Here is a 72,089-nt window from a genome sequence, read left to right as displayed (position 1 = left end):
ATTATTATTTTTTAAATACTACAACTACCCTTTCACACACAAACACAATCTCACATAAATATATATATATAGAGAGAGAGAGAGAGAAGAGATACAAGTTTTGTGAGGAAACAGACACCTGAAGAAATGCCATGTAGGAAAGGAAGATATTGAACCTATACAGAAACTATATATAGGATCTTTCAATGGCCAAATTGATGTTGATTTGTGGCAGATCGAAGTCAAGTGTTTTGTAATTCATTTACCACAAAGGTATGCCAATGCCAAGAGTTGCCAAAACGACTCTTTGGTTTCCCGAGTTTGCACATGAATGATGTATAACAAAAAAATGTGCATAATAAACAAAGCATACGACAGTCTTCAAGAAGGAAACAAGGCAAGTGCCGTGCTAGTCTAGTGGTAGGGTGTGTCAAGTATGTTGTTTGGGGGCTTTGGCTCGTGTTTGAAACCCATCAACATCATTTTCACTCCCTCTTTAACATCTTAACTCCCTAACTCCACTAACCATTGCAGTATAAAAAAAAAAATTTGTATTTTAAGCAATAAAACTTGGAAATTGCTTTCTAATAATTTATAGTGAAAAGATAATTATAGGTGTGTTAATGAGATTAGGGATCTTATTGTCATTTTCTTTTAAAGAAAAAGAAAAATGGTGTGCAATTATATAAAAATTAAGTGCTAATATCCCTCTTTTTTCTTTCTTTTTTTATTGTCTGTTTGTTTTTTTTTTTTTTGGTTAATTAAACAACACACAAATGCTGCACTATGAGGCTCACATTCACATATACAACCTTAACTTTTGTCCACCGTTTGGTTGTGATTGTTGAAAACTTACAATGATATGTTTGGCAATGAAAACCTTGGAATTTCTGTCTTGGTAGTCCACTGGGAACTCAATTTAAAAATGAAAGTTCCATTACGAAATACATGAATGTTGTATTTTGGAGCACCGAATTAATAGTTTAGATTTGAGATTAGAGGAATTAGGATCACATATCTCCAGCGACGTGGTTGCTGGCCTCTGGTATTTCTTGATGATAGCTGCCAATGTTAAAATGATAAGATACTAAACAAAATATTATAAAAAAGAATATCGAGTTACAATGTCATTTTTGCGTTCACAGTTCACATGACAAAGTAAAATGAGCATGTATATATATATAATAGCAAATTTGCCTTAAAATACCCACAAATAAAGCATAATAGTACCTTATACGGTTCACTGTGATGACAAAAACTATGCCATTACATTACCATATCAAATTTGGCAATCACTCCTTTTACTTATTTTTTGTTTCGAAAATTTTGGCACTCAGTCCTTGTTAAGGAATTCCAAAGATGTAAAATAAATTGCACCATAGAGTATAGAAAATCGTGAATTGATGCATTAGGCTCTGTTTCGTTAGTTTCAACCTAAAATATCTTTCTCAAAAAAAAAAATTCTTTTTTTTTTTTCAGATAAAATATATATATATATATATTTTTTAATGTTTGTCAAAGGTGTAAGTAGATATTGAGATTAAGTTCATGAGTTGAAACACGTAAAATAACTTACCAAAAGTTTATGGTTAAGTATTTTTTGTTGGATTTTATATTTTTTCTTAGTAAATATTTTACGATAACTAAATATAATAAATAAAATAAAAAAATTTACATCCAAACAAAGGGAGTCTAAATTGAGTAATATCAAACTACACCGTGAACACAGAGTATGTAAAATCTGCAATGAAATTGTACCTGCAGGAATGAAAAATCAGAAGCATGATAAGCATCCAACTGGCTTAGGATGTATGTCCAGCCCTGATCGCTGGAATGCTGATTCTATGGTTCCTACGTCCTCACCCTTCAGATATTCGCGGCCTTCATCTCTGGAATTCATTTCCGAAGGAGAATATTCAACACTGTAAGCACTTCTTATTCCAGAAAATCCAGTTGTTATATATTGTTTCAGTACCTGCAACCATATATATGCACAAAACATTAATTAAAAGATACAAAACTGTTGTACTCTGTGTATATATATATGCACAATTACAAATAAATACATATTAATACACCCAAAGAAATACACCTGAAAGCAATCACTTATCTTCATCTAGTATATATATATATATCTATATCTATATCTATATCTATACTATTATTAAATGTGCAAAGAGTTTCAGTGTTATAGTAATTCAGTATTTATTTATTAATATAAAAAAGAGTTTTTATAAACAAAAAATTACCCAAAAATTATTTAAAGAGCAAATTACAAATTACCTAATAAAATTGATTTTTATTGTCCCACATTAGTTTTAAATAAAAATGATTATATGAAAATCTCTTATAAAACTATAGACCTAAAGAAATAATAATCACACCATTCTCGGCCTTTTGGCTAAGAGATAAGTATAGTACTAAATTTTTTTGGGTCGGCCTTTTGGTTAACCTTTCTAGGTCTTTTAGTTAAGATCAAGTGTAGTACTACTTTCTTGGCCTTTTGGCTTTCAGTATTTATTTATTAATATAAAAAAAGAGTTTTTATAAACAAAAAATTACCTAAAAATTATTTAAAGAGTTTAATTTAAATTAGCCTTTTGACTAACCTTTCTAGGTCTTTTGGCTGAGATCAAGTATAGTACTACTTTCTCGGCCTTTTAGCTTTCAGTATTTATTTATTAATATAAAAAGAATTACATAAAAGCCTCTTACATAGGTCGGCCTTTTGGCTAATCTTTTTTGGTCTTTTAGCTAAGATCAAGTGTAGTGCTACTTTAAAGAGTTTAATTCAAATTACAAATTACTTAATAAAATTCATTTTTCTTGTTCCACGTTGGTTTTAAGTAAAAATGATTACATAGAAACCTCTTATAAAACGATAGACCTAAAGAAATAATAATCACACATAGCTCAACTTTTTGGCTAAGATCAAGTTTAGTACTACTTTCTTGGCTTTTTGGCTTGCAATATTTATTTATTAATAATATAAAAAAAGTCTTTATAAACAAAAAATTACCTAAAAAATATTTTAAAATGTTTAATTCAAATTACAAATTACCTAATAAAATTCATTTTTCTTGTCCTACATTGGTTTTAAGTAAAAAGGATTACATGGAAGCCTCTTATAAAAGAAATAATAATCACACTGATGAGCGCTGAAAAGTGCGCATTTAAACCCCTTAAGCTTAGCTATTTTAGGACCTTTATCTATCTTACTTTTCTGTTTTAGACTAATTTCATAATATTACTCTTTTTAGGTGCTTATCCCCGAAATAAGTTAATTCAGCCAAATTAGAGCATAAAAGAAGTAATCTCAAGCTAAATGGAAGAATGGAGCAAAGTGGAAACAAAGTAGTGGAAATCTGCAAACTTCGATCGATCATGAATATTTTCGATCGATCTCACATTGATTGATCTCACCTCACCTAGATGGATCAAACCCCTTATCCTTATCCAAAAGGATTCACCATCTTCGATCGATCCAACTTTTCTCAAATTGATCGAAATTCATTGATCTTATCCCCACCTACCACTTTTGTCTTTATCCAAAAATATCCCAAAAATATCTCAGATTTGTCTTTATTCTAAAAGGCGCCGCCAAGGATGGATCGATCTCGCCAACATTGGATTGATCTCACCAAAGTTCGATCGATCTCATCTGAACTCGATCGATCAAACCTCCTCAAGTCTGAATTAAAACAGAGTCCAACTCATTAAAAGATGGCTCACGGTGTAATCATTGAAGGGACCTTAGTGCACGAGTCCAGACCATTGGGTGTGACACTTGAGCCTCCTATATAAGGATTTGGAGCCATTTTAAGAGAAAAAAATCATTAATCTTCATATCATATATCATCTATCTTAGAGAGGAGGTTAGAGCTTAGAGAGACATACACTATTTTTGGGAGTTCTTCCATTCTTCTAGGGTTTCCATTAAGATGAAAAGCAATTCTACCATGGAAATGCCCTTGAGGGTTGGTTGACTACATCAATAAGTGGCTAAACATCTTTTTAGGGTTAGAGTTAACCCTAAGCATGCATTCTAGACCTTGATGTTTTGTATTTGGAGGGGATTTGTGTTGTAATATTGTCTTGACACTTATTTATATATGAATCTTGTTCTTACAATGATTTGTGTTGATTAATACTTCCAATTGATCATTTCATTCTATCCATATGTCTGTGTATGCTAGAATAGATGTTCATGTGTTTATCTCTAGTTTTTGTGTTGTTGATGCATGTCTATGTGTGTTGATGCTGTGAATCTAGAGATTATCAAGGCATAGTACTTAATAGAATACTCTTGTGATTTATTTGATGGTTCATGCTCATTTTTTAATGGATTGTATCTCTCCTTTAGTTTAATTAGTTTAACTTTCCTGTCCCTAACTTAGTTGTAGTGTAGTTGCCTTAGTTTCTTAGATGGGAGGACAATCTATGCTTGTTGTTTGATGTTCCATGCTTATGAATGCAAGTAGTATATTTTTCTAACCCTGTGATGTGTTTAGATTGTGAGCTTAAAGGAAGGATTAATGGCTTAGTTTGATATATTGTGATATTCACTAGGTTGTTTAGACAATGTATACTTAATTAATCAATCTATGCTTGTTGATTCAATCAATCACTCCTCATTGTATTGCAACACATGTTTCCCCTCATTTATTACACATTGAATGTCTAGAATGGTGATATTTAGTGGTGATCTCTAAATCCCAAGACCTCTCTCTCTTGTTTTCTCTATCATTCATTTGTTATTATTTGTTTTGTATTGAACTTGCTTAGTTTTAGCTAGTAGTTTAATTAACCAAACAATCTTTTGATCATTTAACCTACTATCCCTATACATTTTTTCCATTGCAAATACGCCCACAATCCCTTAGGACGATCCCTACTCACCCTAGCTATATTTAGTAGTTAGCGTTAGTAATAGCTTTTTATAAATTTAAAATTGGCCACACTATTTTATTGCAAATTTGGAGTGTTGCGACAACGCGCTACCGCACACCTTTCTTGGCCTTTTGGCTAAGATCAAGTGTAATACTGAATCTTTTTGGGTCGGCATTTTGGCTAACTTTTTTTTTTTTTTTTGGCTAAGATCAAGTGTAGTACTACTTTCTCGACCTTTGTACAAAGAGTTTCAGTATTTCAGTATTTATTTATTAATATAAAAAAAAACGTTTTTATAAACAAAAAATTACCTAAAAATTATTTAAAGAGTTTAATTCAAATTACAAAATATCTAATAAAATTTATAAAAATTTATTTAAAGAGTTTAATTCAAATTACAAATTACCTAATAAAATTTATTTTTCTTGTCCCACATTGGTTTTAAGTAAAAAGAATTACATGAAAGCCTCTTATAAAACTATAGGCCTAAAGAATCGGCCTTTTGGCTATGATCAAGTGTGACAATTATTACTCTCTAAGACATTCTAGGCCTGAAACTGTTTTGCCTATATTTTTTTATAAAACTATAAATAATTAAGAAATATATGAAAATATAAATTATATAAGTTAGAAAACATTCATAACGTACATCGCACGTGCCTTTTACTAGTATATATATATGTATGTATGTACGTATATCCAATTTTCTAGATAATTCGTGTTAAGAATAATTATTTAACTGAAAATAAAGCATATAATAACGCATTGTCACCTTGATAGCATGAAAAGAAATAAAAATTAAGTAAATGATCTGCTCTTAACGACCATTACAATATCGAAATATGACTTTCTAAGAGATGGAAGTGCAATGCTTCTATAGCTCATCTCTAGCACGCATGCTCTTCTTATATAACCACATTTAGGTCAATGATTAATATAATATTATATATTAATTATATTATGAGGGAGATATAAGAATTAATGCAAGTTGCAACTTTTCATCTATATATGAACCAAGAAAATATAATTTTTGCATGGGATTTTTATTTTTATTTTTATTTTTTGAGGGTAAATTTCAAGTTCAACAACTTTTCCAGCAAATATTACAAAACTAGCAAATGTTACAAAATATTTATACAAAACACTATAATTAATTACAAAACTAACACATGCATTTCAGTATTCACTTGTCCATTTTTTAAGGGTGGTAAAATTTGATACGACCCGCCAATACGACTCGAACACAACATGAGATAAACGGGTTTAGGTTTACCTTAAATGAGTTTGGGTTATAAATAAATCGACACAATTAACCCGTTTAATTAATAGTATTATGTTAGGATTGAGGGATTCAACACGTGTAACACGTTTAAACTCATTTAACTAAGAGTTTCATAATCATATTTATATCACCCGTGTAATTCATTACTTGTTTATACCCAATTACTATGAATAATTAGGTTATTTCAACATAAGCACTAACAAAAATATACATTAGCTCTTTAATTAATGTATATTTTTTATACTATTTATTATTTGATTGAGTATTATAAATAATCTAAATAATATAATGTTCGGTTTTGGTATGTAAATATGTCATTAACAGGTTAACGCGTTTAATAAATAGGTCGGGACATGTAACAACCCGAACCCAAGGGTCCGAATTGTTTACCGAATTCTTAACCAAACCTGACGTCGTCTAAGGGCACTATAGTCAATTCTAAGGTCAATACATAATATACGTGCCATCCCAAGGCGATTCAAAAAAAAAAAAAAAGAATTGGCTACACAATTACATACACAAGTCATTCGACTATCAAGTGTGCAATATGTACCAATGAGATGCCATGTCGTGCAATGTCACTCCCAATTTTTGAAACAATTCTATTTCACCTTTCAAACTGTTAGTACAGTCCAACCCATGGCAACTCCATGGCGTCACGAGACGAGGATTAGTTAGCTATCCTCGACCACATGGTAACTCCAAGGCGTCATGAGCCTAGGTAGCTCAACCTCGCTAGGGTCTCTGTGATACCCCCTAATTTCAGAACACGGGTTGATCAAATCTGCATACAAAATTAAGGATTATCAAAACAATTAAAGTATTTCAAATAAGAACAAAGTACAAAAAGAAATAAAAAGAATAAATAACTCGCTGAAGAAAACTAGTAAATAAATAATTTCCATTAATAACTTTCCAATGGCTATAACTAAGGAATCCCGTAACTCAAGGACCCCTTAACAAAAATCCATTATCCAGAAAATCCATAAACAAATACTATATTCAAAGAAAACAAGATAAGTAGATGAATGACAGTTTTCCAGCTCCGGATCCTCAACTTCGAGACTAGAACTTCTAATAACTTGAAAAATAAATCATGAGTCAAACTCACGAGCAAGTTCTCTCTACCAACCCTCTGAAAACCAATAAACAGATCATCTCTGATCAAAACCAAACCTTAATAAAGTCTTTTATCTTTAATATACAATGATACACATATATATAAATAAATGTAATATCCTGATCTTTTAAAGGATTTATTAATTGGGATTAATTAATTTTATTTTATTTTAAAATGATTTGTTTTATTTAATTGAGTGGTTAGATTAATTGTCTTATTTTAATTAGATTATATTTCATGATTATATTTGTTGAATTAATATAGTGTTTTGCTTTGTGGAATGCTTTGATTGAATTGTTTATTTGATTTATGTGTATTTATGCTTGTGTGAATTGATTGTTAATTTATTTGACATTAGTTTTTCTTTATGGATTTCTGAATAGTGGATGTTGGTTAAGGGGTCCTTAAATTATGGGATTCTCGAGTTGTAACATTTGGAGAAATATTATTTAATGGAATTATTATTTATTAGTTTTATTTCAGTGTATTATTTATTCTTTTATTTCATTTTGTAATCTGTGGTTGTTTAAATACTTTAATTATTTTTATATCCCCTGGCTTTGTGCGCGGACTTGATTAACTCGTGTTTCGAAATTAGGGGGTATCACAGTTGGTATCAAAGCACTCTAGGTTCAAGTGTCCCTAGGGTGTCTTTCGTTGTGTGACTTCCGCGTTATGTACTCTTTTACTTAGAACTTAATGTTAGTATTCATTGTATTCTATATTCGGTCCGTTAGTGCATCCTAATGGTAAATCGTTGAGTCTTATCAGAAAATGGTAGGACACCGATTTGGAATGTATTTGAGGAGGCAAGAACGTAGGTGCCAGGATCGTATGCTAAATCAATATATTGGAGACAATATTTAGTGTCCAAATTGATTGAATTGCATAGACTACGAAAATCGATAGTATACGTTCACACCGAGAACATAGGTGCGAGATAGAGTAGATAACTGAATTGTGGGAAGTTATTACTTCTACACTCAGTATTGTTCAAGGACGATGAATGTAGTTTAAGATATTCTCGAACGTCAACACGATACAAAATGGTTAGTATGTTGAGAAGTAATCTGGTTTAGGGGTTTGACCAAGATTAATTGAGAGCATTAAATAAAGCTTTCGAGGTTGTCTGTTGGTATGGCATTCCTTAAGGATTGGTATGAACGATCTTTTAAGATTTTCCATTTATATATCGTTGTTTAAAAAGAGTTGAATTATGAGACCTACATTAATTAAGGACATATTTATGGAAATTGCTCTATATAGAGATCTTATGTGTGCTGCTAGAATGGGCGAAATAGTTAGGTAATCTTTAACTTTTATATTAAAGTTCGAAAATGAGAAGTGGGTTAATGTCTAAAGTATTTTCCATAAATGGTCTAATGTGGTTTAGCAATAAAGATGAGGTTATTACCTCATTATGTGGGTTATTCAAATTTTGTTTGATTAGGCAATTGCCTGTTGTTAGCGATGTTATATATTTCGCGTCATGTGTGTAAAAAGGTTTTTATGTGTTTTGCTGCAAGAAATTACAGCAATGGGGTATTTCCCCAATGCATATAAGTTGGCGAGGTTAGGTTGTAAATAAATGCAACAAGTATGAATTACCTTAGCATAGTCTTAATAAATTACAAAATATTTCTGCTAATTATGAGTAGGTGTGGATGGGTTAATTCCACACGGAAAATGAAAAAAAAAAATGAAAAAGTTGGGATAAATAATCAAAGTTTTTCATTTCATGGATTCGTGAACTCCAAGGACGAAATTCTTTTTGTTAGGGGGGAAGAATGTAATACCCCGATATTTTAAAGGATTTATTAATTGGGATTAATTACTTTTATTTTATTTTAAAATGATTTGTTTTATTTAATTGAGTGCTTAGATTAATTGTCCTATTTTAATTAGATTATATTTCATGATTATATTTGTTGAATTGATATGGTGTTTTACTTTGTGGAATGATTTGATTAAATTATTTATTTTATTTTTGTGTATTTATGCTTGCGTGTGATACCCCCGGATTTCCGAATGCGAGTTGGCCAGGCCTACGCCCGAATACCCGAGTATATAAAAAACAAATAGCAATAAATGAACACAGAGTATAAAATAGATAACAAGAATAAATAAATGACTGAAAGAAACTAAAATGATAATCCATTAATAAAACTTCATAACCAATTTTCATTAATAAATTCTGCTGATACAAATAATCCTTCAACTTTTACAACTCAGGAATCTATACTATGTGGACCCCTAAAAAATCAAACTAACCAAACGATCAACAATCTACAATTAGATACAGAAATCACAAAGGAAACTCCTATGTAGACAATCCGGAAGAATGATGTAGACGATCCCTGCTCAGTACGACCAATCCCTATTCCTGACGAATACCTGAAAAATGATGGTGGGTCAGGCCCACATGCAAGTTCTATTCTAACTACAGTCCAAGCAGAGACCCGATACGCAGATACATCATAGATAACTCAATAATATCTATCTAGTCCATACATATATATATCCACACTAAGGAACTCTTACTAGATTACAAAAGGGGTCTCAACCTGAATAGAAAGCAACATGCAAAATGCATCAAAGATGGGCATGAGTACCTAGACTTAACATTGTATAACTCTACCATCATAGCCAGTTATGCATCCCAATGCATATATACTCCCTAACCATCGATCTTGAAACTTAAGCTCATATCGTTGTACCATAATCATATATATATAAATCCTATCATATCCATCCATAAGAAATCCAGTTAGTCATTCAACTTATTCAGTTGATCTTACTTAATATAAGTAACAAGTAATCCAGTTAATCATTCAACTTGTTCAGCTGATCTGACTCAATATAAGTAGCAAGTAATCCAGTTAGTCATTCAACTTATTCAGCTGATCTGACTTAAATATAAGTAGGATTTAATTTTTATAATCTATTCCTTTATTCCATAATAGGTAGAACTTAGTGTTTTGAACTAATTCGTCCCTAGTATGCCACCGTCCCATACCGATGCATAGAATCCACAAAAAAAAAATGCAATAATTAATAAAACAGGTAAAACAGTTCATCAATTAAAATCCAAAGAACGATATAATGATAATCAGAAATATAAACTGAGCACATTATACTAAAATATTCCAAGGAAACTCCATAATAATCCATTTAATTGGCTAGAATATCAACAAGCAATTAAACTTTCCTTAATCCTTAATAGAATGCAATTTAGTATAAAAATTTCATAATGTCAAATCTCCTATCAGAAGCATAAATCATCCATTCTGGGACTTTAACATAATTATTTAAATCATTTAAAAACCCCATGATCCTCCAAAACAACCTTGGAACCCCAAAATCCAATAACAGAATAAAAAATAATCATTTCGTAGAAGTCCCAGTGTGAAAGCATGCTCTCAAACATATGAGAGCAAGCTCTGCCCTCTTGGGAGCCAGCTCCCTCCATGTGGGAGCCGGCTCTATACATGAGGGAGCTGGCTCCCTCCATTAGGGAGCTGGCTCTCTCTCCCTTGAGAGCCGTATGCTAAATCCGATCTTCTTTTTCGCCTCCGTCGATGTCTAGAACCATCTGTAAGGTTTTATTTAAGATTTCTAGGGTTCAATCTACATCCCAAAACAACTATAAGAATTTATTATGCATCACAACATGAATTAAAACAAGTTTATAATCAAAGAAAACAAGATTAAATCAAAAACAACTATCAACCATCGAAGAGTTTTAATTCAGCACAATTCAAGCATGCTTAATAGATCAATTTTAACGTCCATTTAAACCCTGGAGACTATCTAGGCATGTACAGAACACAAGTCAAAGGGAAGGAGCAAGAAATAGAACTTGCCTCTAGGTTTCGAATTGAAACCTTAACCTCTACTTCCTAGCTTTTCTGGCGATCCTTGGCCACCGTCAAAGCCTCCTACTGCTTTGGTTCCAACCCTCGAACAGCCCTCAATCTACCTCCTTGGTTTGACCATAAATCCTAGGCCGAAACCCTAGTTTCTTCTCTCTCAGTTTCTCTCTAAAAACTCTCTGTATCCTCCCGTCCCTTACTGCTACTATAAGGGTTTTTCAAACCCTATTGTAGATCATCGTATATATTTATAGTTTAAACAGCATCCAACCCTAGTCCTAATTGAAAACTAAGTCTGAAAAGAAAAAGAAAAATATAATACATATGATAAAATGTCGTGATAAATAAATATATACACAATTTATAATTATATATGTATATATCACCTACTAACCTAAACTAACGTTATTAGTATTAATGATAAATAATTATTAATAAAAATAATACTCTATCGTTATATATGTATATACCCAATTATATATATGCAACCATCTATATATGGATAAATATCCGTACCCATAATCAACTCTCAGTCAAATAGTTCATGCTACCCTTTGGGTTGGTCCATTACTCCTATTCCAATCCATCCTTTTAAACTAAAATAAAATAAAATAAAATACATATTTAATCTAGCAAATAAACTTACAATTAAACAATACATCATCAAAATCAAATACCAAATAATTTCACGCAACACTTAATTTAAACAAAACACTTAAGCACACTCATACAATTAAACAATTAATTCAACTAAACATATAACATGAAACCTAATAAACACATAGCCATGTAAACACCTAAATCACAATAAAAAAAAAATTAAATTTCAATTATATCCTTTTGAAAACTAGGGGTATTACATTCTTCTCCCCTAACAAAAGGAATTTCGTTCTTGGAATTTACGAAATTCTGAATTATTTTTGTTAAAATTCATTTCCGTTCCATTGTGGATTCTACCTATGTATGGGCTCCACTGAATTCCAAATCCTCAAAGAAAATTTATGGGTCCCATATTTAGGAAACACAAAAATTATACTACATGTAGGTTGCATTTAATAACTCATCCTTACCCCAATTTTTATACAAAGTATATATCTATATTCCTTCAAGTTCCAGAGTATAGATCTGCAAAACTTCTAGACATCCAACCCTAACGTTTTAGTAACGCTAATCCATAGGCTACCGCTCAATTGATAAACACAATCCGGGAAAAGTCAATGTAATACATAAAGATTGACCTCCCTCCAAACGCACATTACTTCCTATATCGAAGACATCCCAAACAACCGTTTCAGTTAGAATAACTCTAGTGGATGAGTTCAATTATTTACAACATCCTATTGCCGCCTCCAAACCACGCGCAATCCATTACAAAGATGAGTATTTTTCTCCGATGTATCCTTAAATGAAGTCAAGGTCAGATTGTACAACCCTTGCATTCATTTCAAACCAACAGGTGAGAGGTATGCACTATATAATATATAAAACCTCAAACTTTGACATAATAACCTCCTTGTGCCAACAATATGACAGATAAAAATCTGAAAAGCGAATTAAACACTTCCAAATATCCATGAAAACTTAGGATATATATCCCAAGTAAACCCTCCATGATCAAATTTACGTTTTTGATCACATCCTCCGTCTAGAGATATGAAGCAAAACTGCTGCTCCAAAATCCTTATAAAGCTCGTTCCAAATAACAATTTTCATCCATTATAATGGACATCCACATGCTATAACACTACTATTAGTGCGATGTAGAACTGATATGAAGCCCTAAAGTGAACACTACTTGAACAATGTCTATAAGAGAACCTGTTCAATTCACCATTCTTTAACCTATATGGAATTAAAATTCCAACTCAATGTTGATAAGTACCACCGACCATCCAGTCCTGATTAGTCCGACCATCCAGTCCTGATTAGTCCGGGTTAGACACTAATCCTCCTCTAGTACCTTAAGCTCTATCTGAGTAAGATAACATCTCCTTTAGGTCAACTCCGGTATTCTAAGTTGACCTCTTCAATTACCCTAGTAATAGCAAGTGTCATTATTACACAACTAAAACTTCAACTGCTAACTCAACAACTAACAAAAAGATTTGAATATGCTATCGGTTGTTGAGAACGTCCACTTCCATATTCTCATCCACCAGATAGAACTTAATGCAAAGTGTGAATCACCACTTCTATCCATCTAAGCCGTCTCGTGATCCGTTCTATTTGTAAGAACTGATATCCTACTAGTTCAAAATAAACAAAATGAAACTGATTTAATTTGTCAGTCAGCCAATGTCCCAACCAGAATCCTGACCCTTGTGTAAAATCAGCAATTCCCCCAACTATATCTGTGTAAAATGCTCTGTCATTTCCATGTCAGTATAGGTAATAGCTGCAAGGATCTAGTGATCTCTGATGGTCCATCTCGAATATCTAATAGATATTAGACTTGGATACAAAATCACTATGTCCCTCCTCTTGCTTATCCTCCAAACATATACTTTATACCGTGAAACATCATGTTTCCACCTGGATGATTAAAGTACTAAGACTTATGAACCTCAGTCCTTACATCCTCCTTCCAATTTGTCTGCAGAAAGTACCATTAGCCTGGTACCACCAATTTTCGTCTGCACCTATTGTTTAAATTGGAGCATCTTTGAAAGCTAACTCTGCCACTAAATCCATGCACCAGTATTACTTAACAATATGGAAAAAGGTGATCAGTCTCCCCATCCTGTCTTTGACACACTCTGCTTCTTTAACACAAGTAAGTGTCAATCAGACTTCTTATCTAATTTTAAAAGAATATGAAACGTTTCCATCCTCCAAAGAAGTCATCAATTCCCTAGCAACAACTATTTGTTGCGAACTGTGACTAAAAAAAAAAAAAAAAAATTCTCTATATTATTTGTGCAAGTGAAAAGACTTAGTTTCTTCCTTCATATGCAACACCGGTAACTCCTCCAACTGACACCCTCGTGAATAGTGTCTTGGTTAAGAATAGATTGATAAAGATTTAGTCAGTCGACTATCCTCTCTCGATGTCATTCCAATAAGTACCTAAACCAGCACGAAATCCTCTTTCCATCTCGGTGACAATTTCTAGAATTTCCAAGATGATATTCTGCACCTCCGACACCTCTGATAAACCATCGTAGCGTTACAGTGGTTTTTATTTACCGCAACCTCACGAATACCAAAGTATCAACAACTACCATTATCAGGTGTTGTAAAAAGATACGAATCTAAACCTAGCGTAAAGTACATCAAACTAATCGTACTAGATTATTTGACTCGTAGCGATCATTTAACTATCCCATCCCAAATAACATACCACAATGACGCATGTCCAGGTCCAATAGATTAGCTAGAATTATGTATATCTACCAAATCCTAGACCACATGCTCACAACCCTAGCGTAAATAGCGTTATTATTCCATGTTATTATAAACAGTAGTTGGCTGATCATATACTTGTGTCCCCAACTAAACTATATTCCAAATCCTGAAAAATTAACGAAAATAAAACACGTATGACAAAACATAATAACACAAAATATAATTCTACTTAAGATATCATCCTTTCTAGAAAGAAATCCTCCTTTGAAAATAACTTGTAAAGTTTGTTTCACAAAATGTCCTTTTATAGTTTCGTAGGTAATCATCTAACCTCAAAACATATCCTAAAATATAACTTGAACGCAACATTGTTTGCCTAAGCAAATACCAAAGGGGTTAACCCTTATCCTCTTTATACGTGGGATGAAAAACCATCTAACATGGCTTTATAAAGCAATTTAGAACATCACAACCTAATCCCCATACTCTCCGGAATGTGATATAAAATCATTGCTTCGTTTTGATAAGAATTCCATTCAATTCCTAAACTCCTGAAGGGTACTTTTTATCTACCTCTTTTAAAGATAATACGAAAGTTTAACTATATGTAGATTGATCCACACCAACTCTACTAGTATCATTCACTATATTACTAGCGAATAAGATTACCCTCGTGTGATCCTTCATCTTCAAGATTTAGTATCATTTTTCTTGGATACGTTGAAATCTCCTTTATTAGGATCCTCTTCGGACCCTACTCCTCAATTGTCTCCTTCTTGAGAACAACTAAAGTCATATTGGCCCCGATATGCAGTGACCTAACACATATTCTTTAATCCTTCCTTGGCTTATACTTTCTAAGTAATGCCAACCCCGGAACTAAATCTTCGATCCCAAGTTCTGCTTCTGGCAAAGAACTCGATAACGTACTCCTTTACTCCTTTGGGTCTCTATCGCTTGCCTTGGACCCAATCTTCCTCCCAGTGTCTACCATTCTGTGACACAGAATATAATTGACATCCGCTCCTCCTAACGAACCGAAAATAGAGTACAACGAATCCTAATATGGCTCTAAATTTTAAGAGACGTAACGCGGAAGTCATATAACAAAAGACACTCCTAAGGACATTTGAACCTACAGTGGTCTGATACCAACTTTGATACCCCCAGATTTCCGAATACGGGTTGGCCAGGCCCACACTCGAATACCCTAGGTTATCAAAACAAACTAGCAATAAATGAGCACAGAGTACAAAATAGATAACAAGAATAAATAAACGACTGAAAGAGACTAAAATGATAATCCATTAATAAAATCTCATAACAATTTTCATTAATAAATTCTACTGATACAAATAATCCTCTAACTTATACAACTCGGGAATCCATACTATATGGACCCCTGAAAACTCAAACTAACCAAATGATTAACAATCTACAATTAGATACATAAATCACAAAAGAAACTCCTATGTAGACAATCCGGAAGAATGATGTAGACGATCCCTGCTCAACACGACCAATCCCTACTCCTGACGAATACATGAAAAATGATGGTGGGTCAGGCCCACATATAAGTTCTACTCTAACTACAGTCTAAACAGAAACCCGATACGAAAATACATCCTAGATAACCCAGCAATATCTATCTAGTCCATACATATATATATCCACACTAAGGGACTTTCACTGGACTACAAAGGGGGTCTTAACCTGAATAGAAGGCAACATGCAAAACGCACCAAAGGTGGGCATGAGTACCTAAACCTAACATGGTATACCTCTACTAGCATAGCCTGTTATGCATCCCAATGCATAAATGCTCCCTAACCATTAATCCTGAGACTCAAACTCATATCGTGGTACCATAATCATATATATAAAAATCCTATTCTATCAATCCATAAGAAATCCAGTTAGTCATTCAACTTGTTCAGTTGATCTGACTTAATGTCAGTTGCAAGCAATCCAGTTAATCATTTAACTTGCTCAGCTGATCTGACTTAATATAAGTAGCAAGTATTCCAGTTAGTCATTCAACTTGTTCAGCTGATCTGACTCAATATAAGTAGCAAGTACCAGTTAGTCATTCAACTTGTTCAACTGATCTGACTTAAATATCAGTAGGATTTAATTTTTATAATCCATTCCCTTATTCCAGAATAGGTAGGACTTAGTATTTTGAACTAGTCCATCCCTAGTGTGCCACCGTCCCATACCGGTGCATACAATCCACAAAACAAATCCAATAATTGATAAAACAGGTAAAGCAGTTCATCAATTAAAATCCAAATAACGATATAATGATAATCAGAAATATAAACTGAGCACATTATACTAAAATACTCCAAGGAAACTCCATAGTAATCCATTTAATTGGCTAGAATATTAACAATCAATTAAACTTTCCTTAATCCTTGACTGCATGCAATTTAGTATTAAAATTTTATAATGTCAAATCTCCTATCAGAAGCATAAATCATCCATTCGGGGACTTTAACATAATTATTTAAATCATTTAAAACCCCTTATAATCCTCCAAAACAACCTTGGAACCCCAAAATCTAACAACAGAATAAAAAATAATCATTCTGTAGAAGTCCCAGCGTGAGAGCATGCTCTTAAAACATGAGAGCAGGCTCTGCCCTCATGGGAGCCGGCTCCCTCCATGTGGGAGCCGGCTCTGTCCATGAGGGAGCTGGCTCTCTCTCCCTTGAGAGCCGTATTCTAAATCCGATCCTCTTCTTCGCCTCCGGCGATGTCCAGAACCCTCTGTAAGGTTTTATTTAAGATTTCTAGGGTTCAATTTACATCCCAAAACAATTATAAGAATTTATTATGCATCACCAACATGAATTAAAACAAGTTTATAATCAAGGAAAACAAGATTAAATCAAGAACAACTATCAACCATCGAACAGTTTTAATTCAGCACAATTAAATTCAATTCAAGCATGCTTAATATATCAATTTTAACGTCCATTTAAACCCTGGAGACTATCTAGGTATGCACCGAACACAAGTCAATGGGAAGGAGCAAGAAATAGAACTTGCCTCTAGGTTTCGGATTAAAACCTTAACCTCTACTTCCTAACTTTTCCGGCGATCCTTGGCCACCATTAAAGCCTCCTACTGCTCTGGTTCCAACCCCCGAATAGCCCTCAATCTACCTCCTTGGTCTGACCTTGAATCCTAGGCCGAAACCCTGGTTTCTTCTCTCTCAGTTTCTCTCTAAAAACTCTCTGTATCCTCCCGTCCCTTACTACTGCTATAAGGGTTTTTCAAACCCTATTGCAGACCATCGTATATATTTATAGTTTAAACAGAATCCAACCCTAGTCCTAATTGAAAACTAAGTCCGAAAAGAAAAATAAAAATATAATACATATAATAAAATGTCGTGATAAATAAATATATACATAATTTATAATTATATATGTATATATCACCTACTAACCTAAACTAACATTATTAGTATTAATAATAAATAATTATTAATAAAAATAATACTCTATCCGTATATACGTATATACCCAATTATATATATGGAACCATCTATATATGGGTAAATATCCTTACCCATAATCAACTCCCATTCAAATAGTCCATGCGACCTTTTGGGTTGGTCCATTACTCATATTCTAATCCATCCTTTTAAACTAAAATAAAATAAAATAAAATACATATTTAATCTAGCAAATAAACTTACAATTAAACAAATACATCATCAAAATCAAATACCAAATAATTTCACACAACCCTTAATTTAAACAAAACACTTAAGTATATCCATACAATTAAACAATTAATTCAATTAAACATATAACATGAAACTATATAAACACATAGCCACGTAAGCACCTAAAGCACAATAAAATAAAAATTAAATTTCAATTATATCATTTTGAAAACTAGGGGTACTACATTGTGTGAATTGATTGTTAATTCATTTGACATTAGTTTTTATTTATGAATTTCTGAATAATGGATGTTGGTTAAGGGGTCCTTGAATTATGGGATTCCTGAGTTGTAACCTTTGGAGAAATATTATTTAATGGAATTATTATTTATTAGTTTTTCTTTAGCGTATTATTTATTCTTTTTTTTCATTTTGTAATCTGTGGTTGTTTAAATACTTTAATTGTTTTGATATTCTCTAGTTTTGTGCGTGGACTTGATCAATCCGTGTTCCGAAATTACGAAGTATCATAGTCTCTCTATAACCTCTCTAGACTACACTAATGCCACAGACCACTGGACAACTCCTAGGCGCCTGGGTATTCGCAAACCATTTCAAAACATTTTCCCCAAAATAATTTTTCATTTGTTTTTCAAAACATTTTTCCCTTTTTCCTTCCCAATGGAATGCATGAATGCTTCATGCTTCTCAAATTGCCATAATCTCATACAATTTAACCTTAACAATATTCCACACCAATTTTAGAAAAATTCTTACAATTTATAGCATGCTTATTATTCATGAATTTTAAGCAACTAAGTATTTAAAACAAGAACTCAATCACTTAAGCATACTTTTCTCATCAAGTCAACAACTGATATACACAAATATCACTTAAACACGAAACCCACATGAAGGTAAAATTCATATATACAATATCATGGCAATTTTTCAAGAAATAATCATAACTAAACAAATCATACTTTAATTAAAGGAAATGAATCACAAAAATCAAAGATATTGTAGATTAGAATAACCCTACCTCAAAATGAAGAAAAAGTCCCAAAAATGTCCAAAATTCAAAATTCCAAATGGTGGCCAAACGGAGATTTGCTCCGATCAAAACGAAGGTCTCGATGAGCTCTCTAACTTTACCTTAAGAGGCAAAATCAAATTCTAAGTAATGGAGGAGAAATCAAGCTTTGCAATTTTGTAGAAAAGAAAAAAGAAAAAAAAAATAAAAAGGGGGAGAGAGAGATCAACATGAGAGAGAGGAACTAAGGCTGAAAATGGTCAGCCAAATGGTCTTAAGGCCATTAAAGTGTGTCATAACATGTGGGTCCCACAAAAATATAAATATCTTCATTTTTAATATAATAGTTAAAAATATATATACACCATCACTTTACTACCACACATTAATCATTTAATCAAATAAATATATACATTAAAACAATGCATGAAACGCAATAGATTCGTGACACAACTTTTGTGCACAACAATCCCGGTAACAGGTCCCACCTGAGGCCTCTTAGCTAGAAAAATAAAAAATTGTAAAAATGGCAACAGTTATATTTTTAAGAGTTCTGAACCCAAGAAAATGTCTCAATCAATATTTTGAAACACTTGGCACACCTCACGGTGTCCGACACGTAAAACAAGGCAAGACGAAAAATCCAAAAAAATAAAAAAAATTCCAAAGAATGGAAAAAGAAAAAAATTAAGATCATTACAATCTACCCTCCTTAATAAGATTTCATCTTCGAAATCTACTCTCTTTAAAGGAGACCCACAACCACACACCTTTCCGAGAAACACCTCACCAACCCGTAAGACTAATAGCTCACCAACCTTGTTGCCTTTGACACAAGATGCCAATAGGCAATCACACACCATTATCACTAAAACCGAATAATGACCACCCTATGAGCGTACTTATCACTCACAACATTTTAACACAAAACCAGCAAGACTCTATACCTGACTCAAACTGGACATCGGTTCACATTACTTTGCTACACACGGCTTCGGAGCCCGAAAGAAGAACAGTCAAAAAAACCCTAAACATAACAATATCTGATCACGAATCATCCTTTAAAGGACACACAAAACCCCAGATAAGGAACTCCATCCATCTCACAATCAAGCTAAACTCAAATCTACACATCCCTGTCAGACCAAACACTCGCTATCTACCGCATAGCTACACTATCGCATAACTACACTAGCGACTACTAACCGCATTACACGACAATCATCATACTAAACAATGTCAAGATAACTAAACCATAGATCTCCCAATGACTACATAATCATAAGTCACCAAAACATTAAAGCGTACGATCCTGTACCCAGGACTCAAATCCTTAAAACAAGATCTTTAATAGTCACACCATAACCTTTTATCGGACACCTGGTCCCAGCTAACATACCTCGTCACTCGAGACAAACCACTTGAATCTATAAAACATCATTATCTCAACGTAGGTCTTTCCCAAACTAAATCCACACCATCACATAGACGCAATACACAACACCATGCTCTCATTGTCCCTGACAATTCGAAACAATCATTGACTTTTAACCCGACATCCTGCTAAAGAGGGACTGATTAAGGAGAAATGGTTGGCCAAGCCATTTTCGTCATCAATCCGGTCTCAATACTGACATCATTCCCGTCCTCAGGTCCAAACCTCAAACACAATCTCACACTATCCACAAAACAACCATGAGATCCACTCACTATCAATCCATCGCTTTATGTAACCTCAACAATTATATAGTCATATATCTACTCTAAAAGTCCCAATCATGCTTCAATCATACAACTCGTAACGAGCCAGAAGCAACACGACATCAAATACATCATCGACCAGCCTAAAAGCTTTCCAATCCACTCTTAACAACCTGTACTAGAGATTAACTCCATGATATCATTCAATCCAATTCTTGTCTTATTAAAATACTTCATAAGGCTATCTTCTACCTGAAATCTCAAACCAAAGTCAATTACCACAATTACTCCTCAAAGTAATCATAATTCATATTTTAAATCATATAATCCGGAGACGATACCGATATTAGTCCTCAAAACACTGCCAGAATCAAACGTCGATAAAAACACCCAAGTACATGACTCACATCACATCACCTAATCATTCTCAAACTCCCAGTTCACGACCCGTCCTTTAGCCCTCACTGCTAGTACCAGACACCAGAAACACACAATCCCTATTCGGCAACTCGTGCCTCGCACACCATCGATCAAGACCATTCTCTGAAACAAGCACCATAAAAACCAAAGACCCCACCTCCCTCCGTGGGAGTGAGTTAACCCATTCAACCAGACCCTTACTGGTGAACTCTAACAGCATAACAAACCACACACATGTCAACCCATTGGCGAACGTGCACAACTCCTAGATGGAGAGCAAGACTTATGATAAACGACGTCCTTGTCAGGACTAGAACTAATGAAAAGGGTAACCAACCCCGCTCTCACAAGAGAATGACGACTCGTAAATGAATACACCTGACACCCTGTCACACGCTACTCACCAATCGTCCAACTAAGGACACCCAATCTCACCTGAGATGAAATGAACTCCTTATGCATACGGAGGTGAACTAACCAAATACACGTACGGAACTATAAACGCAAATCTAGGGGACCTCACCACTAACAGACCGTCATACACTATCAACACCGGAACCTCGCATACGCTACTTCGCAACACCCATACTAATCAAAACCAATCAAATAAGAGGTGTGTCGTCGGACCAACGTCTAAAAATGTGCATTAAGAGAGTGAGTGTGCAAAGTGGCCAAGTTTTAAATTTATAAAAAGCCACTACTATCTCTAACTAAAAATATAGTTAGGGTGAGTAGGGATCGTCCCAAGGGATTATAGGCGTGCTTGCAATGGAAACAATGTATAGGGTTAGTAGGTCGACTAATCAAAAGATACTGTGTTTGGTTTATTAGACTACAAACTAAACTAAACAAGTTCAATGTAAAGTAAGCAATTTAAATGAAATTTAGAGAAAACAAGAGAGTGAGGTCTTGGGGTCTAGAGGTCACCACTAAACATCACCATTCTGGACATTCAATGCATAATTAATGAGGGGAAACATGTATTGCAATTTGAGAGTGTGTGATTGATTGTTTCAACAAGCATAGATGACTAATTAAGCATATATTGTCTAAGCAACCTAGTGAATAGCACAATACATCAAACTAAGCCATTAATCATTCTTTTAAGCTCACAATCCAAACACATCACATGGTTAGAGAATAATACTACTTGCATTCATAAGTATGGAACATCAAACAACAAGCATGGATTGTCCTCCCATCTAACAACTAAGGCAACTACACTACAACTAAGCTAAGGGCATGAAAATTAAACTAAATAAACTAAGGGAGAGGCACAATCCATCAAGACATAAGTATAAACCATCAAGTAAACCACAATAGTATTCTATTAAGCACTATGCCTTGACAATATCTAGACCGATAACATCAACACATATAGACATGCATCAATGATGAGCACTGAAAAGTGCGCATTTAAACCCGTTAAGCTTAAGCATTCTAGTACCTTTATCTATCTTACTTTGCCATTTTAGACTTATTACGTGTTATTTATATTTTCAGGCACTAATCCCAAAATTTAGCTAACTCAGCCAAATAAGAGTTTAATTGAAGCAATCCTGAGATAAACCAAAGGAGGGAGCAAAGTGGAGAAAGAAAGGAGCAAAAAGGAATCAAAGTTGTGCAGCTGAAAAGTTCGATCGATCCAACTTAGAGTTCGATCGATCGAACATCTATGATCGATCACAGTACTTCTCGATAGATCCAACCTTGGCCTTTGCTGAAATTCCAAGTTCGATCGATCCAACATCACCTTCGATCGATCGAACCCTATTTTGTCCTATTCAAATGATTGATCTTATCCACAGCTGTACGCTTCTTTTTCCCCATAAATATCTTGAAAATATCCCAGCCTTGTCATTATCCGGAGGAGTCAGACCACTTCGATCGATCCAAGATGCAGTTCGATCGATCAAACCCATTTTCGATCGATCCAAGTTAAGGTTCGATCGATCGAACTTCCTCTAGCGAGAAAAAGTTAAAGTCCAGCTCATTTATTCCGTCCTTCATCCAATCATTGGAGAATATGCCTTGCACGACCATAGCTCATCATGGGGTGTATTTGACCTATCTATATAAGGAATATGATACACTTTTTGAGGAAGTCTCTTGTCACACATTGAAAATCATCTTGGAGGCTATTCTTGGAGAGGAGGAAGGAGGGAAGCTAGAGCAACCATCGGAGGAGATCTTCACCAACAAGGAGCAGCCATGGAGTTAGCCCTTGAGGGTTAGATCATCACTACCATAAGTGGCTAGACATCCTCTTGGGGCTAGAGTTAGCCCCAAGTATGCTTTCTATACTCTAATCTTGTGTATTATTGAGGGATTAGTGTTGTATGATACATTTTGATATTCATGTATATATAAATCTTGATTATTTCATGGTTTGTATGGTTTAATGCTTCCAATTGACTATTCTATTCTATCCATATGTCTATGTATGCTAGAGTAGGATATTCATGTGCTTATCCCTAGATTTAGTGTTTTTGATGCATGTCTATGTGTATTGATGCTATAGATCTAGAGATTATCAAGATGATATGCTTAATGAATGCTATTTTGGTTCATTTGATGGTTTATGCCTATTCTTGATGGTTTGTGCCTCTCCTCTAGTCTAGATAGCTTTATTTTCGTGCTAGTAGTGTAGATTTGGTGTAGTGGTAGTGTAATGTTAGATGGGAGGACAATCTACTCTTGATGTTTGATGTTCCATGCTTGTGAGTCCAAATGGCATATTCCTCTAATATTGTGTTGTATGTGGATTGTGAGCTTAATGAAGGATTAATGACTAGTTATGATATGTTGTATCTTTCACATGTGTTTAGACAATTTATTCCTCCTCCAATAGATATTTTGTACCTCTCACATGATGTTTAGATAATGCATGTTTAACTAAATCATCCTTATGGATTGCTTGGACTATGAGCTTAATGAAAGGTTCAATGACTTGAATTGTTATTTTGTTATCTTCACATGATGTTTAGACAATATATTCCTCTACCAATAGATGTATTGTGGCCTCACACATGTTGATTGAGACAATTTGCACTTGTTGAGTCACCCTTACCAATTGTATGTCTTTTACACACACAACATTGTTGCAACACATTCATTTCCCTCATTATTCACTTGATTATGGTTTGGAATAGTATTGTTTGGTGGTGATCTCTACACCCCAAGACCTCTCCCTCTCTTGTTTACTTCATATTATTTTATTTAGTTGAATTCAATTTAGCTTAATCAACCAACCCAATTCTCTTTTGCAATTATTTGGCACGCTAGAGTCGAAGTTGAAATTCCAACACGTATGATCCCTTGGGACGATCCCTACTCACCCTATCTATATTTTATATAGAGAAAGGTAGTAGTGGCTTTCTATAAATGTAAAACTTGGCCACCTCCTAAATTCTCACACAACTTTCAAGCTTTGTTGGTTGTGGCGACTCCATCAAGGAAACCAACAACAAGTTTTTGGCGCCGTTGCCAGGGATGAACGGTTTTGTTTGAATTAAACTAGACAATAGTGTTCATTAGATTGCTTCTATTTTTATTTTATTTTCCATTGTATATTCTTTTCTCTTGATTCTCGTTACTATTTGTTCAATTAGGTACTTGACTACAAGGAAGGCAAACTTTGGAACTTGAAGCACTAATTGAAGGTTAACGCTAATATTAAAATTTGGAGTTGAAGTGCTAAAGGACCATTGTGAGCAATTCTTGGCACTCTTGTATTTTAATTGTTTCACTTCTTTGTATGCTTGTGATAGCCCTTGTTGAGGCTCATTTTATTGCTAAATTTTTGTCCAAGCATAGGCCCTTGTTGAGGCCAATTTTTTCTTGTATTTGGGTTTTAATTGTGAATGGATGAATTGTTTGATCCAAGTTTGGGGGGGAATTACATCCCTTCACCTTATGCTCCTCCATCATATTTTAATCCTTATGAGATTGAGTCCAATTCATTTCATGCATCATCTTATTATGGACTTGATCACTCATTTAATCCTTCTTATGACTATTGCCCTCCACCACCATTTTATGATGAATCAATTCCACCACCTTCTAAGTACTCACCCGGATTTGAAGAAAAAGTGTTAGCTTTACTTAATGTGCATATTTCACACACTTCACTTATTAATTCTCATTCTCAAACTTTAGCCAACTTAGAAGCTCAAGTTGAGCAAATTGCAAGTACTCTTTCTCATCAAGAGGAGGAGGAAGAGGCAAATGAAAAAATGGCAAGAACTTCAATGTATATAGATGAGGATGATGAGAGTGAGGAAAATGAAATAAATGAGCTAATGCCTAGCACTCTATCTTGTATAAAGGAGGAAGTGGCAAGTGAGTTAGTGGCTAATCCAATAGAACATAGCATGATTAATGAGGACTTTCCTTGTTTTGATTATGATTTTATCTCGGACATGGCTACTCTAGAGAGTGAGGAGATGTTGACCACACTTGAGGTAGGAGAGAAGGAGGAGGAACTTGTTGAAGAGGGCCTTCCTTCTATTATCTCTAATGACCCTCTTGAGGAGTGTCTTTTGGAAATGTATAAAAATTGTGGTTTTGACTTTAAAAGCTCTAAAAATGAAATAAACTCTCTAATGGACTCCTTAGCTTACTTAGAAGGTGAGGAAATGGTAATCTATGAGGAGGAGAAGAGGGATGAAGAGAGGGTGTTTCTTATTAATCCAAATGAGTCTTTGAAAGACAATGCCTCACCAATTATCAATATGGATGATCATTTGAATGTGTTTCAAAAACATAACAAAGAGGCAAGCCTAACCATGCTTGACTTTGTTTTCAAGACCGTGGATGAAAGAAACAATATCATCTATTTTATTTCTTTTCAAGTCATTCTTTTAGAGGATGATTTTATTGTCATAAGTGGGACATTAAATGAGAAAAGTGAAAAGAGGGTCAATAAGGATGTTTCATATCCAGTTTTTGATTCATTTGATTAGTGAGTTGACCTAACGTATTGCTAGAGACGTTAAACACTAGTATTCGTAGAGTTTCACTACTCTATTCCTCCCTCATTTCTTTTTATTTTTCATTCTTATGTACATTCTTCCATCTATTTTTCAAATTTTCATTCTTGTTACCATCATTGGGGCTTAGCATAGGAGATTCTACACTTTCAGTTCAAAATTAGGCATTTGGTGCCAATTCGATCGATCACAAGAGCACCTTCGATCGATCGAATTGTTCTTCGATCGATCCAACATGTGGTTCGATCGATCATGAGTCCCAACACTTAGAAAATTTTTGGACCTGCATCCAAATTCCAAAATGCATGCTCTCGGGATCTCCAAAATTTTGAAAGTTTGATCGATCGTAAACCATTTCGATCGATCGAACTATCTTTCTATCGATCCAACATGTGGTTCGATCGATCATGAGTCCCAACACTTAGAAAAATTTTCAGGCCTCATCCATTTTTCAAAATGCATGCTCTCGGGATCTCCAAAATTTTACAAGTTTGATCGATCGAATTTCATCTCGGATCGATCACAGCTATGTTCGATCGATCGAACTTCATCTTCAATCGATCACAACTTTGCCCCTTTGACCCTTTCACTTTTTGACTTTTTCCTATTTTTATTTTTATTTTATTTTATTTTTTAATTTTATTTTATTTCATTTAGTTACCTCTCTCTCTTTGACTAAAAAAAAAAAAAAAAGAAGTTTTTGGAAATTTGTTAAAAACACAAAAATATTTTTGTTAATTTTATTTTATTTTCAAAAATTCCAAAAAGATTTTTATTTTATTTTCATTTTTACTTTTATTTCCAAGCTTTATTATTATTTTTATTTCAAATATTTAAAATTAAAAAAAAAAAAATCAAATCCCAAAAACATTTTTCTTTTATTTTATTTTATTTCTTTTTATCTTATTTCCAAAAATCCAAAAATATTTTGTTTAACTTTAATTTTTAATTCTTCTAACTTATCAAAAAAAAAAAAAAAAAAAAAAAAAAAAAATCTTTGCATTCCTTATTTTCTTACATTTTTATTTATTTGCCTTTTTATTTTTATTTGTGTACATATTTGTTTTGTCTAAAAAAATAAAAATAAAAAATGAGACGATTTTTCAAAGAAGTATTCCGTCTTGCTAGAGACATTAAACTTAGCACCCATTTTGCATATTTCTTACATTTTTCATTTTTCTTTGCATGTTTTCACATATATATATATATATATATAAAATGAAAAACAAAAAGTAAGAAAATTTTGTATATACTTGCATTGTACATATTCTTTCCATTTGTTTTACATTGTACATATTTCTTTTTCATTTCTTGCATTGTACATATTCTTTCATTACATTTTGCCTTATTTAATTTTCTTTTTATATTTTGTTCATGCATTTTATTCTTTGTTTTTCTTACATTTTGTATATACTTGCTTTCATTAAATGAAAAATATAAAAAGATTCATCATTGTGCCCTTATGTGTAGTCATGCATACTTTATGCTTTAGTTAGGGCTTGATCTTATATCTCTCTTGCATCATGTGTTACATTGCCTTAGAATGCTTGATTTGATTATTCTTATCCCATTTGATATTTGATGTGACTTTGCTAGCGTGGTTATTCAAGTAAGTTGTTGATTCCAAGTTTGGGTGAGACGTCTTTCAAATTGGATCATGACTGGGCTTCATGTCTACACCACCACGGTATACTCTTTCCACTTTTTTTTTCCATTATTCTCATTGCACATTGAGGACAATGTGCGGTTTAAGTTTGGGGGTAAGGTGTCTTGTTGCATTCTACTTAAGATTTGAGCTTTAAATGCATGATTGAGATTTGAGATTGATGTTAGCTATGATTTTGATCTTTTGAGGACTATATTGCTTAAAATTTAAAAATTGCTTGACTTAAGAGTCCAATACTCCTTGTATGCCATTTAGGAGTAAATTTTTCAAAAGATTGATATCTTGCTTACACTTGTGGTCCACATCATCTTGAATTTGTGATTGTTTTGAGATTCATTCTAGGATTCTACACTAGCACCGGCGCACGCTAGCATTCAATTGTGGGGTACATGCTTTATTGATTATTGAATTGATTATATCCCAATTGGGCTAGTAGTGCATTGAAAGCTTTCATTCTTGATAAAGGTGGATAACAACCCCTTTTCATTGAGTAGCCGAGATTCTTGCCTCATTAAGCAGTAAACTTCTCCCGCCGAAAGGTGGAGGGCCCAAACTCTAGGTTAATAATTGAAAAAAAAAGAAAAAAAGAAAAAAAGAAGTTGCAAAAGCAATAAAAGTGAGGACTTCTCCCAAAAGGTGAGAAGTAGGAAATGATTAGATGGTTATTGTCTTGATTTGTAGCCTAGTTGATTTGAGTTTGTAAGTCCGTTGGGGTGTCTTAACACCTAATGCCCTAAAGCCATCTGGTTTGGGAGTCATTGACCTAAAGCTCGCTACATGAATCTTCTAGAAAGCTTAAGAGATCAACACATTGCACAATATTTCCATCTTTGATCCTCAATAAAAAAAAAAAGAAAAAAAAAAAGAAAAAAGAAAAAGAGTGAAAAAAATAAACGCACCTAGAACAATAAAGCTTTAATAAAAGGTCCACTCTCTTATCTTGATGATCGGTATTAGATTTGTGTGCTAATTTGAGGGTAAGGATGTGATTACTTCTCTAGTTGGCTAAGATAGCAACACACTTGATGCCGGACCTCTCACATGGATTCTAGACTTGTTTCGATTTTCGTGATCATTTTCTTGATATGTGGAGGACCATACTTACTTGCTTGATATTGAAATTTTGGGAGATTGCTTAGAAACGGTTGAAAAATTGCATACTTGACGTAGTTTTCTCCCAATGCTTGTTTGCAATATTGGTGCCTCTTTTGAAAAAATGAGCTTAATGTTTGTGGGTACCATTTCTGGAAACCCTCACGAGACTTTACTCGTCCACTAGGGGTAACCTAGGGGTTTAAAAGGCTTGTTGCATATGGTAAATGCAATCGTGTTCCCTACGAAAATGGTGTTATCATTTTACTTGCTTTCCAGTTTATACTTGTATAGTTGTTTATTTCATTCCTTTACTTCTTAGTTCATTGCTAGGGACTAGCAATATTTAAGTTTGGGGGTGTGATGAGTACTGAAAAGTGCGCATTTAAACCCGTTAAGCTTAAGCATTCTAGTACCTTTATCTATCTTACTTTGCCGTTTTAGACTTATTACGTGTTATTTATATTTTCAGGCACTAATCCCAAAATTTAGCTAACTTAGCCAAATAAGAGCTTAATTGAAGCAATCCTGAGATAAACCAAAGGGGGGAGCAAAGTGGAGAAAGAAAGGAGCAAAAAGGAATCAAAGTTGTGCAGCTGAAAAGTTCGATCGATCCAACTTAGAGTTCGATCGATCGAACATCTATGATCGATCACAGTACTTCTCGATAGATCCAACCTTGGCCTTTGCTGAAATTCCAAGTTCGATCGATCCAACATCACCTTCGATCGATCGAACCCTATTTTGTCCTATTCGCATGATTGATCTTATCCACAGCTGTACGCCTACCAACCACTTTTGTCTTTTTCCCCATAAATATCTTGAAAATATCCCAGCCTTGTCATTATCCGGAGGAGTCAGACCACTTCGATCGATCCAAGATGCAGTTCGATCGATCGAACCCATTTTCGATCGATCCAAGTTAAGGTTCGATCGATCGAACTTCCTCTAGCGAGAAAAAGTTAAAGTCCAGCTCATTTATTCCGTCCTTCATCCAATCATTAGAGAATATGCCTTGCACGACCACAGCTCATCATGGGGTGTATTTGACCTACCTATATAAGGAATATCATACACTTTTTGAGGGAGTCTCTTGTCACACATTGAAAATCATCTTGGAGGCTATTCTTGGAGAGGAGGAAGGAGGGAAGCTAGAGCAACCATTGGAGGAGATTTTCACCAACAAGGAGCAGCCATGGAGTTAGCCCTTGAGGGTTGGATCATCACTACCATGAGTGGCTAGACATCCTCTTGGGGCTAGAGTTAGCCCCAAGCATGCTTTCTATACTCTAATCTTGTGTATTATTGAGGGATTAGTGTTGTATGATACATCTTGATATTCATGTATATATAAATCTTGATTATTTCATGGTTTGTATGGTTTAATGCTTCCAATTGACTATTCTATTCTATCTATATGTCTATGTATGCTAGAGTAGGATATTCATGTGCTTATCCCTAGATTTAGTATTTTTGATGCATGTCTATGTGTATTGATGCTATAGATCTAGAGATTATCAAGATGATATGCTTAATGAATGCTATTTTGGTTCATTTGATAGTTTATGCCTATTCTTGATGGTTTGTGCCTCTCCCCTAGTCTAGATAGCTTTATTTTCATGCTAGTAGTGTAGATTTGGTGTAATGGTAGTGTAATGTTAGATGGGAGGACAATCTACTCTTGATGTTTGATGTTCCATGCTTGTGAGTCCAAATGGCATATTCCTCTAATATTGTGTTGTATGTGGATTGTGAGCTTAATGAAGGATTAATGACTAGTTATGATATGTTGTATCTTTCACATGTGTTTAGACAATCTATTCCTCTCCCTATAGATATTTTGTACCTCTCACATGATGTTTAGATAATGCATGTTCAACTAAATCATCCTTATGGATTGCTTGGACTATGAGCTTAATGAAAGGTTCAATGACTTGAATTGTTATTTTGTTATCTTCACATGATGTTTAGACAATATATTCCTCTACCAATAGATGTATTGTGGCCTCACACATATTGATTGAGACAATTTGCACTTGTTGAGTCACCCTTACCAATTGAATGTCTTTTACACACACAACATTGTTGCAACACATTCATTTCCCTCATTATTCACTTGATTATGGTTTGGAATAGTATTGTTTGGTGGTGATCTCTACACCCCAAGACCTCTCCCTCTCTTGTTTACTTCATATTATTTTATTTAGTTGAATTCAATTTAGCTTAATCAACCAACCCAATTCTCTTTTGCAATTATTTGGCACGCTAGAGTCGAAGTTGAAATTCCAACACGTATGATCCCTTGGGACGATCCCTACTCACCCTATCTATATTTTATATAGAGAAAGGTAGTAGTGGCTTTCTATAAATGTAAAACTTGGCCAGCTCCTAAATTCTCACACAACTTTCAAGCTTTGTTGGTTGTGGCGACTCCATCAAGGAAACCAACAACAAGTTTTTAACAACACAAAAACTAGAGATAAACACATGAACATCTATTCTAGCATACATAGACATATGGATAGAATGAAATAATCAATTGGAAGTATTAAACCACACAAATCATTGAATAAACAAGATTCATATGTAAAATAAATGTCAAGATAAGATTATAACACAAATCTCCTCAAAATACAAAGTATTAGAGTCTAGAAGGCATGTTTAGGGCTAACTCTAGCCCCAAGAAGATGTTTAGCCACTTATTGAAGTAGTCATCCAACCCTTAAGCGCTATCTCCATGGTAATAATGACCTTCTTCTTGATGGAAACCCTAGAAGAATGGAAGAACTCCCAAGAATGTGTCTCTAGCTTCTCCTCCTCTCTTTTGCTTCCTCTTTAAGAATGTTTCTAAGTATATGTGTATTGAAGATCTTCCAAGCTATGTGTAAAAATGGCTCAAAATCTTTATATATGAGGCTCAAATGTCACACCCAATGGTCTGGATTCATGTACTAGGGTCCTTGCAATGATTGCACCATGAGTGAGACAACTTTTAATGTGCTGGAATTTGATTTAATTCGCACTTGAGAGGGTTCGATCGATCGATCGAACTGAGTGAGATCCATCGAATGCTGCAGAGATCGATCCATCCTTAGCGGCACCTTTTTGAATAAAGACAAATCTCTGAGATATTTTGGGATATTTTAGGAAAAAGCCAAAATTGGTAGGTGGGGTGATATGTGTGGATAAGATCGAATATTTTTGATCGATCAAAGAATGGTTGGATCGATCGAACATGTTAAGATCTTTTGGATAAGGCCAATTGCTTGGATCCATCTTGAAGTGTCCAGATCGATGTTGCTCTGATCGATCGAAGGAATGTTGAGATCGATCGAACTTGCTGATTTCCACACTTTGCTTCATTTTGCTTCCACTTTGCTCCTTTCTTCCATTCAGCTTGGGATTGCTTCTTTTAAGCTCTTATTTGGTTATATTAACTTATTTTTGGGATAAGTACCTAAAAAGGGCAATAGCATGAAATTAGTCTAAAACGGGAAAGTAAGATAGATAAAGGTCCTGGAATACCTAAGCTTAAGGGGTTTAATTGCGCACTTTTCAGCGCTCATCAATAAGAGCACTAATTGTTCACAACATACTAACACTAGGAACGATTATAGTACATTGGACACTGTGTCCCATTCTTCCTAGATCAGTCACTCCCAAATGATAACCTCTAAGTCATAAAATGACACTTTACCACCAATTCCATCTCTACGTTCCCAGACAATACTACCTCAATCACCGTGAACACAAGACCTGTGACCTTAATCACAACAACCTATTGACTCGTCCAAAGAAAGAGGTGTCTATCTGGCAACTTTGTCCTCACTAGTTTAAAAAGACTAAATAGTCCACAATGGCCTCGACTAGTGCACAACCCCATCACCTACCTGATAACATACAACAAACAACTCACAATCTCTAATCCATCCTCGGATCATACCTTAAACCATTCTGCTCATCAGCACTAAACACCACACCATAACACCTTTACTGCCACTCATTCCAAACAATAGTTTAAACCTATCATCCCACTAGACCATGAAGCCACTACCAAGGGATTCTTCCTCAAACATCCTTAGGATAATACCATCATAACAAGAGAATAAACATTATCCTCGATACTCCCCATAACGGCTACTATTTACCACTAGAAAAGAACCTTCATACGACAATACCATGCCGACAAATCCTTAAAACAAAAATTAGCACAAAATCCAAAATGCTCAACACCCAACTATCGCCTTAAAACTATTAATGATGCAATCAATCACTAACGCTTAACCGGATACTCAAACCACTATTCCTAAGGCAATTTACATGCCTAAACAAGAAAACTTCATGCCCTAGGTTCAACATCATTATCTCTCTTCCGCATTATTCCTCAAAACACCCTTGGCCCCGACAAAAGTTAAATGGGGCTACCTGCTAAACCTACGAGATCACCTTCGTCCCAATCATTCTAATCATTAGTCTATCTCTTCGGATCCTCAAATAACTATCACTTCAATAACCCCATACTACCTGCCTTATCATGCAACCCTGCACTATACAGCTAAAACTGACAACCATACCTCACCTCGAGACTTTCTTGACAACCGTGGCAACCTATAACCCCACTCATCCATCAAGCCATACAATCAACTCACCGAGAGTCAATTACCTATAACATGCTCCTGTAGCTATCTAAAATAAGGATCACTCATCAATTAACCAGTCTCTAAAACATACTCTTACAACCCACGAACTGAATCACATCAAACAATCGATCACCAGGCACTGGCATGACTCCAGTCAATGCCTACGCCACCCTAGACTCACAGAGCCTAACAAGTCCCCTTAACAATCATAACTAATACACATCCTCGGACCGTACTAGAACCCGAAATACACATCTATAACCCACAGACTACACTTGTGACTCGAGTAACCTCTATCACACCCACCACAAACCGGTTTGAAGAGAACCTCAGTACTAAATCGCGACCTAAGTTATAAATACTAACCCCTAAAAGTAATATATACCTCACAAAAACCTCACATCGTACACCTGACCTCCATAATCATAGGAACCTACGCGCTAATGCATGAAACTCATACGTCTCACCCTAGATATCGCACTGTGCCATATGCAGTCATTCGAAAGTCGTGCCCCAAGCACTGCGCCCTAAAAACAATAAGAAAACTGAAGCAACCATGCACCGAATAGATCAACCCACGAGCTAAAGACCTATGCGATTCGCTCTGTAAGAACAGGCACCCAAACAACTCTAGAGCAACCGAACTCCTCGCCTACTCAAGTCAAAACTCACACAACCATCAATGCCGCAACAGGTACTTTACTGTACTAGCAACCATCCCGTACCCAACCGTATGTACACACGTGAACACACATACATAATAGCTGTACCGCATACCATGATATAATCATATCCCATCGTAAACAAAAATTAAATACCCTGTTTTTCATTTTTTTAAAAAATACTTGCTTAACCATGCCTAAATAATCGTCACAATACCATACGAGACATATTTGCACCTACCGTGCTTACTACTTGCCACATTATCATTTAAAATAAAACTACACACACCGTGCCTACCACTTGTCGTTACCACCTAAATCACACTTGTCATCATATCATAATTAATATGTTTTCAATTATTTATACATTTCATCATCATGGCCATATAACACACATTTTAGCAATTAAACACGTAAACATGTGAACATTTAGCAAATAAACATGCCTTTTAAAACCGTAAACACATAAGCAGTTAAGCAAGCTTCTCAGATAACAAACACTTTAACACATAAGCACATAAATAATACAATCCACCTTCCACACAACCCTAGGTAGGCCTCTACCCGTCATCCTACTGGTTTTCGAACCATTACTCTGATACCAAATTTGTAACGACCCAAACCCAGGGGTCCGAATTGTTTACCGGATTTTTACCTGAATCCGAGGTCGTCTAAGGGCACTATAATCAATTCCAAGGTCAATACATAATATACGTGCCATCCCAAGGCTATACAAAAAATATGAGGCCACTAATATAAAAGATGTCAAAACAATCCATTAACTCATTCAAACATGTGGAGAAGCGTCACCCGCCACTTTCTTTCAGTGCCCTAAAAAAAATATAATAATATGATGGGATGAGCCAACCGCTCAGTAGGAAGTGTTTAAGACACACCTTTTATAACCCCGTGAATCCACATAGAGAATATAAACAAGTAAACGAGATCATGCCTCGGGAAACAAGTAAAACAACAATAATATCAACAAATGCATACACAAATCATCCGACTATTATGTGTGCAATATGTACCAATGAGATGCCATGTCGTTCAATGTCACTTCCCATTTCTGAAACAATTCCATTTCACCTTTTAAACCGTTAGTACAGTCCGACCCATGGCAACTCCATGGTGTCACGAGACAAGGATTGGCTAGTTATCCCCGACCACATGGCAACTCCAAGGCGTCGCGGGCCTAGGTAGCTCAACTTCGCTAGGGTCTCTCCCTAACCTCTCTAGATCACACTAACACCACGGACCACTAAGCAACTCCTAGGCGCCCTGGTTTTTGCAAACTATTTCAAAACATTTTCCCCAAAAATAATTTTTCATTTGCTTTTCAAAACATTTTTCCCTTTTTCTTCCCAATAGAATGCATGAATGCTTCATGCTTCTCAAATTGCCATAATCTCATACAATTTAACCTTAACAATATTCCACACCAATTTTTAAAAAATTCTCACAATTTATAGCATGCTTATTATTCACGAATTTTCAGCAACTAAGTATTTAAAACAAAAACTCAATCACTTAAGCGTACTTCTCTCATCAAGTCAACAACTGATATACATACATATCACTTAAACACGAAACTCACATGGAGGTAAAATTCTTATATACAACATCATGGCAATTTTTCAAGAAATAATCACAACTAAACAAATCATACTTCAATTATAGGAGAATGAATCACAAAAATCAAAGAGATTATAGATTAGAACACCCCTACTTCAAAAATGAAGAAAAAACCCCAAAAATGCCCAAAATTAGAAATTCCAAATGGTGGTGAAATGAAGATTTGCTCATATCAAAATGAAAGTCTCGATGAGCTCTTCAACTTTGCCTTAAGCGGCAAGATCAAATTCTAAGATATGGAGGAGAGATTAAGCTTTGCAATTTTGTAGAAAAGAAGAAAGAAAAAAGAAAATAAAAAGGGGGAGAGAGAGATTAGCATGAGAGAGAGAGAAATTGAGGCTAAAAATGGTCAGCCAAATGACCTTAAGGCCATTAAAATGTGTAATAACATGTGCGTCTCATAAAAATATAAATATCTTCCTTTTTAATATAATATATAAAAATATATATACACCATCACTTTACTACCACACATTAATCATTTAATTAAATAAATATATACAGTAAAACAATGCATGAAATACAATGGACCTGTGACACAACTCCCGTGCACAACAATCCCGGTAACGGGTCCCACCTAAGACTTCTCGGCCTGAAAAACAGAAAAATGCCGAAATGACAACCGTTATATTTCCAAGAGTCCTGAATGCAAGGAAATGTCCCAAACAATATTCTGACACAGCCGGCACATCCCACGGTGTCCAACACGCAAAACAAGGCAAGGCGAAAATCCAAAAAAATTAAAAAATTCTAAAGAATAGAAAAAGAAAAAAAATTAAGATCATTACAGGACATTAGTGTTGAGAGTTCCTGACACGATTATTAAATGGGTCAGGTTAGTGTTAATCTTTTCAATAAAGTACCCTTAGATTAACACGACATGATTATAACAAGCGAACAGGAATTGTCACCTTACCTTTTTTATTCACTGGCAAAATTAAAGACATGCTTCTCGAACACTTATCAACTCTTCAATTTTTAACATTGATCGCAATTTTCATGCCTCTAATGATCTTAGATTTTAAAATAATTTTACATTTGAATTCAATATATTGGAGTTTAGGGGAATAGTATATATGATATTGCAAAGAGGGCTAAATGTTAAATTGTGAATTAATTTGAAAATAATTTTTCTCACTTTGGCTCATTTTAATTGTCCACCTTTTCTTCTTCCTTTTTTTTTTTTTTTTAACCATCCCAAAATAACTATCCCATTTAAAGAACATAAATGCATTTTTTTTTTTCAATAAGTAACATAAATATATCTTTTCATATATATCCTTTTAAGGTTTTTTTAAAAAACCATTCAACTTGACAATATATTCATTCAAACTTGAAAGGATAATTTAATAAATTTAAAACCGGACAATGCATTATTTGCATGTCCTCTTAAAAAGTCTCAATTTTCAAAAGGGACTATTTTTATGGGACAGAGATAGTATTATTTAGTCATAAAATTATTTTTTTTCAAAATTTATTTTTAAGAAAATCCAGCCATTTGGAAGGGAAGTAAATTAAGCAGGTGTAGGAAGTCAACTTTTGTTCTAATGGGAGAGTTAGACTTTTGATTTTTTTGAATTTGAGTTCTTAGATATTTTTATTGAATTCATCTAAGTGGTGCTTGCTTAGTCGCATGTACTAAAAGACTAAAGTAAATGGAAAATAAAAAAAATGCCTAGGTCCATGTGAGTTTTCTGATTTAATAATTTATACTAAGTTGTTACCTTGACTTCAAAAATGTAGGTTAAGGTTGACTTAGGTATGTTATTTATTTATTTATTTATTTATTTTTTATTTTATTTTTTTTACATCAAAAGTGTGTTGTAGTGAAGCAAAATACGAAAGTGATTTATAGTGTATTTGGTAATATTTATTGTGATTGCTTTCGCATTGCAGAAATAAAAAAAAAATTAAAAAAATCCTCTTAAAGTCTTAAATAACATTTTTAACTAACTATTTAATATTTTTATAAGGTTATCGAACATGCTTCCCAAAAAAGTTAACATATTCTAAATCAGAAACAAAAATAGGAAGCAAAAACAGCAGTTGCCAAACGAAGTCTTTTACTTCAGACTTCATATATTGCGTGTCATCAAGAATTACTTAGTTTTCTACCTCATATATCGCTCGTCATCATTTCATAAAGAATATGATAATGATACTTTACGGTTTACCAAAAGAATATATAAATTGAGCATTCATATTGACGCCCAGACAAGTTCATTAATTATCACAAAATTGTGGTAAGGAAATGTGAATGTCCGTCTTATAAGATCTCATTCAATATTCTATATATATAGTAATATTTTTTGGTCAATTCAGTGCTTGCTAATTAATTATCCTCTCCCTGCTACTTAATACATGTGATTTATCTCTCTAGCTGTAGCTAATGCAATATAATTTTACAATTTGTCCATATAAAATAATCAAATTGGAAGTATATTTATGTTGCAATTAATTGTAAGGATTGACTGGGCAAGTGTTACAAGGGGTATTTGTTTCACATGGAATCCGGATGAAAAGTGAAAGGAATATAAATTGATAGATATGCAACACTATCCAACACCTTAAATTTTTAGATAAATGGGCACACCCTAGACCTTCTTTCGAATATCCCGATTATAAAAATAAAAAGTTAATGATGATAATAATACAATAAGTAGCCCAAAAATTGGATGTGTTTTTGACTGTGTTTATGTGATTGAGAAGACATGACATCATCCCTTACACAAATAATTTGATACTCACTGCAGAAGAGTTATATTGAATTGCCTAACCAAATGATTTTGATTTGATTATTTATGCAAAATACAAATAAGTGGAGGACTCTATTATCTTATTTATTGCATAGATGACCAATTAAAAATAACAGACCTAACAATTTACTGCAACAACTCGGTGTAAAGCTCATTACTTAGGCATCAAGGATTTTTAAGAAGAAATCATTTACCCAAAATTCATTGTTGCACCAAACACTGGATATGATTAGACTAAAACTCATGTCCTCATCATTCACAGATTCTCCAAATTCCAGGCGTATCATGGAAGAGTGGGAGCTTTCCGCCTCTGTTATCCATCCACCGGCTAAGCCTCCGGATCAAATTTAGTTCGTGGGGGAGGCATCTTCTTTATGCTCACTGCAGAGTGTTGTGTCCTGTAATGGTCAATGGTGTTCCTGTTAGCTCTTTAGAGGGTTGGGTTGCCTTTGGGCTTTGGGCCTTGTTTCCTTGGGCTGGTTATCATTTGGTTAGCCTAGGCTATCTATCTCCCAGTGTACAATGTTCAATGCTTATATTAACAATTTATCACCAAAAAAAAAAAAAAAAAAAAAAAAACCTACTTTAACACTAGTTTGCTTCAAGTCGACCTTCTATCGGCCAAGTACGCTTTTATCATTGCACAAGTGGTTTTAAAAGCCAATTTTCTTCCCTGCTTGGATGACGACTTTGTGACACATTTTCTAGAAAGATATGTCATTGGACATTAATTGGATCAAAGTAGTGTAGAAAAGAACAAAGACTGCAAGTCTACACCAGAAAATAAACTTGGACAAAAGAGCATAAAATTTAGAGAAAATGAAATTACAGGACATGAAATAAAAGCATACAACTTAAAAAGAAACAGCTGCAAGTGACAATTGTTGTATATAAAGAATTGCCATGAACAACTTTATTTTCATCTGCTCTGATCACGACATCAATAGGACCCCCAAGCTGGATTTCCTGATCTCGTATCAGGAATGGACAGAGTGACATCTACACTTGAGTCGAACCAGCCGAGTTTCTCCATGAGTTCCTTGATTAGATAGCCTACGGCGTAAGAAACTCCTGAGACCAAAATGGCATTACAGACATAGGACAGTAGAGTCTTTGTGTAAGGCTTGGGAGGCTTTCGGACATAAGCCTTTCCACATGCTAGTATAACGATGCACAAAAGAGAAGCCGCTGCAACTGCCACGAGCTTTAGGTCTTTATTGTCACTCTTCCAAAATGAGAAGGCATATGTTACAGGAGGGATTAAGCCGAAAAGTAGAAACGATAGCAGAGCAACTATGGCATGAAGTAAGCACTTTCCTCCCAGTAGTTCTTCGTACTGATCATTTTTGAGTTCCAGAAGCTGAAAGGTTACAAATGAGTTACAGATCCAAGAAAATAATTATAAATGCAAGAAGGGTAAAATAATAAGAAAAAAGAGGTCTGAAATAAATGATTAATGAAGATCCTTTCTCATTTTTGGTAGTGTTTACATAGCTTGTTCATTTCATGTTATGCATACAAATATGTGACATGGGATACTCAATCCATAACTGTAGTGTTATCCCCTTTAATTAATCAGCAACATCAAGTACCTAAATTTGCCAAGATTCATTTTTCCTTTTTATAGCAAAGCTAAATGTAGATTTTTCATAGTCACATGTACAATATCAACCAGAGTTTTCAAACATCACATCTTCATTATATATATATATAGAGAGAGAGAGAATCCAGCCTTTTATGTAACATGGTCCTTTTATAGATATATTTCCAACTGCAAGTCCATCTTCCTTAAGAAGTGAAAACTACACTCACTACTGGTAGCCTGTTTGTGTTGCTCAGAGCGCACGCGCACACACACAGCAATGTTGACATGGAATCTTACTCACTTTTTGACCAATGATGAAAAGTCCACCAATCAGATTTGCCAATCCCAAAGCTACAATGTTCACTGCAACCACTCAAGAAAAAAATCTCTAAGCAAAATGTTGAGTAATTCATGAAATCAAAGGACAGTTATATACTGACCTTTCCCTACATTCAACACTAAATGAAACTTAGTACCTACCAAAAACTAAATCCAACTATTGTATACTGATCTTTTCTACAGTGTCGTAGACAGCGAAAGAAAACAGAAGTTCTGAACACTTACATGTGGTAGCATCAGCAGCCGCGGCAGATGACACAACACTCAGGCTTGCAATTGATTCCACTAAACCGCCATAGACAATGCTTTTCAGGATATCCAATGTTTTAGAACCTTTTGTTTCACTTCCAGTTATCGGTTCTGTTGGATCAGGACTAAATTTCACATTGAATTGGACTGTGTTTATATATATATATATATATATATATGATTTAAAAGGCTAATCCACTTCTGATTCCTAAGTAGTAATCAACACCAGAAATACCCTATTGTCAAATATAAGACTTAAATGGTAATTGGAAGAGAATAGCACGAGTAGACACGGTTAGCAGGATTTGCAGAGAGATTATAGTTTACATACCTTTAGGCTGTTTGGCGTCATCATTCTTTGTATCTTTAATTTTACTCTGTGGCTTTGTGGGAGGTTCGGCCCCTTTCATGGGTTTTTCATCTGCATAAGTTCCAATTTTCTATTCAGTGTGTCACAATTTCCTAAAAGAAATTCTTACTAATGTTAGTGAAAGCTGCTAATGTTTAATTTCAATTCATTTTAAAATATCCCTTTTTTTGGAATGCATCTCCAAAAAACGATTTCTTAACATTGCTCCCTTGAAAGACTAAAACTCAATGACTTCAGAGTTTTTAAACTGTATTTTCTGTTTAATTGCATCACCTGGTTCCCCTACAACGTCGATTCTGTGATCCCGAGGTGGCACAGGTCCTTGAACTCCATTATTGCATATTGTTTGGCCACTTTGATCAGGCTGTGCTGCATTCAAGATAAGAGATGGATCTGATGCCGGGTTCTTATTTTTTCTTCCAAACCCAAAAATTCCCCCTGCTTGAATTAAGAAACTAATTAAGATCATAACAGTAATGTGACCTCTGATGCTCTATAGATTTAGTAAAGAACTGAGGAACTAGAAGTGTTTTTGCCACACCAATGTAATCTGATAGAAGGATTTATTCCAATTCCTTAAGCTTTATCACCCTATGCCTCCCTTCACATTTATAGATAGCAAAACTTTTTATACTTGTGGTAACTTGAACAATGCAAGTCCTAGTCTTTGAACACCCAATGATTTCTTGGAGTTTAAACATGGGAAGTTAGAACTCATTTTTACCGGAAAATCCACCAAAATAAATTCATTTCTTTTACAAGATCTGTGTTATATGAAAATTGAGCAGAAAAAACAAACGGAGAAGAGTGAGCTGGTCTACATTGAAGATGTAAGATGCTATGATAAACATTAAACAGTAATTGTTGCTGCCAATAACAGCCAGGAAAATACCAAATCTTATTATGACAGGTTTTGATTTTAAATTTTCTCATTCTAAGTAAATTAAGCTTCCCCTTAAAAGTTTTGAGGATTTGAGAATCACCTGAAAGCTTCAAACTTTGTGTCATGATCAGTGGACTAATAGTGGAGCTAGTGGCATTACAAGTTTTTGTCCTACTAGCACACCTAATTAATTAAACCTTAAAATGCCCACAAATAAAGCATCGTGGTCCCTTATATGGTGACAGAATGATGATAAAAGTCGAAAACTATGCCATTACATTACCTTATTAATTTGATACTCACTCCTTGTTCAGTTACAACAAAGATGTAAAATAAAATGCAGTATATAGTATAGATAACCATGAATGTATTACTCAAATCATTATATGACTAATCATTGCTCAGAAGTAATATCAAACTGCACAGCGGATGAAGATGAAGGGAACAAAGAGTAAACTATCGGCAGGACTGCAATGAAATTTTACCTTCAGGAATGAATATAGTGAAGCATGATAAGCATCCCAATGCACAGACGTTTCTTTCTACGAAGAATAACCTTGGTAATGGAAGAATTACAATTAGGACAATACAATGCATGTGTGTCCATATCCTCTACTGTCCTCTCGAATTCCAATTCTATCACTACCTCTTCACTCTCTTCATTTTCTCTTGTTCGTTTACCTACAAGCTTAAACTGTGCATCTAAGGCATATGAAATTTCACCCTTCAGATTTTCTCTTTGACGGTTGATGTCATTGCTTAAAATCTTTCCATTGCCCTGATCTGTAAAATTCAACTCAGAAAGGGAACATTCAAAAGTAGCATTTTTTATTCCAGAAATTCCAGTAGTTATTGTTTCAGTACCTGCAACAATGCACTAAATATTAAGATAGAAAATTGTTGTGCTTAATTTGAATGCACAGTTACAAATAGACACATATTAATCCACCCAAAGAAATACAAAAAAAATCTGAAACATTTGCTAGTTAGCAAGAAGGAAACTGGTTAATTGTCAACTAATTTTTATGTATATAGCTGGTTTTCTAAATCAGGCCCATAAAGCTTTGGAGCATAACATATATAAGCAGTCAATAATAGCATAAATTGAATGAAAAACCAGCAATCATTTATCTTCATCTAATATATATATATACATATACACACACATATCCAGATTCCTAGATAAATTGAATAATTATTTAACTGAAAATAAAGCATATAATAAGGGATTGTCACCTTGACAGCAGAAATTTTGAGTCTTCTAATCTGCTCTTACTGCCATTACAATATCAAAATGTGATAAATCAAGGATATCCAAAAGTAAGAATTTCCTAAATATGATCGGTCCAAGGACTTGCAATTCAGCCGCAACATTTTCCACATTCTTTCATTCGCAAATAAGGTCAAAAGCCCAAATAAGGGCAGCATCCCCAGCTGAACATTGATACAGCCAAGCAAGTACAGGACAAGCCAACCATGCAAGCTATTATCAAAGCATAGCCAACAACATGAAGGCCAGCAAGTATAAACAGAATTAAAATCAATAGTGAGATCAAGTATGAGATCAATATCCACGCAAAGCAGAATCTGAAGTCTAAGTGTGGTAAGGTATTTGAGACTATGAGAATGGGACCGTCATTTTCATCATTTTGCATGAGTTGTCTGCAGAAGCTATTTGAAGGAAACTTAAAATGGCAAGCAAGGAAATTAAAACAACTTGACACTTAGTACAATGCATAAGGAAACAAATAGTTGAGAGTGGTTAGTACAAGTGTGATATATTTACCTCTATTGTTGTCATGGTAAACACTCTCTCCCAACCTTCCCTTGTCCTCTCCTTCTTCTTTAGTAGTATTGTTTTGATGCTGAGGCCGCCTTCTTTGCAAAGCCACTTCCACTTCCACCTCCACCTCCTCCTGTTGTTCCATTACTTCCATTTCCCAGAAGCACAAAAGGCTCACCTGCTTTACCTTCTACTAAGAGAGCTGCAATGCTTCTATAGCTCATCTTTAGCACTCATACTCTTCTTATATAGCCACATTTAGGTCAATGATTAATATGAACAAATATATATAATATTAAATATATATATATATATATATATTTATATATATTATGACTGAGATGAAAGAATGCAAGCTACAACTTTTCATCTATGAACAAACAGAACATGAAGCTTGCTGGGACCTTTTTTTACAACAAAAGACAGAAAATTAATCATAAAACTAACACATTTCACCGTTCACTTTTATTCATGAATCAAAATGCCCTTCAGCCCTTATCCATGAAATACTAAAACGCCCTTTGCAAAGCTTCTTGGTGAAGGGTATTTTGGTCCATAAATAAAAATGAACAGTGAAATGCGTTGTGTAATTAGTTTTGGTCTTTTGTCAAATCTTGTAAATATTTGATATAAACTGTTAGTTTTGTAATATTTGCTCCAAAAGTTGTTGAATTTGAAACTTTCCCTCTTATAAATTCATCTCATTAGCGCAGGAATAGTGGATTGTCCATGTGAGTTTTCTGATTAATAACTAATACTATTTTTTTTTTTCTTCCTTGACTTTAGAAATGCAGGTCAAGCTCAACTTATTTTTCTGATCATGACTTCATAAAGAATACAAAATTAATCATGGTACTTAAAACAATTTATAATATTAATTAAGATCTTATAATCCAATCAGACATTCACATTTCTTTACAACAATCTTCCTATATAATTAATGACCTTGTATGGGGCTCAATATGATTAGTCAATGCTTGGTAATTATCCTTTCTTTGTTACTTAATATGACATGTGATCTCCTCTCTCCAGCTCATGCAATCCTTACAATGTGCCTATTATAAAGGAGACAAAAAAATATATTAATAGTAATGATAAATTGAGCAGTGGTGTGTTGTGTTGAGAGGGTACACAACCTTAAATTTTGTTAGTTAGTTAGTTAGTTTTTTTTTTTTTTTTTTTTTTTTTTTTTTTTTTTTTTTTTCAAGTACTCACACACACTTAATTTTTTCAGACTATTTGGTTGTGGTAATTGAACTTCCAATGATACACCAGTGATGGTAAAACTTTGCAGTACACAAATGACAATTCAATGAGTTTCATTTTTGTCCAAATAATATGCCAAAGGCTATATCTGTCTCTTGGCTTACTGATATAGAACCAGAAGAGAAGTTACAGGACGATAGATATATGATGCATTCTAAACAATAGTCTAGCCTCATGCAGAGGCAAGACTGCATATGTCTAACCCTTCCCTAACTACGCAGTGACAAAAACCTCGTGCATTGTGCTATAGTGCTAGTTCTATTTTACTTGGAAAATAACCAACCATTATGATAAATCTTTTTATTGGATAATTAATAGTCTACAAATATGTAGGACTCTTAAAAAATAGATCAACAAAACTATAATGTGAAAACAATGTCAATGACAGTAGCTGGTTTACCCTTCAAATTCAACAATCAACTTGAAGAATTGAACATTATTCCAAATAATTATTAAGACCAAATAATTATTAGGTCCTCCACATTGCCTCCTAGTTCAGAAGACCAAGGAAGAGCAAAGTGAAAAAAACATACAACTTATAAACAAACAGCTGCAACTGCAAGCCTACAAGTGACAATTGTTAATTAACAAGTGCCATGAGCAACTTTGTTTTTCAGGTCTGATCATGACATCAATAGGACCTCCAAGAATGATTTCCTGATTTCATATCAGGAAAGGACAGAGTGACATCTACACTTGACTCGAACCAGCCAAGCTTCTCCATGAGTGTCTTGATTAGATCACCTACCGCGTAAAAAACTCCTAAGACTAAAACGGCATTATAGACATAGTACAGTACAGTCTTGATGTAGTACTTGGGAGGCCTTCGAATGTGAGCCTTTCCAAATGCTAGTATAGCGATGCACAGAAGAGAAGCGGCTGCAACTGCCACTAGCTTTAGGTCCTTATTGTCTGTAATGACCTAAATCGGGGGTCTGGATCGCTAACCGAGTCCTTAACCAAACCCGAACACAAACTAGGGGTAAAATGGTCATTTTACAATGTAAGAGGATAATCCATCCTTAAACTTATCAAATGAGGTTTAAAACAATCATTCTGAATCATACCCTGACACTCGGTGAGGTTCTACAGTCATCGATTATGATTTCCCAAAAGTATCCTTACCCGGTTCAAGGGAAATTCCGATATTATTCCACTAAAACAGCCATAACTCTCAACATGAAGGGAATTTGAAGATGAGATTAGTCTCATTAGAAAGCTAACACAAAATCCTTGAAAATGGACTCAAGAATGATCCTATTTGGATTCAGAATGGATAAGTTATGACCGTCCGAAATTAAGTGATCAAAGCTGATAAAACTGTGAAGGGCAAAAAGCCCACCGGAGGGCTGGAACCGGTTCCCAAACTTGGTACCTATTCCACATGGACAGAATGCCCAAACATGAATCAAAGTATCCTTTAAACCAGTTCCCGGATAAGGTACCGGTTCCCCAAGTCCAGAACCTGAAAAAAAATGCCCAGAAAAGCCTAAGGTTGAACATTTGTACACTTAGGTACGCCATTGTCCCATAGTGACCTTAATCCAAGTCCAAAACTGGTCCTAACACAATGCAAAATAATGCTCTACATGCCATGGTCACTTACATCAACAAGTTAATGGAATGCGACATCAGTTTTCCCATTCAACTAAAAATTAATACAAAGTCTTTACACTTTTGTCCCAAATTAACATTATTATGGAGTATAAGCACCTAGTTATATTACAAAGCCATACCATACAACTTAATACATTTTGATGAGCGCTAAAAAGTGCGCATTTAAACCCTTTAAGCTTGAACATTCTAGAACCTTTATTTATCTTATTTTTCCGTTTTAGACTAATTTCTTATTATTTTCCTTTTTAGGTCAATAAAGTTAAAACGAGCTAAAAATGGCTTCTTAAGGCCTTTTTGGAGTCAAACTAAGTCTTTGTGAGAATTTGGAGCAAAATGAGGTTAATGCTGAAAAACTGCCAAGTTGGATAGATCTGAGAAACGTCTGATAAATCTGAGAAAAGTCTGATCGATCTGAGAAAAGTTGGATTGATCGAACCAACTTTGATCAATCGAACTTTTCTCTGATCGATCGAACTGTTCGTGAAAGTTATTAAAAAGCAGATCTGAATCTCATTTCGACCCAACTTGGGCAGAGCTTGTAAGGGAAGATTCTAGGGCCGAGTTCTCACATATTTGGGCTCTCAAAGCCTTGTATATAAGAGGGATTCAACCATTTTTGTAGAGAGATTGATATATTTCATTGTAATTTCTATATTTTCATTACTTTCTCTCTCTAGAAAATTAGAGATTAGGGTGAGAGGAGAAGAGAGAAGTGGAAGCACATCTCAAGAACACATCTCTAGATCCACTTACTCTTTCTCTCTCTAGAGTTTTAAAGAAGAAGAAGAAGAAGATGGAGCCATGTTTGGAGCTTACCCTTAAAGGTTTCATGACCACATCCACCTCCTCCATGATTGGCTAGATCTACACTTAGGGCTTGGATAAGCCCTAAGTCTTGTGTAATCTAAACCCTTGCATTTCTATTTTTGGGAATTTATATATATATTGTTTTGATTAGTGTTCTAACCTTGTGAATTTAAAGAATCTTGGTATATATGTAATGACCCTAAACTAATACCATTTAAAAAAACAAAAATTTAGCATAACATCCCCTAAAAAGGGGATTACAACCACCTGCTCAAATAAAAAAAACACAATGGCCCTTCCTGGCCTTTCAAAACACCTCGAACCTGTCTCAACACATAATACAATTAATATACTCCAACATCCCATCCATCCGTTCATTATACCTCAACATGGCTCATCTCATGGTGGAACATCTACATACCGTTTAGTCCAAATTATCATAATTACACCCCCAAAATATAGTTACAATAACAAGAGTTCACAAATCTCTATACCAAATATAACAAACTAAGATTTTACAAAAATATGGGACTTAAAACAAAAATAGCAAAAAGAAGTTTTCTAATCCAAATTAGGCCTGTGGTGGAAAGTCATCCGCCACTTCTTTCCCGTTTGCTGAAAAAAAATTATTAAATAATAGGGTGAGCATAAAGCTCAGTAGGTAGCACTTAAGACACGCATTTTGTGTCCTTGTGAATCCATACAAAGAATGGATCAATAGGAATGGGGATCATACAAGGTCGGGATAATACAACATTCCAACCAACTAAAGTACAAACAATGCAATGCCATGGAATGCAAAATGCATGCCGATGTCGCTCCCCTTTTTTATTTCCAAAACCATCACTTTCAAATTGTTAATATAACCCGCCCTTTGGTGACCCCGCAGCGACACGAGAGTAGGATTAGCTAGTATCCCTAACCCTTGGTAACCCTGCGGCGTTATTATGGGGCCCAGCTAGCTCAACCACACTAGGGCGACTCCCTAGTCCCCTCTAGGCTATATTAACACTCAGGCCCTTTGGTACCCCTGCGGCGACCGGGTTTTCACAGAGCCATTTCATCAAATCACTTTCCCAAAATTCCCCCTTTTTGTTTCAAAACAAATTCTCCCATTTCATGCCCAATGTAAGTGCATGAGTGAATCAATATCATGAATATATTCATCATTTCACAACCAACTCAATTTAAGTAAATTTCTTAAGAAATATATACAACAATACATCTAGCATAATGAACATATTTTAATCATCACATAGGGCAAGTTTTTCACATAAAACATTTAATACAAGTTCTCACATAGCCACATACACATGTTCTAACTACTTTAAACTACAACTAGCATAAATAAGCATGTCTTGCAACAATTTAAAAGATGTAATTCACATAGGAGTAAGAAAATTGTGGATTAAGAGCCCCTACCTCTAGATTGAGCAAAACCCTTGAAATGGGTCTCTAAATTTCGAAATCCAAGGAGGGCACCAAAGCTGAAATTTCTAGTACTAGTGCGTAGAGCTCATCGTGCTCTTCGTTTTGCCTCAAACGGCATTTAAATCCACCAAGTATTGAGTGATATACCCTCATTCAAAGATTGAAAGAGAAAAGAAAAAGAAAAAGCACAACAAGAGAGTGAGAGAGAGATTCAGCTGGGAAAGAGAATGAGGGTTGGAAATGTGGTCTTTAGACCACTCTTGATATAGTGGTGGGTCCCACCACTTTTCAATTTCTTTTCCCTTTTCATTTTCTTCCATTTTACACCTCACACATATAAATGCACCACATACAAATACCACTTAATCCACATAAATTAAAATGCTTTAAGTGCAATGAACCCAACCAAAAACCCGTACACAAAACGTGAAAAGACCGAAATACCCTTGCATCAACGAATTACCAGCAAAATGAAAAATGTAGAAAATTGGAAACGTCACAATCTACCTTCCTTAAAGAGATTTCGTCCTCGAAATCTACCCTCCTTAAGAAGAAGGTCCACAGCCACAAATCTCTAAGAATACCTCACAAAACCTCGAGATTATAAACCCACCGACATTACTACCTTTGACTTTGGATGTCACCAATACCACCACAGAAACTAATACAGTTACCCAACTCTTACCACGTCACAACACAAGACCGACCGGACCATACGCCTGACTCATAATGGACATCGGTCCACTCAACACTGCCACGAAAGGCTCCTAGCCCAAAAGATAAACGGTCACCAAATTACCAATTAAGACGACATCCAACCATAACTCATCCTCTAAAGAACACACACCAAACCACAAACAAGGAATCATGTCCATCTCTCAATCCATTTCAACTCTAGTCCATACGTCTCTGACAGACCAAACACTTACTATCCAAGAAGGAGCTACACCACCACATAACCGTACCAACAAATACTAATCATACTTATACAACAATCATTACACTTAACAACTTCAACATGATCAAACAATGAGTCCTCCAATAACTACATATACATTTATCACCAAATCAATAAGCATACTATCCTGCACTCAAGGCACAATTTCTCGAAACACGATCTTTAATAATTAATGATTGTACCACTAACCCGTTATCAAACACCCAATACCACCTAACACCTTTCGTCACTCAAGATAAATCATGTAAGTCTACATTGTCACGCCCACACAATGTACAGTACCATACTCTCACAATCATTAACAAGTCGGAATGATCATTAACCTTTGACCCGACATCGTGCCAAAGAAGGATTGATTCAGGAGAAATGGTTGGCCAGACCATTCTCATCCTCAATCCGATCTCGACATAGACATCGTCCCTGTCCTCAGGTCTAAACCTCAAACACAATCTCACACAGTCTACAAAGCTACCACAAGATCCACTTTCTAATCAATCCATCGTTCTACATAACCTTAAAAATTATACAGTTATACACCTACTCTCAAAATTTTAATCTTAACACAATCACATAACCATAATAAACATGACAATGCGGCACCAATGTCCCAATCACCAACCAACATCAACTTTCTCTAATTTTCTCATAATACCTATACCAGCTAAACAACTCCATAACATCATCCAATCCAATTCTAACCTCGTCAAAATATACAATGCAACTATCTCATACCTAAGGTCTAAAACCCAAGATCAATCATTCCTATTATTCCCAATGGAATTCCATAATCATTCTCTAACTACATAACATTCAACAATTCCAACACATGTCCTCAAGACACTACTAGAATCAATCACTTCTAAAAACATCCAAATACATGAGTCACATCACATCACCCAATTATCCTCAAATTGCGATTCACGACACATTTCCTAGCCATCACCGCTAGTACCAATAACAGAAACACAATCCCTAATCCGTAACCCATGCCTCATATCCTACCAGTCAAAACCATTCTCAAAACAAACACTACAAAGCTAAAGGTTATACCTCCCTCTGTAGAAGTAAGTCGACCCCCTTCAATCAGAACCTCAATCGTCAAATTCTAGCAGCGCAACACCTACTCACAAATCCGTCCGTCCACGGACGCGTACAACTCCTAAGCATAGACAAGACCCACAACAACGACGTCCTTTCCAAGACTAGAACAAACGGAAGGGTAATAAACCCCGCTCTCACAAGAGACCAACAACTCGTACCTTAATGAACCAGACATCCTATCATATATTACTCACTAGTCATCCAACTATGAGCACCCATTCTCACCTGAGATGAACTGAACTCCTTAAACCCAAGGAGAAGAACCAACTTGGAACGCATAATTAAACCACGAGCACTAATCTAAGCGATCTCGCCCATTATCGGACCGTCGTCCTGCACAATTAACACAAAAACCTCATACAGATTTCTCTGCAACACTATGCTAACCAAAAGTAATTAGATAAAAGCACCAACGCCCTTAACATACTAACACTAAGAACCATCACTGTACATTGGACACTGCGTCCGCTCCCATCGAAAAACTGTTACTCCAAATGACAACCTTTAAGTCAAAAAAATAACATTTTACCACCTATTCCACATTCGTTCTCCTAGATGTCACTACCTCGAATACCGTACACTCAAGACTCGTAACCTCAATCACGACTGTCCATTGACTCCTCAAAAGAAAAAGATGCCTATCCGGCAACACCACTCTTGTTGGCTCTAAGGACTAAGCCGTCCACAATCGCTTCAACTGGCACACACTTCCCATCACTTACCTAACAACATACAACAACACTCATGATCTCTAATCCATCTTCGGATCATACCAAAAACCAACGTTTTCATCAGCATTAAACATCACACCATGACATCATAACACTTCCATTGTCACTTATTCCAACAACTGTTCAAACCTATTATCCCATCAGACCATCAAGTCACTTCAAAATGATCTTTCCTCGAACATCCTTAAGATAATATCATCGTAAACAAAGAACAAGCATAGCTCTCACTGCTCCCCATAACAACCACTATTTACCACTAGAAAAGAACATTCAACATGGCAATGCCTTGCCAACAAATCCTCAAACAAAAATGAACATAAGAATCCAAAATGCTTAACACCCAACTATCTTCTCAAAACTATCAATAATGCGATCAATCACTATTGTCTTCTTGAATACTGGGATCACCCCTAAACTGACTTATTCTCCAATACAGGAACCTCAAGTACTAACACCCCCATGATCATCATTCCCAAAACAACTACACCACTTTAATCCCTTGGCATCAACAAGCCTCTACTAACCAACCGCTCATTCAAGAGTGATACTAACCCAACATGAAACACACACTACTTGTGATGCCCAACACTATAGGCAACAACCCGTCACAAGAAAAGAATCATACATGGTACACTACAGAAACAGTCCCTAAGAGGAAAACAAACACTACACTATATGGTCAATCACATAAACTATAGCAGACGACGACTATAAAACAATGGTCTCTCATTAGTATCTAATTGGACCTTCAAGTTACACTTACAACTAACCTATTTCACCAAACAAAAGGGTATACTACTCTTACACCCCCAACACTATCATTACCCAACCAAACAGTACAATTACTATCCAACACAATGGAATGTCCACATCGATTTCATCTGAGTTGTGTGCCCGTAGCTCGCTTAGTATGGTAGCCCTCTGGTGCCACCTGCACATGCTCACACATACCCACCCATAAGGCCACAAAACAAATAAATCAAATAGAACAGGCCACCAAGCCCAAGAGGTCACTCCTCATCCTGGCTCAATACAATCTGTGACCAATACTCTATGATCACCAAACAACATCACACTTAGTTTCTGCCTTCGTCACTGGAAATCATAACAAAAGGTGCAACCTACTCATCCCGTCGCTAACTTAAGATCAACCTCAAATTTTATTCCCAAACAGTAATCTAAGGGACAACTCTCAACCTTAACATTAGTGAACTTCTAAATAAAAATCCAAATACAAACCTTACTCAACCCATACAGCACTAGAACCTCACAAGTCATACACTGCATGCCACCTCACGTCCATTGACATCTAATCAACTTTACTTACACAAAATGATTTCATGACTCTTACACCATACCCTACTAATCCATCACCCCAAAAGTCCACTCAACACACCGAGGAAACACAACATAAATTCTCGCCCGTGCAAGAAAATAAGGACTTCTGTCCCGGATAACACCTAAGATCAAACCTCTTCACCATTGCCAGTCTCTAGAAAAAAAAAAAAAAAAAAAAAAAAAAAAAAAAAAAAAAAAAAACTTCTAGTGGAACAACGCATTCAGATCAAACCAGACCCAGAAGATTGTGCTATTCACATCACCCTTGCTCACAATACTGATACCTACCCCGTTCATAGGTGATAACTCACAGAATTAATACAACACAGAAGTGCGCAAGCTTAACGATTACATGTTGAACCCATAACACTTACTCATGGATCATTTAAGTCAGTACTACACACATATAACATACAAACATGTAATCATGTAAGCAAATAAGCAAGTACCCAGGTAAGCATGCTTTTCAAAACCATATACACGTAAGCAACTAAGCAAGTAAGTGTACTTCTCAAAACAATAAACACTTTAACATGCAACAAATCCAAATCAACTCAAGTCCTATTTAGGTCAACCTTACCCGTCGTCTTAAGGTTTTCGAACCATTGCTCCGATACCATTTTGTAATGACCCTAAACTGATACCATTTAAAAAAATAATAATTTGGCATGACCTCCCCTAAAAAGGGGACTACAACCACCTGCTCAAATAAAAAAAAACGCAATAGCCCTTCTTGGCCTTTCAAAACACCTCCAACCTGTCCCAACACATAATACAATTAATATACTCCAACATCCCATCCTTCCGTTCATTATACCTCAACATGGCTCATCTCATGGTGGAACATCTATATACCGTTTAGTCCAAATTATCATAATTACAATCCCAAAATATAGTTACAATAACAAGAGCTCACAAATCTCTATAACAAATATAACAAACTAAGATTTTACAAAAATATGGGACTTAATACAAAAATAGCAAAAAGAAGTCTTTTAATCCAAATTAGGCCTGTGGTGGAAAGTCATCCGCCACTTCTTTCCCGTTTCCTGAAAAAAAATTATTAAATAATAGGATGAGTATAAAGCTCAGTAGGTAGCACTTAAGACACGCATCTTGCGTCCTTGTGAATCCATACAAAGAATAGATCAATAGGAATGGGGATCATACAAGGTCGGGATAATACAACATTCCAACCAACTAAAGTACAAACAATGCAATGCCATGGAATGCAAAATGCATGCCGATGTCGCTCTCCATTTTCATTTCCAAAACCATCACTTTCAAACTGTTAATATAACCCGCCCTTTGGTGACCCCGCAACGACACGAGAGTAGGATTGGCTAGTGTCCCTAACCCTTATTACCCCCGCGGCGTTATTATGGGCCCAGCTAGCTTAACCACGCTAGGGCAACTCCCTAGTCCCCTCTAGGCTATATTAACACTCAGGCCCTTTGGTACCCCCGCGGTGACCGGGTTTTCACAAAGCCATTTCATCATATCACTTTCCCAAAATTCCCCATTTTTGTTTCAAAACAAATTCTCCCATTTCATGCCCAATGTAAGTGCACAAGTGCATCAATACCATGAATATATTCATCATTTCACAACCAACTCAATTTAAGTAAGTAAGGCATAATTTCACAAGAATTTCTTAAGAAATATCAACATGCTTTTATACAACAATACATCTAGCACAACGAACATATTTAAATCATCACATAGGCAAGTTTTCCACATAAAACATTTAATACAAGTTCTCACATAACCACATAGACATGTTCTAACTACTTTAAACTACAACTAGCATAAATAAGCATGTCTTGCAACAATTTAAAAGATGTAATTCACATAGGAGCAAGAAAATTGTGGATTAAGATCCCCTACCTCTAGATTGAGCAAAACCCTTGAAATGGGTCTCGAAATTTCAAAATCCAAGAAGGGCACCAAAGCTGAAATTTCTAGTATTAGTGCGTAAAGCTCATCGTGCTCTTCGTTTTGCCTCAAACGGCACTTAAATCCACCAAGTATTGAGTGAGATACCCTCATTCAAAGATTGAAAGAGAAAAGAAAAAGAAAAAGCACAACAAGAGAGTGAGAGAGAGATTCAGCGGGGAGAGAGAATGAGGGTTGGAAATGTGGTCTCTAGACCACTCTTGATATAGTGGTGGGTCCCACCACTTTTAAATTTCTTTTCTCTTTTCATTTTCTTTCATTTTACACCTCACACATATAAATGCACCACATACAAATACCACTTAATCCACATAAATTAAAATGCACAAAGTGTAATGGACCCAACTAAAAACCAGTACACAAACGTGAAAAGACCGAAATACCCTTGCATCAACGAATTACTGGAAAAATGAAAATGTAGAAAATTGGAAACGTCACAATATATCTATGATTTCTATGGTTTAATTCTTCCTATTAATTCTCTAGTTTATTTACATGTCTATGTGTGATTAAATTATGAATTATGTCTCACATGATTCATATGGTTTAATTCTTCCTATTGATTCTCTTTGTGATTACATGTTGTCTTATGTGTGATTATTTGGGAATTGATCTCTACACTAGTTTTTCTATATTAATTGCATGTCTATGTGTGGTTAATTGAGAATCTAATGATAGCTAGACATGGATTTTCATTAGATGGGTTTGTTAATTAATTTGATGGATTATTCTTATGCTTAATGGGTTGTTCTACAATTTAATTCATGCTTGTAGGTAGGTAGACACTCTATACTTGATTTGATATTCTATGGCTTATTATTGCAAATTTCATGATTCTCTAGATTGATGTGTGCTACAATTGTTATTAATTTGATGGGTCATGCTTAGAATTGATGGATTGTGCTACATATAGTTTATTTGTCGGTTAGGTAGACAATTCATTCTCTAATTTGATGGTCCATGCTTAATATTGCAATTGGTAGTCGCATTTTGTTCATAACTATGTATTCCCCATTAATGGAAAGCAAGTGGTTAATTACATAAGCCTAGTGGTGATTCCAACACCCTAAGACCTCTCTTCATATCTCTTAAATCCCTATCTCTCACTAGTGTACCTTAATTGCATTTTAATTTTATTGCACCTTAGTTTAATCAAACCAATCTCTTTCTTTTACAATCAATTGATACGCTAAAGTTGAAGTTAAATTCTAACACGTATAATCTTTGTGGACGATCCCAACTCGCTGTACTTCATTAGTTGTAGTAGTGGTTTTTATAAATGTAAATTTGACTAGAAAGGCTTCCAAAACCACATTCATATTTTGACCTTGCGAAGTGACCTCTCGCATTAAAAAGTCTCGTTTTCTAAACGCATTAGAAAGGGCCTCGTCAAATTTGGTGTCATTGCCGGGGATTAACGGTTTTATTGGAGTTAGACTAGACAATAATGTTCATTTGATTGCTTTCTTTTTTTATTTTATTTTTCACTGTATATTCATTTCTCATTCTTGATATTATTTGTCAATTAGGTACTTGACTACAAGAGAGGCAAACTTTGGAACTTGAAACAATTGTTGGAGCTTAAAGTTAATATTAAAATTTGAAGTTGCTTAAGGACCTTTGTGAGCAATTTTTGGAACTTTTGTATTTTAATTGTGCACTTCTTTGCATGCTTGTGATAGCCCTTGTTGAGGCTTATTATATTGCTTAAATTTTTGTCCAAGCATCGGCCCTTATGGAGGCTATTATTTGTTGCATTTGGATTTTGAATGTGGATGGAGCCATTGTTTGATCCAAGTTTAGAGGAAAATTACTTCCCCTCACCTTATGTCCCTCCACCATATTTTAATCCTTATGAGGTTGAGTCCAATTCATTTCAACATGCATCATCTTATTATTGACTTGACTATTCTCATTATCCTTTTTGTGACTATTACCCTCCCCCACCATTTTATGATAAACCAACTCCACCACCTTCTAGGTACTCACCCGGATTTGAAGATAAAGTGTTAGCTTTACTTGATGTGCATATTTCACATACTCCACTTATTCATTCTCATTCTCAAACTTTAGCCAAGTTAGAAGCTCAAGTTGAGCAAATTGTAAGTACTCTTTCTCGTCAAGGGGAGGAGGAAGAGGCAAATGAAAAAATGGCAAGAACTTCAATGTATATAGATGAGGATGATGAGAGTGAAGATGAAGAAGTAGCAAGTGAGCTAATGTCTAGCACTCTATCTTGTATAGAGAATGAAGTGGCAAGTGAGTTAGTGGCTAATCCAATAGAGCATAATATGATTAATGAGAACTTTCCTTGTTTTGATCATGATTTTATCTCGGCCATTGCTACTTTAGAGAGTGAAGAGATGTTGACCACATTTGAGGTAGGAAAGAAGGAGGAGGAACTCGTAAAAGAGAGCATTCCTTCTATTATCTCTAATGGCCCTCTTGAGGAGTGCCTTCTAAAAATGTATGAAAATTGTGGTTTTAACCTTGAAAGCTCTATAAATGAAGTGAACTCTCTAATAGACTCCTTAGCTAACTTGAAAAGTGAGGAGATGGTTATTTTTGAGGAAGAGAAGAGGGATGAAGAGAAGGTGTTTCTTGATATTCCAAATGAGTCTTTGAAAAACATTGTCTCACCAATTATCAAAGTGAATGATCATTTGAATGTGTTTCAAGAACACAACAAAGAGGCAAGACTAACCATGATTGATTTTAGTTTCAAGACCGTGGATGAAAGGAACAATATCATTTTTTTCATTTCTTTTCAAGTCCTTCTTTTGGAGGATGATTTCATTGTTGTAAGTGGGACATTAAATGAGAAAAGTGAAAAGAGGATCAATAAGGATGTTTCATATCTGGTTTTTAACTATTTTGATTAGTGAGCTGGCCCAATGTCTTGCTAGAGACGTTAAACACTAGCATTCGTAGAGTTTTCAACTCTATTCCTCTCCCATTTCTTTTTATCTTTCACTTCTTGCGGCGTCTAGATATGTTCCATTGAGCTTCATTGAAGATTTTCATGCATGTTAGGCATAAACACTAGTATTCGTAGAGTTTTAAAACTCTACTCCTCCCTAATTTGTTTTTATTTGTCATTCTTGTGTACATTTTTCCATTTATTTTTCAATCTCTATTCTTGTTACCATCATTGGGGCTTAGCATTGGATTTTCTGCACTTTTATCTCAAAATTAGGCATTTGGTGCTAGTTCGATCGATCACAAATGTCCCTTCGATCGATCGAACCTCTCTGCAGAAATCAGCTCTCTGTATATCGAGCGAATTTCATTTCAGATCGATCTGAGTGTTCCAAGATCGATCGAGATTACTCAAATCGATCTTCATTCCATACTTAGAAATTTTTTAGAGCTCTGCATTTTTCACCTCTTTGTGTATCGATCGAGCTTGTCTGCAGGTGTTTACATCTTCGATCAATCGAGTTTAGATCGATTATCCTTCGATCAATCACAACTTTGCCCCTTTGACTTTTTGACTTTTTCCTCTTTCTATTCTTATTTTATTTTTATTTTTATTTTTCTTTTTCCACAAAAAAAATAATAATAAAAATAAAAAAAATAAATTATTATTTCTTTGCATTCTTTATTTCCTTACATTTTTATTTACTTGCCTTTTTATTTATTTTTTATTATTTTTGTTTGTGTTCATATTTGTTTTATCTAACAAAAAAAATAATAATAATAATTAATTAATTAATAAAAAAAAAAACTGTTTTTCAAAGTAGTATTCCGTCTTGCTAGAGACGTTAAACTTAGCACCCACTTTGTACATTTTTCTTTTCATGTTTTCAGAAAAAAAAAAAAAAGTGTTTTTATTTTTATTTTTCATTATTTTGTTCTTGCATCATTTCTTACTTTTTACTTTTCATTTCTTGCATTGTACATATTCTTTCATTACATTTTACCTTCTTTATTTTTCTTTTTGCATTTTGTTCATGCATTTGATTCTTTATTTTCTAGCATTTTGTATATACATGCTTTCATAAAAAGAAAAATATAAAAACTTTTCACCTTTGTGCCCTTATGTGTAGTCATGATACTTTAATGCTTTAACTATGGCTTGATCTCATATCTCTCTTTCATCTTGTGTTATATTGCCTTAGAATGCATGATTTGATTATTCTTATCCCATTTGATATTTGATGTGAGTTTGCTAGTGTGGTTATTCAAATAGGTTGTTGATTCCAAGTTTGGGGGAGACCTTTTTCATATTGAATCATTGTCGGGCTTTATGTTTTTGCCACCACGGTATACTCTTTCCATCTTTTCCATTGTTCTCATTGCACATTGAGGACAATGTGCGGTTTAAGTTTGGGGGTAAGGTGACTTTGTGGCATTCTACATAAGTTTGAGACTTAATTGCATGATTGAGATTTGAGATCCATGTTAGCTATGATTTTGATCTTTTGAGGACTATATTGCTTAAAATTTAAAAATTGCTTGACTTGAGAGTCCAATACTCCTTATATGCCATGTGGATACCATTTAGGGGTAAATTTTTCAATAGATTGATATCTTGTTTGCACTTGTGGTCCACATCATGTTGATTTTGTGATTGTTTTGAGATTTACTCTAGGATTCTACACTAGCAGAGGCGCACACTAGCATTCATTTGTGGGGTACATGCTTTGTTGACTATTGAATTGGTTATATCCCAATTGAGCTAGTAGTGCATTGAAAGCTTTCATCTAGATAAAAGTGGATAACAAACCCTTTTCATTGAGTAGCCGAGATTCTAGCCTCATCAAGTACTGAATTTCTCGCGCCGAAAGGTGGAGGGCCCAAACTTTAGGTTAATAACTTGAAAAAAAAAAAAATTTGTTGCAAAAGCAACAAAAAAGTGAGGACTTCTCCCAAAAGGTGAGAAGTGGGAAATGATTAAATGGAGCTTGTTTTGATTTGTAGCCTAGCTGGTTTGAATTTGTAAGTCCTTAGGGGTGTTTGAACACCTAGTGCCCTAAAGCCGTCTGGTTTGGGAGTTATTGACCTAACGCTCGACCTCATGGATCGCTAGAAAGCTTAATAGATCAACACATTGCACCATGTTTCCATCTTTGATCCTTAGGATAGAAAAAAAAAAAAAAAAAAAAAAAAAAAAAAAAAAAAAAAAAAATTGATCATGAGGGTACTAGATTTGTGTGCTCGTTTGAGGATAAGAATGTGATCATTTCTTTAGTTGGCTAAGATAGCAGCATACTTGATGCCGGTTCACTCAAAAAGGATTCTAGAGTTGTTTGATTTGCATGATCATTTTCTTGATGTGTGGAGGACCATACTTGTTTGCTTAATATTGAGATTTGGGAGATTGCTTGGAAATGGTTGAAAAATTGCATACTTGAGGTAGTTTTCTCCTAATACTTGTTTGAAATATTGGTGTCTCTTTTGTGAAAATGAGATCAATGTTTGTGGGTATCATTTCTGGAAACCCTCATGAGACTTCACTCGTCCACTAGGGGTAACCTAAGAGTTTAAAAGGCTTGTGACATATGCTAAATACAATTGTGTTCCCTACAAAAGTGGCGCTATCCATTTATTGCTTTCTAGTTCATAATTGTTTAGTTGTTCATTTCATTCCTTTACTTTGTAGTTCATTGTAAGGGACTAGCAATACTTAAGTTTGGGGGTGTGATGAGCGCTGAAAAGTGCGCATTTAAACCCCTTAAGTTTGAACATTCTAGGACCTTTATCTATCTTATTTTTTCGTTTTAGACTAATTTCGTGTTATTTCCCTTTTTAGGTCAATAAAGTTAAAACGGGCTAAAAATGGCTTCTTAATGCCTTTTTGGAGTCAAACTAAGTCTTTGTGAGAATTTGGAGCAAAAGGAGGCTGATTTGGAGCAAAAGGAAGCTGATTTGGAGAAAAATAAGGCTGATACTGAAAAACTGCCAAGTTGGATAGATCTGAGAAAAGTCTGATCGATCTGAGAAAAGTTGGATCGATCGAACCAACTCTGATCGATCGAACTTTTCTTTAATCGATCGAACTATTCGCGAAAGTTATTAAAAACCAGATCTGAATCTCATTTCGACCCAACTCGGGCAGAGCTTGTAAGGGAAGATTCTAGGGCCGAGTTCTCACATATTTGGTCTCTCAAAGCCTTGTATATAAGACGGATTCAACCATTTCTATAGAGAGGTTGATATATTTCATTGTAATTTCTATATTTTTATTACTCTTTCTCTAGAAAATTAGAGATTAGGGTTAGAGGAGAAGAGGGAAGTGGAGGCACATCTCAAGAACACATCTCTAGATCCATTCACTCTCTCTCGTTAGAGCTTCAAAGAAGAAGAAGAAGAAGATGGAGCCATATTTGGAGCTTACCCTTGAGGGTTTCATGACCACATCCACCTCCTCTATGATTGGCTAGATCTACACTTAGGGCTTGGATGAGCCTTAAGTCTTGTGTAATCCAAACCCTTGTGTTTCTATTTTTTGGGATATATATATATATTGTTGTGATTAGTGTTCTAACCTTGTGAATTAAATAAATCTTGGTATATATCTATGATTTCTATGGTCTAATTCTTCCTATTAATTCTCTAGTTTATTTATATGTCTATGTGTGATTAAATTAGGAATTATGTCTCACATGATTCATATGGTTTAATTCTTCTTATTGATTCTCTTTGTGATTACATGTTATCTTATGTGTGATTATTTGGGAATTGATCTCTACATTAGTTATTCTATATTAATTGCATGTCTATGTGTAGTTAATTGAGAATCTAGTGATAGCTAGACATGGGTTTTCATTAGATGGGTTTATCAATTAATTTGATGGATTATTCTTATATTTGATGGGTTATTCTACAATTTAATTCATGCTTGTAGGTAGGAGACAATCGATACTTGATTTGATATTCCATGGCTTATTATTGCAAATTCCATGATTCTCTAGATTGATGTGTGCTACAATTGTTACTAATTCGATGGGTCATGCTTATAATTGATGGGTTGTGCTACGTATAGTTTATTTGTCGGTTATGTAGACAATTCATTCTCTAATTTGATGGTTCATGTTTTATATTGCAATTGGCAGTCGTATTTTGCTCACAACAATGTATTCCTCATTAATGGAAAGCAAGTGGTTAATTACATGAGCTTAGTGTTGATTCCAACACCCTAAGACCTCTCTTCATATCTCTTAAATCCATATCTCTCACTAGTTTACCTTAATTACATTTTAATTTTATTGCACCTTAGTTTAATCAAACCAATCTCTTTCTTTTGCAATCAATTGATACGCTAAAGTCAAAGTTAAATTCCAACACATATAATCTCTGTGGACGATCACTACTCGCTATACTTCATTAGTTGTAGTAGTGGTTTTTATAAATGTAAATTTGACTAGAAAGGCTTCGAAAACCACATTCATATTTTGACCTTGCGAAGCGACCTCTCGCGTTAAAAAGTCTCGTTTTCTAAACGCATTAGAAAGGGGCTCGTCACATTTCAAGATGCTACTTTACAAAAAATGGCTCAAGTCTACAAAATAGTTGCAAAATACACTCTAATCTCCTCAAGCTTGTGGAGGAATGTCATCCACCACCTGTAACGATCCAAAAAGATACGAATAATAATAATAATAATAATAATAATAATAATAAAATATATAAAATTTAGGCATGACCTCCTCATAAAAGGTCTCTCTCTACAACCTGTTGAAATACATAAAAATGCAATGACCTCACTTGGCCTTAAAACTAATCCATCATGTCCCAAAATGATTACATACATATAAAAATCACATTCCTCCATCTCATCCAAACGAGGAATCACTAGTTCACACCTAGTCCCATAATCTTTTACAAGGAACGTACTTTAATTACATCAAGTTACAGTCAATGAAATATAGCCAAAATTTAAAAGTCCATAACTTACAACATTATACTAATTAACTAAAGTTTCACAAAATAGTTAAAATTTTATTTGTTTCTATAACATCCACTATTACAATACTATACAATCTACACTTGGTCATTACAAGAGAATATGGTTCATGTTTCTACACAAAAGATTACAAAATGAGAATCCTGATCCAATCTAGATTTGTGGTGGATTGTCATCTGCCACTTTTTTTTCCCAAACCAGAAAAATATTAAGATAATGGGTGAGCTAAACGCTCAGTAGGAAGTGTAATACCCCTAAATTTTAAAAGAACATAATTGAAATTTTAATTTAAAAAGGACATAATTGGAATTTTATTTTATTTTATTTTATTATTCTTAGGTGTTTTCGTGACTTTTGTTTTGTGGTTTCTTGTTTTGTTGTTTAAATGAATTAACTGTTTAATAATAAGTGTGCGTGATTATGTGGCATTTGGAATGTTAAATTAAATGTATTATTTTTATTATTATTATTATTTATTTTTAATCGAACTTGGGCTTGGATATGATTAACGGACTATTTGGATAGTGTAAATGGGTACCGTTTTACTCATGGAAGTATATACATATATATATATATATATGGGTATATATGTATATAGAGTTAGTTTTAATTATTGGTATTTATTAATAATTAAACTTGAGGTATTAATCATAATTTAATATAAGTTATAATTGTAGGGTTACATATATTCTCACGTTTTTAGCCGACTTACATTATAACTTTTATGGTTGTTTTTCTTTCTCGGATTAAAATTAGAATTAGGGTTTTAGTTTTTCTAAACCTATAAATATATCATTATATTGACTTAGGGTTTTAAAAAAAATATGTAAACCCTTTTCACGTACCAGAGAGATAGAGAGGAACAGAGCGTAAATTGTGAGACAATAACAGAGCATCTTTGGTGAGGGTTTCAACTGTAGATTAAGGATTGGTCATAGGAGAAGGGAAGGTTGAGCAGTAGGAGGCTTGACGGCAGTCATGATCGCCAGAAAAACCTAGGAAGACGGCGACAAGGTTTTGATTCCAAAACCGCAAAGGTAAGTTCTGTTCTTCCTCTCTCCCGTTGCCTGTGTTCTGTGCATACCTAGGTGTCCCTAGGATTTTAATTGAATATTAATCAGGTCTGGCATGCGTATTATATGTCAAATTGATTATCTATATGTGTATATATTTGTCTGAAACAATTCTTGATTGACTTGTGTTCGTCGTATGTTTTAAGCTTACAGATTTGCACTGTTTTAAAGGTTGATTTAACTCATACTGCTATAAACAACGGTTTAGGATGTTATTGAATATATATAAGATGGTTAAGATCGATTTTGATTATTTGTATACGTGTTAAAATTAATCTGTAAGTATGATTGCAAATTGAAGTTCAAGTTTTGTGGTAACGCGTAATGAATCGGTAGGGGTTTTAAGTCACAATAATAAATTTCAATTGCCAAAACAAATCATTGGGATGCTACTGGATATATATTAGACTGCTAAGATTATTTTTAAGGAAGAACAGAGGGATTGGAAGTGGTCGGAGTCGAAGAAGAAGGTCGGAAACAAGGTTGGAATGGACTGGAGGCTCACAGAGAGGGAGAGAGCCGGCTCTGGGAAGCCAAGAGCTGGCTCCCACTCTTCAAGAGCCGGCTCCAAGATGGTATGGAGCCGGCTCCATGCATATAAGAGCCTGTTCTAAGTTTCAAGAGCAGGCTCTCTCCTATTTTGACGTATTTTAGTGTTTTCTGATTTTCTGGGCACCGTTTGGATGATTTTAATTTTTTCGAATTGTGTTGTGAGGGCACTTGGGGTTCTTAATTTAAACTTCAAGTGTATTTAAACCTCTTATTGCATAGTTTATACATTTATGCTAAGTGTGTTAAACAGTAGGAAAGTAGACAACTTTTCAGTTCTGTTAATGGTTAGAGGAAAGTTAACTTGCGTAGTTTAATTCAGTGATTGAACGGATTAAAAAACCAGTCATGGGGATGATTTTTGGGTGTAAATAGGATTCTTAAACTCAGTATTAAAGATGAACCGAAGGTTGGGAATAGCCGGAGACGAAGCTAAAAGGCGAAATAGAGCAAAACTGGACAGAAGAGGCTCTAAGCCTTTAAGAGCAGGCTTTAAGTTTCAAGAGCAGGCTCTAAGTTTTTATGGAGCAGGCTCTAAGTTTCTAGAGCAGGCTCTAAGTTTTTGTAGAGCAGGCTCCATGGTGTAAAGAGCCTGCTCTATGATTTTCAAGAGAAGGCTCTTTAGTTAGGTTACGTTTGGTTGCAATTTGGAGCTGTCCGGGAACTGTTTGGGCTATGTTTGGAGGACGGAATTCCTTTTTGTAAGGGGGAAGAATGTAATACCCCTAGTTTTAAAGAGGATAAAATTGGAATTTTTATTTATTTATTTATTTATTAATTGATTTAATTATGTGATTTAGTTATTTTATTTTTCTTAAGTGATTAATAGTATGTATTTAAATTAATATTGTTTAATTGTGAATAGTGGGTATGTATTTAATTATTTATTGTCTTGAATTTATTTATGTGTTTTGAGTGATTATTTATTTGCTTTCATTATTTGTTTTATGTGTAATTAATTAATTAGGTTTAGGGTATTACGATTATGTAATTATGGGTGCCGACTTATAGGAGGTTGGAATTAGGGTTAAGTTTTTATGGTAGCCAATATATTTAACTTTACAAGTATGCTAGGGTTAAAAAAAAAAAAAAAACCTATCCACGTAAGAATTCTCGAGAGAGAAAACAGAGGCACACATAATGGTTTCGAGAGGAAACTGTATGGGCCACCAGTTAGGAGTTCAACCGTGACCTGAAGGTCATATCAAGGAGGAAGGAGTGGATGGATTGTGGTATTGGAACTGAGCAGTAGGAAGGTTGCCGGTCGTCCGTTCGTCGGAAACTCCATGGACGACATTGTAAGGTTTCAAACCGAAACCTAAAGGCAAGTTTAAATCTATCTCCTTCATATGTAAACTTGTGTTCTGTGCATTCTATATGGTCTCCAGGAAATTAATTTAACTTTAAAACGGAAGGTTGACACAAGATTATCAGACTGTAACCTGTTGCATGCTTAATTAATTGGTCTCAGTTCTCTTACATAAATTGTGTTATTTTCGGTTTAGATTTTTGTCAATTGATTTACATTGGAACATGAAGGGCTTCTAGGGTTGTTTAGACTCTGATTGAACCTTGTAAACTTAAAAAAAAAAATTCAGAACCAAAGGATGGAATTCGCCGATAGCAGAGAGGGCAAACAGGGGAAGCATAAACTGTTTCGTTTGTGGTTTATGTTTTGTCAATTAATTCATATTGGAATTGGAGAAGCTTCTAGGATTGTTAGGACTTAAATGGACAGTAAAATTTATTTAATTAACGTGATTGAATTTAAAGGAATTTAATTGCATGAAATTGAATTTGTTTTAGGACTGCTTTTACAGTTGGATTATGTACCTGTTTTAACCATGATTTCTCTTGAATGTACACTTGTTTTGATTCATGTAATGATGCAAAATTACTTCTTATAATTAGTTGGGATGGTCTGGAACTTAAAACAGTGGGTTAGGAACTTGAATAGGGGCAATCGGAAAGTCAGAAAGTGTCCGGAATTGAAGAAGACGGAGGTTCAGATAATGGAGCAGGCTCCATTCTTCAAAGGAGGCGGCTCCATTGAGATGGAGCAGGCTCTAAACTATTATGGAGCCGGCTCCAAGAGGATAGAGCAGGCTCCAAAATATAATCGAGCCGGCTCCACTTTTGGTAATGCACAGTAAGTGCGTTTTTGTGGTTTTTCTGATTTCAGGGGCTTAAATGAAATTAATGGAAAGTGGTGTGGGGTTTTAGATGTTTAAAATTAACCTATTGAAACCATGAAATAGTTAGCATATGCTAGTGTGTTAATATAAATGGACATCATGAATTTTTAAAAAAAGATTAATGTGCATGTTGTGCAAGAAGGAGAAAGTCTTAAATTTCTAGTTTGGTTAGCCAATTGAATGGACTGTATTGAAAGATATTTTAGGGATGTTGTACTAAAGATATTTGTGATATATTTAAGTTCCATGAGGGTTGGTTGGGTTGTGGTTGTGGACGTCATGTAATTTAAATACATTGTTGCACGCTGTCAGGAGTGGAGGAGTTTTTATTTGCCGGTTTGTTTTAACCAATTTATTTTGGTAAGTATAAAATACCATTGGGGTTGTATATAATGTGTTATGAGACTTCTTAGTTGACATATTATGTCAAGCACAGGCTTTAACATGGAGAATTAAAAAGGACGTCATGTAATGAAACGATAATTTTCATGCCGTTAGGGATTAAGGAGGATTTTCATTACTAGTCTTTATTTTAATAATTTAAATGAACTAGTATGAGAGTATGGTTAGGGATGTGTAGTATAATGTGCTCAGCTCATATTTCTGATAGTCATTATACCATGGTGTGGGTGTTAATTGATGAACTATTGAAATTTCTGTTTTGTCAATTAGATGGATATGGATGGTTTAAATTGTCTATCAATGCTTTAACAATTTAAATGGAAGTTTTATGATTATAATCATATACTGGATGCATAATTTGGTCATACATATAATAGACTGTATTTATGTTTATTTTGGAGTATGGTTGATGATTATTTATTATTAATTTGTCAACTATATTGGATGGAGGATGGTATGCACCGGTATGGGACGGTGGCATACTAGGTATGGATTAGTTCAAACACTATAACCTACCTATTCTGGATTGAGCTGTGAATTTACCATAAAGGTTCAGTCCCACTCATATTTGTGTCATATCAATTATGAATTGAATGACCTACTTTGGTTTCTGGATGGATTGTTATACTTATATCAGACTACTACAAAAGATGGATGATATTTTGTATTAGGAGTATACGGACTTTATATACATATCATTATGGTGCCATGGTATGAGCTTGAGTCTCAGGACCATGGTTAGGGTGCGTATATCGCCTAGGATGGATAACTGGACACAGGTGTTGTTCCCTGGTAGGTCTAGATACACATGACCACAGTATGTGCGATTTGCATGGTATCTCTACTCAGGCTGAGACAGACCTATTGGACTAGTGAGCATCCTATAGTGTATATCTATATCTATATGGACTATTTTAGCTATTGCCGAGCTATCTAGGATGTATCTGCATATCGGGTTTATGTATGGATTGTAGTAGTATGGAACTTGCATGTGGGCCTGACCCACCCTTATTTTTCAGGTGTTCGTGAGTACCAGGCTTAGGGCTTGATCGTGGTGATGCAGAAACAGACACTCACTATTCCGTCTATATAGGAGTTTCTTTCTTATTTTAGTTTTGGGTTTTAATTCTGTATTTCATTTACAGTTGAGGATTATTAGGGGTCCACTTGGTAGATTCCCGAGTTGTAAGGATTGGAAGGTTTAAATTATATCAAAATTTTATTTGAAGGATTTTTCGTATTTAGAATTCTTATCAGCTTATTATTATTTTATCTTATTTCATTTTTTTTATATTATGTGTTCAATTACATATTGATTATTTGGTATCCCTTGGATTTGTGCCCGGACTCGATCACCTGTGGCTCTAGAATCGAGGGGTATCACAGTTGGTATCAGAGTACTCCAGGTTCTAGTGTCCTTAGGAGTGTCTTTCGTTAGAAGTTTTCCGCGTTGCATCTCTTAAAACTTAGAGTCATATTAGGATTCGTTGTACTCTTTTACGGTTCGTTAGGAGGAGCAGGTGATGTCAATTATATTTCATAATTATGGAATGGTTGACCCTAGGTGGAGGATGGGGTCCAAGGCGACTGTGAATCAGACCCGAAGGAGTAGAGGAGTACATTATCGAGTTCTCTATCAGAAGCAAAACTTGGGATCAAAGGTTTAGTTCCGATTGGAGCTTCTTTTGAAGTATAAGCCAGGGAAGGATTTAGGAGTGTGTTTTAGGTCACCGCATAAAGGGACCAACACGATTTTAGTTGTTCTCATAAAGGAGGCAACCGGGGAATAGGAGTCCGAAGAGAATTCTAGTGGAGGAGATTACAACACACCCCAAAAAGAGGATATTGAATCTTGTCAATCAAGGATCGCGCAAGGGGAATCTTGTTCGCTAGTAGTATAATGAACGATACTAGTAGAGTTGGTGGGGATAGACCTACATATAGTTAAAAATTTTTATGTTACCTTAAAAGAGGTTGCTAAAGAGAACTCTTCAGGAGTTTAGGATCGGATAGAGTTATTATCGGAACGCTGCAATGATGTGATATCACGTTCCAGGGAGTATGGGAATTAGGTTGTGACGGTCTAAGTTACTTTCTTATAGCTACATTAGACGGTTGCATTCTAGGTATAAGGAGGATGGAGGTTAAGCCTTGGGAATTTGCTGAAACAAATGGATTTTTGTTATGAGCTATGATTTGAGCTTATGTTTCGGGGTTGGATGATTACCTCTGGAACTGGAAAAGGAGATTATGAACCAATCCGGTAAAGTTAATTTCTAAAAGAGATTTTCTTTGCTAGGAGGAACGATGTTTTACGTAGGATTCTATTGTATTTTATTGTGTTTTTGTGAGTGCATTATGTGTTTTCTTTTCGTTCATTATTCAGGATCAGGAATACGATTTAGTTGAGGACGCAAGTGAGTGAACAGTCAATTATCGTTTTGGAGGAATAGCATTAATTGCGCTAGGATTTTGGGCATGTGGTCATAGGATTTGGTAAGTATACCTACCTGAAGCCAATCTAATGAACCTGGACATGCGTAGTTATAATACATTTTCAGGATGGGAAAAGTAAACTTACAGTTCGAGTCAAATGATATAGATTCATTTGATAAACTGTAGTGTCACGATGGTTAATTGGAGGAAACGGCGTAGCTGAATATCTTCTAATATAATAAAAAATTCCTAAGTCAGCAGGAGGATTTTATACTGGTGTAAGTACTTATTAGGATGACACCGACTAAGGGTAGTAGACAGATTAACTATTCATCAGTCTATCCATAATCAAGAATTTGATTTATGAGCGCATGTCATTAGGAGGAGTTGGTGGAGTTGCATATCGAGGATGAAGCAAAGTCTCTTCATTTGCACAAATAATACGGGAATTTTTTTTTAAGGGTCACAATTTGTAATAAATAGTTGTTGCTAGAAATTGTAATCTATTTGGAGGATGAAGAGATTCCATCTGAAGTTGTATTTGGACAGGATGTCTATTAGACACTTACTTGTATTAGACAAGTAAGATGTCAAAGACTTGAAGATGAGGCCGAACATCTAATTATGGAAGCTGTTGTTACCAGACTAACAATACTTTCATTCGACAAATTGGATGGGGGATGTAAGGACTGAGGTTCACAACTCTTAGTTCTTAATGGGTCTTGGAGGAAACATGATGCTTTGAAAAAGGAAGCAGATGGTTTGAAGGCAAGTAGGAGAAGGGACATAGTGATTTGCCTCAAAGTCTGATATCTAGTAGGTAATCTAGATGGACCGTCAAAGATCCTTAGATCCTTGCAGTCACTTCTCTTGCTAGAACGGGACTAATAGAGTAGTTTCCACAGATCTAGAGGAGAGATGGCTGATTCTACACAAGGGTCAGGATTTTGGTGGGGATATTGGCTGACTGATACAATTAAATCAGTTTCATTTTGTTTATTTTGGAACTGGTAAGATATCAGTTCCTATGAATAGCACGGATCATGAGACGGTTTAGATGGATAGATGTGGGGAATCACACTTTGCATTGAGTTTCGTGCGATAGAAGTTATCGGGAGGAGGATGATCTTATCAGTTGATAAGATAATTGAGTTTAGCATGTGGAAATAATAGCACTTGCTATTACCAGGGAAATGGAGGCGGTTAACTTATAATATTTGAGCTGATCCCACAGGAGGTCGTATTTTACTCAGATGAGTTTAGGGTACTAAAAGAGGACTGGCAGTTGTCTTTCTGATTCTAGGAAGGTCAGGATGACTGAGATGTTTGGGGATTTTGGATAGTATGTGTGCCGATCTCTCACTGTTTGGTCTGGCATGGAAGCGAGGTTATATAATAAGACATTGCCTTTATTTAAGGATACATCGGAGATAAATATTCTCTTTTGGAAATGGTTGAGCGTGGTATGGAGGCAGCAATCGGATTTTGTACATTGTTGAACTCGTACATAGGAGTTTCTATCAGGAAATGGTTACTTGGGATGTCTTCCGTATTGGAAGCGATGTTTTTGGAGGAAGGCCAGTTTTACGTGTTACACTGACTTTTCAAGGATATTGTTTATCAATTTAGGCAGTAGCCTATTGCTTAGTGTTACCAATTTGTTAGCGCTGGATGCATAGAAATTATATGCATCTGTTTTATGGAACTTGGAGGAATATGGATCGTTACCCTTCACTAAATATTGGGTAGGATTGGATCGTTGATAAATACAACTTAAGAGTTGTACAGGTATGGTATTTCTTAAACATAGAAACTTGGTTATTGTTGGTTGTGTTGGAATTTGGGTGGAGCTCATATAAAATAGCTGTGCTACACGAAAACGGAAATGAATTTTGAGAAGTCATTAATTCAGAGTTTCGTGAATTCCGATGATGGAATTCCTTTTTGTAGGGGGGAAGAATGTAATACCCCTAGTTTTAAAAAGGATAAAATTGGAATTTTTATTTATTTATTTATTTATTGATTTAATTATGTGATTTAGTTGTTTTATTTTTCTTAAGTGATTAATAGTGTGTATTTAAATTAATATTGTTTAATTGTGAATAGTGGGTATGTATTTAATTATTTATTGTCGTGAATTTATTTATATGTTTTGAGTGATTATTTATTTGCTTTCATTATTTGTTTTACGTGTAATTAATTAATTAGGTTTAGGGTGTTACGATTATGTAATTATGGGTACCGACTTATAGGAGGTTGGAATTAGGGTTAAGTTTTTATGGTAGCCTATATATTTAACTTTACAAGTCTGCTAGGGTTAAAAAAAAAAAAAAATACGCACGTAAGAA

At 34.9% G+C, this 72,089-nt stretch overlaps 1 protein-coding gene across 1 annotated transcript; it reads right to left on the bottom strand.

Moving 5' to 3' along the window:
* Nucleotides 1–39,703: 39,703 nt before the first annotated feature.
* LOC132309377 (membrane protein of ER body-like protein) lies at nucleotides 39,704–44,283 on the bottom strand. The gene is made up of 8 exons (XM_059807694.1): nucleotides 43,976–44,283; nucleotides 42,724–43,053; nucleotides 41,580–41,744; nucleotides 41,268–41,357; nucleotides 41,163–41,172; nucleotides 40,913–41,061; nucleotides 40,650–40,711; nucleotides 39,704–40,123 (listed from the first exon to the last, which is right to left on the bottom strand). Exons 1-8 carry the CDS (start codon nucleotides 44,124–44,126, stop codon nucleotides 39,704–39,706), a joined length of 1,377 nt encoding a protein of 458 aa, XP_059663677.1. The 5' UTR covers nucleotides 44,127–44,283.
* Between the last annotated feature and the right edge of the window lie 27,806 nt (nucleotides 44,284–72,089).

Source organism: Cornus florida, unplaced genomic scaffold, assembly GCF_030987335.1.
Source record: "Cornus florida cultivar Cherokee Brave unplaced genomic scaffold, ASM3098733v1 CherokeeBrave_3.0.0_Hap2_Chr05, whole genome shotgun sequence".
In the NCBI taxonomy this organism is placed as follows: Eukaryota; Viridiplantae; Streptophyta; class Magnoliopsida; order Cornales; family Cornaceae; genus Cornus; species Cornus florida.
Note: the sequence above shows the minus strand (reverse complement) of the source record. Positions and strands in the feature narration are given on the sequence as shown.

What these genes read in the sequence shown, in the direction of transcription:
- LOC132309377 (XM_059807694.1), bottom strand. Translation starts at nt 44,126, where the DNA reads ATGGAAGTAATGGAACAACAGGAGGAGGTGGAGGTGGAAGTGGAAGTG. An exon ending in TTACCATGACAACAATAGAG is followed by an intron (nt 43,054 to 43,975) that starts GTAAATATATCA and finishes GCATTGTTGCAG; the next exon opens with GTACTGAAACAATAACTACT. An exon ending in TTTTCATCATTGGTCAAAAA is followed by an intron (nt 40,124 to 40,649) that starts GTGAGTAAGATT and finishes GTAACCTTTCAG; the next exon opens with CTTCTGGAACTCAAAAATGA.